General features: G+C 46.9%; 1 protein-coding gene across 2 annotated transcripts; it reads right to left on the minus strand.

The window, feature by feature from the left end:
* Nucleotides 1–44,107: 44,107 nt before the first annotated feature.
* LOC123161447 (uncharacterized) lies at nt 44,108–50,868 on the minus strand. Of its 2 annotated transcripts, none has more exons than XM_044579278.1 (6): nt 50,503–50,868; nt 50,145–50,366; nt 47,858–48,032; nt 47,553–47,775; nt 44,583–44,704; nt 44,108–44,495 (listed from the first exon to the last, which is right to left on the minus strand). In XM_044579278.1, the coding sequence occupies exons 1-6, from the start codon at nt 50,655–50,657 to the stop codon at nt 44,367–44,369; spliced, it is 1,026 nt and encodes a 341-aa protein (XP_044435213.1). In that variant the 5' UTR covers nt 50,658–50,868; the 3' UTR covers nt 44,108–44,366. The 2 variants fall into 2 exon arrangements, with proteins under 2 accessions (XP_044435213.1, XP_044435212.1); XM_044579277.1 differs by having other exon boundaries at nt 50,145–50,369; nt 50,503–50,867.
* Between the last annotated feature and the right edge of the window lie 21,221 nt (nt 50,869–72,089).

The following is a 72,089-nucleotide window of genomic DNA, read 5'->3' on the forward strand; positions in this document are numbered from 1 at the left end:
GTTGTAGTGAGCATTTTTTCAGTTATCGAGCCGATGCCTTGTTTATATGTATTTTGTCTTAGTTTGGTTGCAGTGAGCATTTGTCCAGTTATCAAGCAGATGCCTTGTTTATCTGTATTTAGTTGTTAGGTTGCTTTTTTAGCATTTGTCCAGTTTTCAAGCAGATGCCTTGTTTATCTATATTTGCTTGTTAGGTTGGTTGTAGTGAGCATTTGTCCAGTTTTCAAGCATATGCCCTGTTTACCTATATTTGCTTGTTAGGTTGGTTCTAGTGAGACTCTGTCCAGTTTTCAATGGATATATTTGGTTGTTATAATGATCATGTATGCCTTGTTTATTTCAGTCATTCACAATGTGGTGTTCATTATGTGCAAGTCGGAACGATGCCGCTCGACTGCATCAATACCAGTTTGAACGGCTATATTTGGTTCCAGTTATGACTGGTGTAGTTAACACATGCCCTTTATTTTAGTTTTACACATTTATACAATGATGTTTAAGCATTACCTATGTTCTATTCATTTTCAACGATACCAGTTTGAATTGCAATATTTGATGGCTGTTAAGCCTGCTGTCGATAACATTGCCTTCCATTTTATATATGCTTTAACAGCATGCTGAAACCAACACATTCAAGCTATCATTTGGAGATGATGTTGTTTACCTTTGCTATATTTGTTCGATGTTAAGGTTGCCGTACTTATCATGCCTTTCCACTACTTATGCAGGACAACAACGGGAGTGGCCACCATTTTTCGCCGAGGTTAGCTTCATCCCTCGACTTGTACTCCCCCGGTGTTCCATAATGTAGTGCATATAGATCTAGGCCTGGACACTTGTTAGCTTCTAATATTGACTTGTTGCTTGTAGGTACATATGCCCTTGGCAAGGATCCATGCATCGACCCTTTTTGCGTATGGGGCAATGAGATATTCATGAACAAGCATCAAGTGAGGAAATTGATAAGGATTATTAGCAAAAAGATACGAATGGTGGCAAGCAAATTATTTGTTTATGCTCTATCCAACACAATGAGCTGTAGGATGGTAACTACAAACTCTGTAACCTTCTCTTTTTACTGCATATAATGAGTTGTTAGACAACAATGTCGGAATCTTTTTTGTTCAAAGTGGTTCCCGAAGCAGTTCACTCAAGATTACCTCGCAAAGTACATGATTGGTGGATAGGCAATGAAGGTTAAAGTATTTCATCCAGACTACAATGAGCATCGATAAGTCGTAATGAAGACCATGAAGGATGGACGGGCAGCCATCACAAGGGGTTGGCCTAGATTCGTGCGTGCATTACGCATGGAGGAGGGCACAATATGGAAATTCCGCTTCAGCTTCTCCAGAAACCAAAATGTCTTTCGCCTCTCTCTTTACAGTCTTTAGTACAACTGTGGTTCATCATTCTTTACTTGGTGCTTCTGTAGTTCTTCAGAATATGTACCTGTGCATCGAATTATGCATTCGTGGTTGAACCTATATTTGTAATAAACCTGGTTGGATATGAAATGAGTGATTGCCTACTTTCAAATTCAAAATGGTGATTTTTAGATTAGGGATTAATTAGGGATTACACTGCGCATGGTTTGCAAAAGTGAAACGTCTACGATAGACGTGGAGATCAGACACGTTTCTAGGATCCACCACGTGTGCGATCAATCTCCACCGCACACACGATCAACCAGGAAAAAACGTGTGCGATCAATCTCCACTGCACACATGATCAGCCAAGAAAAAACATGTGCGATTAACAACAACATCGCACACAGTTCTTTCTTATTAAATGTTTGCGATAGTCCCTTATCACACACGCTTCAAAATTATTGACTGTTTGTGATGTTGTGCGCATCGCAAACGTTTGGTACTTCTTGGATTAACTGTGTGGGTGTACACACTAACGGAAACGTATTCCTTGGATGGACTGTGTGGAATGTACATACGAACGGAAGCATTTAGCGGGGGCTGACTGTATGGGATGTAGTTACAACCGGAATCGATTTCGCCTGTATAAATTTTTTTAGCACTACTGTACGTATACCAGATGACCCACAAGTGTAGGGGATCTATCATAGTCCTTTCGATAAGTAAGAGTGTCGAACCCAACGAGGAGCAGAAGGAAATGATAAGTGGTTTTCAGTAAGGTTTTCTCTGCAAGCACTGAAATAATAGGTGATAGATAGTTTTGTGATAAGATAAATAGTAACGAGTAACAAGTAAAAAAAGTAAATAAGGTGCAACAAGGTGGCAAAATCCTTTATGTAGCAAAGGATAAGCCTAGACAAATTCTAATAATAGTAAAGGATCTCCCGAGGACACATTGGGAATTATCGTCAAGCTAGTTTTCATCATGCTCATATGATTCACGTTCGGTACTTTGATAATTTGATATGTGGGTGGACCGGCACTTGGGTACTGCTCTAACTTGGACAAGTATCCCACTTATGATTAAACCCTATTGCAAGCATCCGCAACTACAAAAAGGAGTATTAAGGTAAACCTAACCACAGCATTAAACATATGGGCCCATATGAACCCCTAACGAAGCAACGCATAAACTAGGGTTTAAGCTTCTATCACTGTAGCAACCCATCATCTACTTATTACTTCCCTATGCCTTCCTCTAGGCCCAAATAATGGTGAAGTGTCATGTAGTCGATGTTCACATAACACCACTAGAGGAAAGACAACATACATCTCATCAAAATATCGAACGAATACCAAATTCACATGACTACTAATAGCAAGACTTCACCCATGTCCTCAGGAACTAAAGTAACTACTCACAAAGCATAATCATGTTCATAATCAGATGTGTAATAGTATGCATTAAGGATCTGAACATATGATCTTCCACCAAGTAAACCAATAAGTATCAACTACAAGGAGTAATCAACACTACTAGCAACCCACAGGTACCAATTTGTGGTTTTTGATACAAGATTGGATACAAGAGATGAACTAGGGTTTGAGAGGAGATGGTGCTGGTGAAGATGTTGATGTAGATTGACCCCCTCCCGATGAGAGGATTGTTGGTGATGATTTCCCCCTCCCGGAGGGAAGTGTCCCCGGCAGAACAGCTCCGCCAGAGCCCTAGATTGATTCCGCCAAGGTTCCGCCTCGTGGCGGCGGAGTTTCGTCCCGTAAGATTGCCCACGATTTTTTCCAGGGTAAAAGTGATGATATAGCAGAAGATGGACGCCGGAGGCCCACCAGGGGGGGCCAAGAGATAGGGGGGCGCCCTATAGGGGGGCGCCCCCTATCTCCTAGACAGGGTGTGGGCCCCCTGGCCTATTTCTTTCGCTCATATATTCTTAATAAATCCAAAAAGTTGTTTCATGGAGTTTCAGGACTTTTGGAGTTGTGCAGAATAGGTATCCAACTTTTGCTCCTTTTCCAGCCAGAATTCCAGCTACTGGCATTCCCCCTCTTCATGGTAAACCTTGTAAAATAAGAGAGAATGGCCATAAATATTGAGATATAAAGTGTAATGACAGCCCATAATGCAATAAATATTGATATAAAAGCATGATGCAAAATGGACGTATCAACTCCCCCAAGCTTAGACCTCGCTTGTCCTCAAGCGGAAACCGAGATCGAGAAATATGTCCACATGTTTAGAGATAGAGGTGTCGATAAAAATAAAATACGGACATGAGGGCATCATGATCATTCTAATAACAGCAACATATATAGATTTTGTCATATGATTTCTTATGCTCAAGTAATAAGCAATTCACAATGTCAAGTATGGTTCATAAACTTCATTGGAAACTAACAAACTATAATCTCAGTCATTGAAGCAATTGCAATTTATCGTAACATCAGAAAGAGTCAATAATTGAGCTTTTCAGCAAGCTCGCATACTAAACTATCTCGTGGTCTCCTATAATTGTTAACACTCACGCAATACTTGTGGTTATAGAGTTTCAGTAGGACACTGAGAAAGATAGCGGCTTATTGTGTTGCCTCCCAACATATTCACCTTTAGGTGATGTCAACAATAATAGCCTATGCCAACTTACATCTAATTGGATATATGTCTCATGATCTTTCAAACATGAGGAGCTTGCCAAAGGATAAAATGAAAAACTGGAAAGGTGAGGATCACCTTGACTCAAGCATAAAGTAAAAAACATAAAGTAAAGATAGGCCCGTCGCAGAGGGAAGCAGAGGTTGTCATGCGCGTTTAGGGTTGATGCATGAAATCTTAATGCAAAAGAATGTCACTTTATATTGCCCCTTGTATGTGGACCTTTATTATGCAATCCGTCGTTTTTATTACTTCCACAACAAGTTCGTACAAAGCTTATTTTCTCTACACTAATAAGTCATACATATTTAGAGAGCAATTTTTATTGCTTGCACCGATGACAACTTACTTGAAGGATCTTACTCAATCCATAGGTAGGTATGGTGGACTCTCATGGCAAAACTGGGTTTGAGGATATTTGGAAGCACAAGTAGTATCTCTACTTGGTGCAAGGAATTTTGGCTAGCAAGAGGGGGAAAGGCAAGCTCAACATGTTTGGAAGGTCAATGACAATATACTTTAACTGAGATGTCAGAAAACATAAACCATTATGTTGTCTTCCTTGTCCAACATCAACTCTTTTAGCATGTCATACTTAATGAGTGCTTCACAATCATAAAAGATGTCCAAGATAATATATCTATATGTGAACCTCTCTTTCCTTACCACTTCCTATTAATTGCAACGATGACCAAGGCTACGTTCATCAACTCTCAACAATTTGTATGCCTCATACTTTCTATGTGTGAAGTTATCACTATCCATAAGATCAATATGAACTCTTTTGTTCTTTCTACTTTCTCAAGATCATAGCAACATAGCAAAGCCCTTGACTCAACACTAATCTTTATATTATATAGCACACAGACTCGCTTACATAAAGAGATCAAAAAGAAAAACTCAAAACTACTTGATATCAAAACTTCAATCTACTAGATCAAGATACTACTAAAAGGATCGAACTAAATAAAGCGGTAAAGATAGGAGTGTGATGGTGATACGATACCGGGGCACCTCCCCCAAGCTTGGCAGTTGCCAAGGGGAGTGCCCATACCCATGTAATTATTTCTTCGGAGGTGGTGAAGTGGGAATTGTTGCATTTTTCTTCTCTAGCTTGCATCTGAGGCTAAAGTTTTCCTCCCTTAGATCTTCATTCTCGAGCTCAAGTTTCATTATCTTTTTGCAGAGTGCTGCCTTGCTGTCTTGCAAAAAACATGGTGGGATAGATTGGACCTTAGGGAGGCTTGACTACTTGAAATCCACATGCATATCACCAGGTTGAGGTAGTGGATCGTCCTCTTCATCGGAGCTTGTCTCCTCCTTCCTCTTTGGATCATAGTCTTCTTCTTCCTCTGTGGTCCAACCATAATGTTCCACATCCCCATATACTTTTGGATTTGCAATATAATCAGCCATGTAGCTCTCTCCCTCCAAATCTTGGGACGACATCTTGTTCCAAATCTGCAACAGGAACAACTCGAAACGAAAACAGAGGATATTTGCGTGATACGGTGGTCAAAACTTTCGGGAGTATATATAATGAATTTTTACCGACCAAAATACGTAACATACAAGAAAACAGAGTCCGTAAGGCGCACAAGGTGCCCACGAGACAGGGGGCGTGCCCTACAGGGGGGGGGCGCCCTCCTCTCTCGTGGGAGCCTCGTGTCCCTTTCGGACTACTTCTTTCTTCCTAAAATTCTTAAATAATCCAAAACTGATAAAAATTGCCATTAGAGTTGTTTTGGAGTCGGTGTACTTACCGTACCACGTACCTATGCCTTTTCGGAGTCTGGAATGTTCTGGAAAGTGTCTCTTATGTATTCCTCTGGGGTTATGGTTTCAATAACATTAGTTTCAACATTGATAGGATTACCGGAAATATAATGCTTGATTCTTTGACCGTTAACCACCCTCGGATTTGTGCCTTCGAAGTTGTTAATTTTTATAGCACCAGAACGATAGACCTCCTCGATAACGTAGGGACCTTCCCATTTTGAGAAGTTTTCCTGCAAAAAATCTTAAACGAGAGTTGAATAATAACACATAATCTCCTACGTTAAACTCACGCTTTTGTATCCTCTTATCATGCCAGCGTTTGACTTTTTCTTTGAAGAGCTTGGCATTCTCATATGCTTGGGTTCTCCATTCATCAAGTGAGCTAATATCAAACAACCTCTTCTCACCGACAAGTTTGAAGTCATAATTGAGCTCTTTAATAGCCCAATATGCTTTATGTTCAAGTTCAAGAGGTAAATGACATGCTTTTCCATAAACCATCTTATATGGAGACATACCCATAGGATTTTTGTATGCAGTCCTATAGGCCCATAATGCATCATCAAGTTTTTTGGACCAATTATTTCTAGATCTAATCACAGTCTTTTGCAAAATTAATTTGAGCTCTCTATTGCTCAACTCTACTTGACCACTAGACTGCGGGTGATAAGGAGATGCGATTCTATGATTGACATCATACTTAGCAAGCATCTTACGGAAAGCACCATGAATAAAGTGTGAACCACCATCAGTCATAAGATATCTGGGGACTCCAAACCTTGGAAAAATAACTTCTTTAAGCATTTTAATAGAAGTGTTATGATCAGCACTACTAGTTGGAATAGCTTCTACCCATTTAGTAACGTAATCAACATCAACTAAAATATGTGTATAACCATTGGAGGCAGGAAAAGGTCCCATATAATCAAAGCCCCAAACATCAAACAGTTCAATAACAAGAGAATAATTCATAGGCATTTCTTGACGTCTACTAATGTTACCTATTCTTTGACATTCATCACAAGATAAGACAAACTTACGAGCATCTTTGAAGAGAGTAGGCCAATAAAAACCAGACTGTAGTACCTTGTGTGCAGTTCTATCTCCAGCGTGGTGTCCTCCATAAGATTCAGAGTGACACTTGCGTAGGATTTGTTCCTGTTCGTGCTCAGGCACACAACGTCTAATAATACCATCTACTCCTTCTTTATAAAGGTGTGGATCATCCCAGAAGTAATGTCTTAAATCATAAAAGAACTTTTTATTTTGTTGGTATGTGAAACTAGGCGGTATATATTTAGCAACAATGTAATTAGCATAATCAGCATACGAAGGAGCAGTACGAGAAGCATTGGCAACCGCTAATTGTTCATCAGGAAAACTATCATTAATAGGCAGTGGGTCATCAAGAACATTCTCTAACCTAGACAAGTTGTCTGCAATGGGGTTCTCAGCTCCCTTTCTACCAATAATATGCAAGTCAAATTCTTGGAGCAAGAGAACCCATCTAATGAGTCTAGGCTTAGCATCTTTCTTTTCCATGAGATATTTAATAGCAGCATGATCAGTGTGAATAGTAACTTTGGAATCAACAATATAAGGTCTAAACTTATCACATGCAAACACAACTGCTAAGAACTCTTTTTCAGTAGTAGCATAATTTCTTTGGGCAGTATCAAGAGTCTTACTAGCATGCTGGATAACATTCAATTTCTTATCGACTCTTTGCCCTAAAACAGCACCTACAGCATAATCACTAGCACCGCACATAATTTCAAAAGGTAAGTTCCAATCAGGTGGCTGAACGATAGGTGCAGTGATCAAAGCTTTCTTAAGTGTTTCAAATGCTTCTACACAGTCATCATCAAAGACAAAAGGAATATCTTTTTGCAATAAATTAGTCAGAGGCCTAGAGATTTTAGAGAAGTCCTTAATGAACCTCCTATAAAAACCGGCATGACCAAGGAAACTTCTTATACCTTTTATGTCCTTGGGACATGGCATCTTTTCAATAGCATCTACTTTGGCTTTATCAACTTCAATACCTCTCTCAGAGATCTTGTGCCCCAAGACAATGCCTTCATTAACCATAAAGTGACACTTTTCCCAATTCAGGACAAGACTAGTGTCTTTGCATCTCTACAAAACTCGATCAAGGTTGCTCAAACAATCATCAAAGGAGGATCCATAGACGGAGAAGTCATCCATGAATACCTCACAAACCTTTTCACAAAAAGCAGAAAATATAGCCATCATGCATCTTTGAAAGGTAGCAGGTGCATTACATAAACCAAAAGGCATACGTCTATAAGCAAAAGTACCAAAAGGGCAAGTAAAAGTAGTTTTAGATTGATCCTGCACGGACACAGGTATTTGAGAGAAGCCAGAATAACCATCTAGAAAGAAAAAATGTGTGTGTCTGGATAGCCTTTCTAGCATTTGATCAATAAAAGGTAAAGGGTAATGATCTTTCTTAGTGGCTTTATTTAACTTACAGAAATCAATTACCATCCTATAGCCTGTAATAATTCTTTGCGGGATCAATTCTTCTTTATCATTAGGAACAACGGTAATACCTCCCTTTTTAGGGACACAATGGACATGGCTTACCCATTCACTATCAGCAACAGGATAAAGCCTCAAGGAGTTTTAGAATCTCCTTTCTTACCACTTCCTTCATTTTGGGGTTTAATCGTCTTTGAGGATCTCTAACTGGTTTGGCATCTTTCTCCACTGAAATTTTGTGTTGACATAATGTGGGACTAATGCCCTTAAGATCATCCAGAGTATATCCAATAGCAGCTCGGTGCTTCTTCAGAGTTTTCAATAATCTTTTTTCTTCTTTCTCTGAAAAGTTAGCACTAATAATAACAGGATATATTTCTTTTTCATCAAGATAAGCATACTTGAGATTATCAGGTAAGGGTTTGAGTTCGAACATGGGATCACCCTTGGGTGGAGGGGGATCCCCAAGAATTTCAACGGGAAGGTTATGTTTTAGCATAGGTTCTTGTTTAAGGAACACTTCATCTATTTCTTCCCTTTCCTTCATAAACATATCATTTTCATGGTCTAACAAATATTGTTCTAACGGATCAGTTGGGGGAACAGCAATGGAAGCAAGACCAATAATTTCATCCTTACTAGGTGGTTCCCTTTCAAGAGGTTGTCTACTAAACTTAGCGAAATTAAACTCATGAGACATACCATCTATGCCAACAGTGACAATATTCTTTTCACAATCAATCTTAGCACTAGCAGTATTCAAGAAAGGTCTACCAAAAATAATGGGACAAAAATTATCTTGTGGGGAAGCAAGAACAAGGAAATCAGCAGGGTATTTAATCTTTCCACACAAGACTTCAACATCTCTAACAATCCCAATAGGTTTAATGGTGTCTCTATTAGCAAGCTTAATAGTAACATCAATGTCTTCTAATTCAATAGGTGCAATATTGTGCATAATTTATTTATAAAGATCATAAGGTATCGCATTAGCACTAACACCCATATCACATAAGCCATGATAACAATGATCTCCTATTTTAACAGAAATAACAGGCGTGCCTACAACAGGTCTACGGGTCTTAGTATCGGGTCTAGCAATATTAGTAGTTTCTCCCACGAAAGAGATAACATGCCCATCTAAGTCTTTATCCAAGAGATCTTTAATCATGGCAATACCAGGGTCAACATTAATTTGCTCAGGAGGTACATAAGTCCTAGTATTACTCTTACGAACAACAGTCGAAGCTTTAACATGATCTTTTATCCTAACAGGAAAAGGAGGTTTTTCAACATAAGCAGTAGGAATAATAGGATCACTATATGCAATAGTCTTTTCTTCGACTGTAATAGGTGCAACTACTTTCACTTCAACAGGAGGATTATATTTAAACCACTTCTCTTTAGGGAGATCAACGTGAGTAGCAAAAGTTTCACAAAAAGTAGCCACTATCTCAGAGTCAAGTCCATAATTAGAGCTAAATCCACGGAAAGCATCGGTACCCATAAAAGATTTAACACAATCGAACTTAGGTGTCATACCTGACTCCTTACCATCGTCGGAACACCAATCTTCAGAGTTGTGTTTAATTCTTTCCAATAAGTCCCATTTGAAATCAATAATCTTCAGCATATAGGAACCAACACAGGAAGTATCGAGCAGGTTGCGATTATCAACAGAAAGCCGAGCATAAAAATTCTGAATAATCATTTCCCGAGATAGCTCATGATTGGGGCATGAATATAACATGGATTTAAGCCTCCCCCAAGCTTGAGCGATGCTTTCTCCTTCGCGAGGCCAGAAATTATATATGTAATTACGATCATGATTGAACAAGATGCATAGGATAGAACTTCTGGTGAAATTCCAACTTCAGTCGCTTATAATTCCAAAATCTCGTATCATCACATAGCCTATACCATGTCATTGCATCTCCCTTCAAAGATAAAGGGAATACCTTCCTTTTGACAACATCATCGGGGATACCTGCAAGCTTAAATAATCCACAAACTTCATCCACAAAGATTAGGTGTAAATCGGGATGCAATGTTCCGTCTCCTGCAAAAGGATTAGCTAGCAGTTTTTCTATCATACCCGAAGGAATGTCAAAGTAAATATTTTCATAAGGTTCAGTAGGTTGCGGAGCATCTCTTTGCTCTTCTGGTTGGGGTGAAGATACCCCGAATAAGCCCTTCAAAGGGTTAGTTTCCATAGTTACAAGTAACAGAAAATTTCAGCACACTAAATAAATGTTTCCTTACCAAGTTCCACTCACCAAAAGCGCTACACTCCCCGGGAACGGCGCCAGAAAAGAGTCTTGATGACCCACATGTGTAGGGGATCTATCGTAGTCCTTTCGATAAGTAAGAGTGTCGAACACAACAAGGAGCAGAAGGAAATGATAAGCGGTTTTCAGTAAGGTTTTCTCTGCAAGCACTGAAATAATAGGTGATAGATAGTTTTGTGATAAGATAAATAGTAATGAGTAACAAGTAAACAAAGTAAATAAGGTGCAGCAAGGTGGCCCAATCCTTTATGTAGCAAAGGATAAGCCTGGACAAATTCTAATAATAATAAAGGAGCTCCCGAGGACACATTGGGAATTATCGTCAAGCTAGTTTTCATCACACTCATATGATTCGCGTTCGGTACTTTGATAATTTGATATGTGGGTGGACCGGCACTTGGGTACTGCCCTAACTTGGACAAGCATCCCACTTATGATTAACCCCTATTGCAAGCATCCGCAACTACAAAAAGGAGTTTTAAGGTAAACCTAACCACATCATTAAACATATGGGCCCATATGAACCCCTAACGAAGCAACGCATAAACTAGGGTTTAAGCTTCTGTCACTCTAGCAACCCATCATCTACTTATTACTTCCATATGCCTTCCTCTAGGCCCAAATAATGGTGAAGTGTCATGTAGTCGACATTCACATAACACCACTAGAGGAAAGACAACATACATCTCATCAAAATATCGAACGAATACCAAATTCACATGACTACTAATAGCAAGACTTCACCCATGTCCTTAGGAACTAAAGTAACTACTCACAAAGCATAATCATGTTCATAATCAGAGGTGTAATAATATGCATTAAGGATCTGAACATATGATCTTCCACCAAGTAAACCAATAAGTATCAACTACCAGGAGTAATCAACACTACTAGCAACCCACAGGTACCAATTTGTGGTTTTGGATACAAGATTGGATACAAGAGATGAACTAGGGTTTGAGAGGAGATGGTGCTGGTGAAGATGTTGATGGAAATTGACCCCCTCCCGATGAGAGGATCGTTGGTGATGACGTTGGTGATGATTTCCCCCTCCCGGAGGGAAGTGTCCCCGGCAGAACAGCTCCACCAGAGCCCTAGACTGATTCCGCCAAGGTTCCGCCTCATGGCGGCGGAGTTTCATCACGTAATCTTGCCCATGATTTTTTCTAGGGTAAAAGTGATGATATAGCAGAAGATGGACGCCGAAGGCCCACCAGGGGGCCCAGGAGATAGGGGGCGCGCCCTATAGGGGGGGCGCCCCCTGTCTCCTGGACAGGGTGTGGGCCCCCTGGCCTATTTCTTTCGCTCATAAATTCTTAATAAATCCAAAAAGTTGTTTCCAGAATAGGTTTCCAGCGTTTGCTCCTTTTCCAGCCAGAATTCCAGCTGCCGGCATTCCCCCTCTTCATGGTAAACCTTGTAAAGTAAGAGAGAATAGCCATAAATATTGAGATATAAAGTGTAATGACAGCCCATAATGCAATAAATATTGATATAAAAGCATGATGCAAAATGGACGTATCAATAACCGTATTTGCTCGCTCGTCAATCGCACATGACCTCATTTTGGCGAGCGTGTGTGCCAGGAGGGCATATCCCCCAACGGTTTCTAGGTCGCGTGGGAAGGGCCCCCCTATCGCCCACAGTCACTTGGCGACGGTTCCAAATGTCGTCACGGAAAGGTGTTTAAAACTGTTTGTATAGCACCGACGCATACCAGTGGTTGTTGATTGTTTGTGCAGGTATTCGGTAACTTGTGCGTTGTCTCCTACTGGATTGATACCTTGGTTCTCAAAACTGAGGGAAATACTTACGCTACTTTGCTGCATCACCCTTTCCTCTTCAAGCGAAAACCAACGCAAGCTCAAGAGGTAGCAAGAAGGATTTCTGATGTCGTTGCCGGGGAGATCTACGTCAAGTCAAGCCATACCAAGTACCCATCATAAACTCTTCTCCCTTGCATTATATTATTTGCCATTCGCCTCTCGTTTTTCTCTCCCCCACTTCTAAAACAATTTTCGAAAACCTTCGCCTTCTTCCCATATGTCTTTTTGTTTGTGTTTCCATGTGCCTTCTATTTTCTTGCATCTCTGCTTGCTAAAAATCTATTGATATCGACCCACTTAAAGTGTTCTACTTGGATCATCTTCGATCTGTATGTGCTCGTGCTGAAACCCCAACTAGTTTAGTTGAGGGAAAATCATTAGATGATCATGCTCATTTTGTGCATCACCATTTGTCTGAAAAAGGGAGACTCTTATGGAATAAAATAAATAGTTTGTTGTGTTATGCTTGGAATCTTTGTGAAATTTATGATTTTACTTGTTGCTCTAAGAACCCTAAAAACACCTTCCCTACCTATGTGAGTTTAATGATAATGAAATCTTATCTTCTTATGCAAAGGGTGTTTATAGTTACTATAATATTGAACAAATTGAAGAATTTGTTGCTTTGAAGGGTGCTTATGAAATTGCTTCTTTGATTGAAAAGTATGATATTACTCTCTACAAATCTAAATTTTTTGACATACTTAAAAATTGCTATGAAAACTATGCTCATAATGTCTATGTCAAAGAATTTATTGAAAGAATGATCGTTGCTTTGGAAGAAAATAATGATATGCATGAACCTAAAGATAATTATGATTCCGATGATTTGATTGAAATATCTCTTGATGAACATGCTGTTTGCTATTCTTGTGGCCATGATGCCAATATTTATGGAGATGAATTTGCTATAGTGCCTTATGTTAAACATGAGATTGTTGCTATTGCACCCATACTTGATAGTTCCTTCGATGAAAAGCATGATTGCAATGATGTTACTATAAATTCTATTAATGCCAATTGTGCTAGTAATATGCAAAACCCTAAGCTTGGGGATGATAGTTTTGCTATGTCTACTATTTGTTGCAATGATCATGGTTAGAGTGATTCTTTTTATGACCTTGAAAATTTATTTAAGCCCCATGATGAATATGAGATTGATAATAGTGTTTGCAATATTATTAAAACTGGGTTTGGAGAGGTCATGACTTTAGTTAATGTTAATCTCACTATTTTGGAAGAGTGTCAACTTTGCATGCATGTGGATCGTGTTGAGAATATGTCTTGTGATAGCTATATTGTTGAATTTGCTTATGATCCTACATGTAGTTGTTATGAGAGAGGAAAATATAGTTGTAGAAATTTTCATGTTACTAAATTACCTCTCTTCATGTTGAGATTGCTATTGTTTCTTTCCCCTTCCTTGCATATGCTAGTTTCTGCTTCCTTTGATAATTTGTTTGCTTATAAAATCCCTATGCATAGGAAGCATGTTATACTTAAACTTGTTTGTCACATGTTTTATGATGCCCTCTTTGTGTTTTAATTGTTATCTTTCATGTGAGCATCATTAAAATTTTCAATGCCTAGCTAAGGGCGTTAAACTATAGCGCTTGTTGGGAGGCAACCCAATTTTATTTTGGTTCTTTGCTTTTTGTTATTGTTAGTAATAAATAATTCATCTAGCCTCTGGTTGGATGTGGTTTCATGTTTTAATTAGTGTTTGTGCCAAGTAGAACCTTTGGTAAGACTTGGGTGAAAGTTGATTTGATCTTGCTGAAAAATAGAAACTTTTGTGCTCACGAGATTATTTGCCATTTTTAACAGAAGAGTGATTTTGAGTTGATTCTTTTTGCAGAAGATTAATAGACAAATTCCTCATGTAAGCTTGGGGATGATCAAGGCACCCCAAGGTAATATTCAAGGACAACCAAAAGCCTAAGCTTGGGGATGCCATGGAAGGCATCCCCTCTTTCGTCTTTGTCTATTGGTAACTTTACTTGAGGCTATATTTTTATTCACCACATGATATGTGTTTTGCTTGGAGTGTCTTGTATGATTTGAGTCTTTGCTTTTTAGTTTACCATAATCATCCTTGATGTACACACCTTTTGGGAGAGACACGCATGAATCGTGATTTATTAGAATACTCTATGTGCTTCACTTATATTTTTTGATCTAGGCAATATTGCTCTAGTGCTTCACTTATTTCTTTTTAGAGCACACGGTGACTTTATTTTATAGAAATTATTGAACTCTCATGCTTCACTTATATTATTTTGAGAGACTTTTAGAACATCATGGTAATTTGCTTGGGTTATAAAACTAGTCCCAATATGATGGGCATCCAAGATGGATATAATAAAAACTTTCATATAAAGTGCATTGAATACTATGAGAAGTTTGATTCTTTATGATTGTTTTGAGATATGAAGATGGTGATATCAGAGTCATGCTAGTGGAGTAATTGTGAATTTGAGAGATACTTGTGTTAAAGTTTGTGATTTCCATAGCATGCACGTATGGTGAACCGTTATGTGATGAAGTTGGAGAATGATTTATTTATTGATTGTCTTCCTTATGAGTGGAGGTCGGGATCGCGCGATGGTTAAATCCTACCAACCCTTCCCCTAGGAGCATGTGCATAGTACTTTGTTTTGATGACTTGTAGATTTTTGCAATAAGTATGTGAGTTCTTTATGACTATTGTTGAGTCCATGGATTATACTCACTCTCAACCTTCCACCATTGCTAGCCTCTCTTGTGCCGCGCAACTTTCTCCAGTACCATAACACCCACCATTACCTTCCTCGAAACAGCCACCATACCTATCTATTATGGCATTTCCATAGCCATTCCGAGATATATTGCCATGCAAATTCCACCGTTCCGTTTATTATGACATGCTCCATTATTGTCATATTGCTTTGCATGATCATGTAGTTGACATCGTATTTGTGGCAAAGCCATTGTTCATAATTTTTTCATACATGTCACTCTTGAATCATTGCACATCCCGGTACACCGCCAGAGGCATTCACATAGAGTCATATTTTGTTGTAATTCTTGAGTTGTAAGTAAATAAAAGTGTGATGATCTTAATTATTAGAGCATTGTCCAAAGTGAGGAAAGGATGATGGAGACTATGATTCCCCCACAAGTCGGGATGAGACTCCGGATGAAAAAAATTAAAAAAGAAAAAAAGAGGCCATAAAAAGGACTAAATAAAAAATGAGAGAAAAAGAGAGAAGGGACAATGTTAATATCCTTTTACCACACTTGTGCTTCAAAGTAGCACCATGATCTTCATGATAGAGAGTCTCCTATGTTGTCACTTTCATATACTAGTGGGAGTTTTCATTATAAGAACTTGGCTTGTATATTCCAATGATGGGCTTCCTCAAAGTGCCCTAGGTCTTCGTGAGCAAGCGAGTTGGATGCACACCCACTTAGTTTCTTTTTGAGCTTTCATACACTTATAGCTCTAGTGCATCCGTTGCATGGCAATCCCTACTCACTCACATTGATATCTATTGATGGGCATCTCCATAGCCCGTTGATACGCCTAGTTGATGTGAGACTATCTTCTCCTTTTTGTCTTCTCCACAACCACCATTCTATTCCACCTATAGTGCTATGTCCATGGCTCACGCTCATGTATTGCGTGAAAGTTAAAAAAGTTTGAAAATACTAAAGTATGAAACAATTGCTTGGCTGAAACCAGGGCTGTGCATGATTTAAATATTTTGTGTGATGAAGATAGAGCATAGCCAGACTATATGATTTTGTAGGGATAGCTTTCTTTGGCCATGTTATTTTGAGAAGACATGATTGCTTTGTTAGTATGCTTGAAGTATTATTGTTTTTATGTCAATATTAAACTTTTGTTTGGAATCTTTCGGATCTGAACATTCATGCCACAATAAAGAAAATTACATGAATAAATATGTTAGGTAGCATTCCACATCAAAAATTCTCTTTTATCATTTACCTACTCGAGGACGAGCAGGAATTAAGCTAGGGGATGCTTGATACGTCTCCAATGTATCTAAATTTTTTTTATTGTTCCATGCTATTATATTATCTGTTAGGGATGTTTAATAGGCATTTATATGCTATTTTATATTATTTTCGGACTAACCTATTAATCGAGGGCCCAATGCCAGTTTCTGTTTTTTGCCTATTTTAGAGTTTCGCAGAAAAGGAATACCAAACGGAATGAAACCTTTGCGGTGATATTTCTTGGACCGAAAGCAAACCAGGAGACTTGAAGATGAAGTCGGAGACGCAACGAGGCGGCCAGGAGGCAGGAGGGCGCGCCCAGGGGGGTAGGACGTGCCCCCTACATCGTGGGCCCCTTGTAGCTCCCCTGACCTAGTTCCTTCGCCTATATATACTCTTATACCCTGAAAACATCCAGGAGAGCCACGGAACCACTTTTCGACCGCCGCAACCTTCTGTACCTGTGAGATCCCTCTAGGGTTCGATCACGGAGGTCTTCTACATCAACACCATTACCTCTCCGATGAAGCGTGAGTAGTTTACCACAGATCTTCGGGTCCATACACTACAAAAAAAGAAACATCCATGACATTTTGGGCCGAACGAAAAAAAATTATGTCATACATATGACACTTCTATGACGATAATTGTGACAAAACCCGGTATCATCATAGATGTGGTGGGCTCCTACTTCTATGACAAAAAATCATGACAGAAAATGGGCTTTTCGTCCTGGGCGGGCTGGAGACGCAGCTGCATGACATTCTTTGGGCCGTCCATGACGGAAAAAACCGTGGTAGAAGCGAGGGGGAGGAAAATTCCGGGGAGTTATCGGTTATGGTGGGAGGTCGGGGGCCAAGCGATGCGCATTTCTCTCATACACATACGCGCGTGTGTGCGAGGCGTTGGCTCTAACTGAACCCGAGCGAGGCGTTGGGCTCTAACTGAACCCGAGTGATTGCACTGCAGGCTACGCATTACTGAACCCGAGCAATTGATCGATGGCTGTTAACTGAACCCGATGGAGCGATTCCTTCGCTACTGCTGCTAACTGAAGCCGATCGATTGGATGAACATTGAGCGTTGTGGGGGGGTTTGGATGAACAGTGAGCAGTGGCATTGCCTCTGGATGAATAGGACCCCGTGGTGTGGAGGGCTGGATGAACAGTAGATGGTGGAGGGGTGGCCGTGGAGGGGTGGTTGAACAGGACCCTGTGGTGTGGAGGGCTGGATGAACAGTAGATGGTGGAGGGATGGATGAACAGTAGACGGTAGAGGGGTGGTTGAACAGTAGCCGGTGGAGTAGCGCGCGGTGGACGCTGGATGAACAGGAGCCCGTGAAGGCTGGAGGAGGTCGACGGTAGCCTGTGGAGGCTGGAGGAGGTCGACGGTGGAGATGAACAGTATCCCATGGAGTCCCGTTTTACGGTACACCACACCCCTCCCGATGAACAGGACCCCTGTTTCAACCGTAGGAGGTCCGTTTCATCCATTTTGCGGTACGCCACACCCCTCCCGATGAACAGGACCCCCGTTTCGACCGTAGCGCTCCAACACAAGTTTGTTTCGTCTGTTTTGCGGTACGCCACACCCCTCCCGATCAACATGACCCCCATTTCGACCGTAGGAGGTCCGTTTCGTCTGTTTTGCGGTACGCCACACCCCTCCCGATCAACAGGACCCCCGTTTCGACCGTAGGAGGTCCGTTTCCTCCGTTTTGCGGTACGCCCTACCCCTCCCGATCAACAGGACCCCGTTCCGAACATAGGAGGTTCGTTTCCTCTGTTGTGCGGTATGCCAGGCCTCGTTTCCATCGCCTGTTCCGTCCAAGCCCTCCCGATGAACACGACCACGCATTCCATTCTGACCCAGCCGGTTGGCTCCCCATGAACACGACGACGATGTTGTTTCTCCGTTCCGACCCAGCCATGTACGTATGCACGAGTAGGCATTCGAGACCCTGCCCGTATGTACGTACGTGGCCGTATTTTCTTTCTTGCACCCTCGCCGATGTACGTACATGTACATGCTACGTGTGCGCCTCTACTACGACACATGTGCGCCTCTACAACGACCAGTATGTACGTACACGTTCGCAACCAGAATGACAACCCTACGTATGCTTCGACTAGGTGGGTCCCGACTGTCAGGCACTTCCTTGCCTGCGAAGATGTAGCTGGTGGGTCCCAGCAGTCAGGGGGGCGAATCGTTCTTTTTTGCCCGGATGCACTTCCTTGCGTGCGAAGATGTAGCTGGTGGGTGCCAGCAGTCAGGGGGAAACATTTTTTCACGAAATACGGTGGCCCGTCCGATGGGTCCCTGCTGTCAGGTGGAGGAATAATTATTTTGCGTGTAATAAGGAGGCACTTCCTTGCTGTGATCGTGGACCCAGCTGTCAGCCTCTCCACGTACAGTCCACGTCCGATGGAAGCCATTCCTTGACCACGTTGACCACGCCGCGCCGAGAGCACTAGGGCGGTGGATGATGGCGAGGCCTAGGAAGGGGACGACGTGGAGCCGGGGAAGACGCGGCAGTGGATGCCCACGCGTAGAGGAGTACAAGGGTTCACTGGTTCACTGCGGTGTGAGGCTGCCGTCGCCGCGGAATAACAGGGGGTGTGGGTGAGTAGAGGGATGGCCTGGCCAGTGGTGGGAGTAGTAGGGGCGGTGAGGCCTCCGCCGCATCATAGCCGGCCACGGGAGGCAGGAGCACGAGGCACGACCGGCGCTGGTTTGGGCGGCTGGAGCAAGAAGACCAGAGGTTGAAGAAGCACTACGGCCGTTGGATGGACACCGTACGGTCACTGGAGCTAGAATCGTGCATATTGACTAAGTTGACAAAGCCCTCCATCCCCGTTAACTTAGTAGGCCCACAAGTCAGCCTGCCACTATACTGGGTCCCAGCTAACAGGGGGAGTATTCATTTTTTTTGTGTAATAAGGAGGCACTTCCTTGCGTGCGAAGATATAGCTGGTGGGTACGAGCTATCAGCGACGGTAACGTTTTTTTTGCAAAATACAGAGGCCCTTTCAGTGGGTCCCTGATGTCAGGTGGAGGACTCATTATTTTGTGCGTAATAAGGAGGCATTTCCTTGCATGCGGCCGTGGACCCAGTTGTCAGCCTCTCCATGTACACTCCACTTCAGATGCATGTCGGTCGTTGACCACATTGACCAGGCCGCGCCGAGAGCACCAAGGCGGTGGACGACGGCGAGGCCTAGGAAGGGAACGACACGGAGGTAGGGAAGACTCGGCAGTTGTTTCCCACGCGGAGGGGAGTACGACTGTACGAGGGTTTACTGGTTCGTCTACCGTCGCCGGAGAATAACAGCAGGTGTGGGTGAGTGAGGGATGGCTAGGCCAGCGATGGGAGTACAGTGGGGCAGTGAGGCCTGCACGGCAGCACAGCCGGCCGCGGGGAGGAGGGAGCAGGCAGTCCCGACGGCGCTTGTTTGAGCGGCTGGAGTAGGAAGAGCAGAGATTGAAGAAGCACGACGGCCGTTGGATGGACATCCAACAGTCACTGATTGTGCGTTAACCTTTTTTTTAGGAAAGCCTCAAATCTGTGGAAAACAGCATACATCCCATCTGCCATTATTTCTAATAATTTACAGCCCATTTGCTAATTCTTAAGGTTTTTTTTGGAGCCCATATTCTTTTTGTTAGCATTACAGCCCATATTGTGGCCACGGTTAAAAAATTATACGAAATTTTGCATATTTCGGTGCGGTCCGAATTGTTTTTAATCCCAAAATTTCGACTCACATTCAAACTAATTTTAAAAATAAATGTATATCAATATAAAATCCAACAAATTCTCCACGCATAAAAATTAATGTAATTTAAAATCTCGAAATGAAAAAAATATATTTGAAACTAATTGCTGGTTTGATGTGTTTTAAAAATGTACAGCCCATTTCTCATTACTAGTAGGCCATTTTCTCGGCCAGCCGAATGAAGCTCTCCTCGTCTTGAAAGATTTGCAGCCCAACAGGCCTGACAAAGCGACTTACTTGGCAAATCACAAAAAAACTGGGTTGTGGCCTTGGACCCAGCTGTCAGCCTCTCCACGTACAGTACTCTTCCGATGGAAGTCGGTCGTTGACCACATTGACCACGCCGCACCAAGAGCATCATGGCGGTGGATGACGGCGAGGCCTAGGAAGGGGACGACACGGAGCAGGGGAAGACGCGGCAGTGGATGCCCACGCGGAGAGGAGCACGAGGGTTCACTGGTTCGGCTGCGGTATGAGGCTGCCGTCGCCGTAGAATAACAGGGGGAGTGGGTGAGTGGAGGGATGGCCTGGCCAGCGGTGGGAGTAGTATGGGGACGGTGAGGGCTCCGCGGCAGCACAGTCGGCCACAGGAGGCAGGAGCATGCGGCACGACCGGCGCTGCTTTATGCTGCTGGGGCAAGAAGACCAGAGGTTGAAGAAGCACTACGGCCGTTGGATGGACATCATTGACCACGCCGCACCGAGAGCACCAGGGCGGTGGACGACGGCGAGGCCAACGAAGGGAACGACACGGAGCCTGGGAAGACACGGCAGTGGCTGCCCACGCGATGGAGAGTACGAGGGTTGACTAGTTCGGTTGCCGTCGCCGGAAAATAACAGGAGGTGTGGGTAAGTAGAGGGATAGACAGAGTAGGGATGCGAGTATGATGGGGCCGTGAGGCCTGCCCGGCAGCACTGCCGGCCACGGGAGGCGGGAGCAGGCAGTTCCGATGGTGCTGGTTTGGGCGGCTGGGGCAGGAAGATCAAAGACTGAAGAAGCACGATTGCCGTTAGATTGACATCTAACGGTCTGACGCTGGTAGGCCCATAAGTCAGCCTCCAAATCTGTGGTAGACAACATAAAGCCCATTTGCTATTTTTTATAATTTGCAGCCCATTTGCTAATTCTTAAGTGATTTATTACATCCCATTTTCTGCCCAGGACCACGGTCAAAAAGTTCAACCTTATTTTGCATATTTCGGTGGAGTCCGAACTGTTGTAATCCCGAAATGATAAACATTTTTTAAGAACTTATTGATTTCCAAAAAAAATCGTTTTCTTTTTGTGAGCAAATAAGACGTGGGACAATTGAGTTGGTTTAAGGGAAAACCAGTGGTAAAAAAATCAGCGCTGGTGGGAAAAACAACAAAAATAAGGATGTAAATATGAAAAGGGAATTTCATGTGTTTTCAATATAATGATACGTGTATATGAATTAGTAAAACTATAGGTAGAGATTAGAAAACGGATGTAGGACATGCGTTTCAAGAGGAAAATAGAACTAGGCTGTGTGTTTGATTCAGTAAAAAAACTGCCTGCGGATGTTGTAATACAAAATATAACTAATGCTGGCGGGCCAGAGGCCAGTAGATACCTGCTGGATCTTTGTGCCCCGTTGTCGTCATGGGCTGGGCCTGTTAAAAACAAAACCAACCCTGGGCAGTCTGCAACCTAGTTGAAACTTGCTCGACCTGAAAAAACAATATACGTGCTCAATAAACGAGAGAATTCTGCAAGTACAGACTAATAACTGGGATGCAGCACGGAAATTGTTTTTTTATCGTGATAATAAGTGCATGCACTTGTTTCAAAAAAATTGGAGAACTGGGAATTCGAACGGCGGGTGCTTATGCTACCCATCAAATAAAAATCAGGTGCCTGGAAATTCATTTCGAAAGAAATGATTCAGCTTTATATCCATGTCGACCCTCGGCATGATGGTTGGAAGCAAATGCAAGTTCATATCAAAAGATCGTTAACAACAATACCAACTTGCGAACGACAAGGTAGTATAACTACCAATACCTAACTAACTTATAATCTTTTTACTCTTGGCCCTAGTGTTCGTCTGGTAGAAAATCTTGCAGAGGACCAGTTCCCGCTCCTTATCTTGCTCCAGGTCCCCGAGGTGGTACTGGTGCATCACCCAGTTGGTCCTTTGCTAGTCGAAGTTCTTGTTGGTGTGCAGCACCAGAACCCTTTTTGTTGCCCGTCTGCCGGCCGTTGACCATCACCGACAAGGTATTGCCGGTCTTGTGCCACATCGCGTGCATGCCGCACTCTGACTGTATCTTGCAACGCGTCCACGTGCCCCTTTTGAACGCCCTGGAATTGCGCTGAAAGAATTGCTTCCTTAGGCCACTTAGTGTGATACCTGCAGTATTGTGGAATACAGGTTTTAGTGTACGTAGTTGGCATTTTCATAACATCTTTGGCATGTTGTAGTCACTTGTTTCACTTTTTATTAACTGCCAAATTGTAATTGCTTCACCAGGTCTGCGTCTAAAAAGAAAAATAGAGCTATAAACAAAGGAATATGTTTGTGCAAGTAGACGGCCGATCGGTGTCTTACCTGGAAGTTTCTCAGGTTGGGTGTAGCATATGATGTGCTCGCTGTCGATGGTTGGTATGAACAAATCGATGAGAGACTGAAATCTCGCGCTGTCAGCACTCACTTTGGCCTCAAGGTGCTCGATCAGCTCCTGATCCGTGGGATCGAACTTGACCCCAGCCGGCAGCACCGGCCAATCCTTCTTCGACTTGCATCGGTAATTCTAGTTATATGGTACTCAATGTATGATCAATCGAGTGTTTTAAGTGAATGATGAAAGATTTCGACAGATAAGTGGTACTCCAAATCTGAAGTCCAGAATACCCAAACACGCCGCCGGGATTCTTGTGTCACCTCACGCGCAGCGTGTTGTCACGTCAATTCAATGTGTGGACATGATGAATAATTTGACCGACGTATACTAGTACTGCTACTGTACTACTTACTAGTCGTATTTAGTGTCACAATTTATACATAGGTTTAACTAACAAGTACGTACTTGAAGCCTAACTGATATATATATATATATATATATGTGTGTGTGTGTGTGTGTGTGTGTGTGTGTGTGTGTGTGTGTGTGTGTGTGTGTGTGGCTTCTGCATAGCATCTCCATCATCATTATCAGTACACCCTATGCACGTGAGTTAGGATGCACTTGATCCCAAGAAGGTATCTATCCTTCAAACCAGAGGAGTGCTTCAAACTAACAACAGTACATAATATCCAACAAAATAGGGTCGTGCTACAGCAGCAGAATACATGGCTCAGTCTAGATATCAGCACAAATCAAGTTATGCATATTTGCTGTTGGCATGAACCACATCGTCGCATGTCGGGTTTGCAAAAGCCATCCATCGCATGGAAGCTTGATGCCTTTCACACACTTAAGATTACCTGGCAACAAGTTGTGTCGACGAATCTCTGGATATGGTGATTCATGAAACCCATGGTATGATGTGTAAACACAGCCCCCCCTCGCGAATGGAAGTTGCAGAGCACAGTAATCATCGCCGGTGATATGATCGATGATTGGTTGGATGATCGAATAATTGAGCCCAAGGAACAAGGAGTGGTTGCCGAGACTGTAAACCCGCCTCTAGTTGAATACGCCTGGCCCAACGGAGCTGGGATCTTTCTCGAACATGAAGCAACCATAGCCATCAATGTCGCGAACGCCCCACGCATTGTACTGCATGTGGTTTGATGTAATGGTTTGGTCAATTTGGTACGTGTGAATGAGCATCAAATGACCGCCGTCAGCTGAACGAGCAATAAACCACCACCCATCGGCTGGTATGATTCCAGGTCCTGGAATCATGAAGGCCAGCGCATTTGCATCTGCTGCAACAATTCAAATTGGAGACCAAAAGGACAAAAATAAACAATCATGTTCAGAGTATGTCTGGAATTAAGATTATTATAACAATGACACATATCATAGACAGAGAATTGCAATGCCGTGGTCATAATCATACCCCAAGTTAAAAAAATAAGCCAATGGCTTTCATATTCTAGCAACATGTCATGGTTCAAACATCATGTAACAATGAGAGGAAAATAGCTATGACAACGCCTACTCATATTCTACCATAGCACTTACTACTACTGTTCTCATATCAACTCTAAGCAATAACATGTGTTGTTATAAAAATCTTGTAAACGAGAGTAACATATAGAAATCATGATGTTATGCTCATAATATGTATTCTAACAATCATTAGATGCCAATTGTTATCATATCAACTCTAACAATAACATGTGTGGTCATAAAAATCTAGGAAATGAGAGGAACACATAGCAATGATGTGGTTATAGACATGCTATGCATTCTAAATTTGTAACAAATGAACATGCAGTCGTATTCATAAGGTAAAGATGAGAAGAGATAGAACAATTACATGACGATAGATTCCACCAATATAGGCAGCCAATCTGTGCGTCGACCGCGTAAATGATGCCATCCTGCACTATAGCATCAGACAGAAATGTTGCCTCAACAGGATTGATGATGAGCCATAACCATGTATGGATGCCGGATTCCAGATAGACTAATCCCATGTTGAACAAGGCAATGAGCTTGTAATCCATGTAGTCTTCTGATGGTGTGGGCACTTCGCAGATTACAACTTTCTGCAAACAGAGGTCAAGCCAAAAGCTTGACGCGTCTCATGCATAGTAGGCAGGAGTGTCCGGTGGGCCGCGAGGCTCGATGTCGGCGGTATCCAACAATGGAAGGGTGATCTCTCACTGGGTGTAGATATCCGTGAGACGCCACGGACTACCGGTGTGGTGGATGAGGACGATCCAGTTGGCCTTCATGCCCGCCCAGTAGTGGCCGCACATGAAGGACATGTGGACGGGTAGTGGTAGCATGTCGAGGGGCACCACGGCAACCTCCGTAGGATCATCAAGTCGGTGTTCTGGGCCACCTGCGAGGATCGGGCATCAGCAAGCAGGGTGTCTTGAAAAGAGTCGGCCGGTTGCAGACGAGTAGACTATACAAAGACACCGAGCATGCGGCCAGACGGACGGTGCTGAGTTGGTCCATACGAATACAGATCTGCTCCAAGAGAACATCGGGGAGGGAATTCCAATCGCGGCTCTGCATGTCAGTCAGTTCTGCCATTGGGGTTTTCGGTGCCTGCGAGCCAGCGGGGAAGTGGATTCGGGCGGGCGAGCGAAGAAGCTTCTCCTTGTGTGGCCGAGCAGTGAGCGGTGGGATATGGTACGCGCGAGCTACCAAGGAAGATGGCGTGGGAGGGCGAGCAGTGAGCGGGGGTAAATGGTGTGCGGCTGACGATGGGGAAGAGAGGAGGAAGAAGAAGAGAGGAGGAAGAAGAGTGGAAGACGGGGAAGAAAGTGCATTAAATCTCAATTCTACTAGTACTACTACCAAGATATACCGTCCTTCGGAGTGTAAATAGTTACACGGATGACATGTGGGTCTACCACAAGAGGGCCCATATGTCAGTTAATGGAGGACAGAGGTGCGTAGGCGTATTTGCGGAAGCGTGCTCTACTGGCAAACATGATGGCAGTACTGGGTAAGGCTGATTTAGTAACAACAACATGTTGGTTCAGCTTATTAATTACGTGTCCCATCTGCTGCAGCGTGTATTGTCACTTCACTGCGAAGACTAGTTGAATAGTTCTCTCTGACCGAGATGGGGAATAATGGATCGCGAGGACTTCCTTTCTACAATATCCCTATGCCTCTACGCTCACTTCACTCATTTTGCTCCGTACCTAGTCACTTGTTGAAATCTGTAGAAAGGCAAATACTCTGTATTTGGGAACAGAGGGAGGCTTTTACTCCGTACTATTTGGGAACAGAGGGAGTATCACCATATGGAGGGAACAAAGGAAGCTTGAAATATGAACATGTCAATAGCAGGGAGTAAGCCCCATGCATGCATGCATGCATGCAACATGCAACACTCACACGTACACATGGACGCACGCAACACTCACGCACCCATGCGGCACACAGCACATGACGCAACACACACAGCTCACGCTCAAGTGCTCAACCTACTCCCTACGTCCGTGAAAGACTGTACATTTAGAGATTTACACATTGACCAGGCATAATTAACGCCCAAAAGTAGCAGACTTATGTGTGCATGCGACCATTGAGATAAGAAGATTAAATGAAGGTCGTTGCATGCTGTAATTAAGTATAGATATGTAGCCTATACCTACAGCACAAGTTGGTGCATTAGTCAATCAATATCGATTTAGATTAAAGGCTAAATGCATTGGAAGTGTAGATGTACATTATGTACCACATCTTTGTTTTGTAACCGATGTACACTCTTTGTTGGAAGACCGAGGGAGGACACGTGCATGCACTCACATACACAGCCAGGGCGGTTCGCGCGCAAGGGTTGGACTCGTGTCGCGCATGCGTAAAGTTTTGTTTAACTGATTTCTTTGCTCTGCCAACTGACAGGTGGGACCCAGAAACCAGGTGACAATTTAACCAGTCAACAAAGTGCCACGTCGACTATGTGGCCGGTCGGTAGGGTGCAATACGGTGCTCTACGATGAGCTAGTGATCGTATAATCGCCGCAAAACTATATATAGTGACCGTAAAGAGCGTATTGTTACATACGTTGACCGCCAGTGTATTTTCTCGTTTCAAATTAAGCCATATTAATCAGAAAGGACGCAGTATGGACTACTACTAGTACTAATACTCCTTTGATGTGTCCCCTCAACTCGCCGAACGAGGAGAAGCTTGCTTACTACGCCTCTCCCTCGCCCACGCGTGCGGTGGTTCGCAGGACGAGGAGAGGGTTTTGACTACAGCACCCTCTCCCTCTCCCTCCCTCTCCCTCTCCCTCGCCCTCGCCCTCGCCCTAGCGGTGGACGTGCAGCAGTTCAATCGGTGTCAGATTGCCAGAAGCATATTGTACTATAGTATCATCATTGTTCGACCTTCCGAAGAGGCGAAGAGCCAAGTGCAAGGTTCACACGAGTACGAACTGTTGAACCTCCCGAAGAGGCAAAGAGCCAAGCGCAAGGTTTTATAGGAGTTGTCGTCCTAGTAGGAGTGTACTACAACTATAGCGAATGATGCTACTATATGATGCCGCCACATCATGTATATCCAAAGCTGTGCCACCTTTTTTTCTCAAAGAGCGTGTTGGAGCCCGTGCAACAACCACACAAGTTGCACGTACACATAACACATTTACTAGTAATAAATTCTAAAGGACAAATGCCAGTATGCCACACAAGTTCATCTCCAATTGATGTGATAAATTTGTGCACGACTAGTCTACATATATTCACAGTGCTACCGTTCACAATTACCGTACTCCACTTACACGTTATAGATGGGCTACATGCATGTCCTCCTCCAGGTTCCAGTCCCAGGTGTTCTTCATGGATGGCATGATCCATTGCGGTGGGCAACGGGAATCATTGTCGCAGCTTTCTAGTCCGGTTCCACTCGATGCAGACTCATCCAAGCTAAAGCGGCATAAATCAGGGATAGCGTGTCCCAGCATGTCGTTCATCCGGCGGTGCGCAATGAAGACACAACCATGCTTCATGAACGGCAGGCCTTCCATGTCGTGCACGGAAGGTGGCATCCGCTTCACAATGAGGTAGTTGTCCCCGATGAAAAGCGAGTACTCTCCAAGAGTGTTCCTCGGCACCCACGTAGCATCACGGGGGTCGAACTCGGCGCCGTTCATCTGGTACATGCAGCATCCCAGATCTGGACACATGGTGACGTACATAGTCAAGGTCCATGCATAATAATGTTGTGCTCAAATATGGCGGTCAGTAATACTGTGCAGCAAATAGTACTACTCCGGTATAGAGGAAGTCAAATAACCGGCTTATTATATATAGCCACTCTTGGCTACATGGATGAGATAGTAAGACATGGAAAAACAAAAATGGTGGCAGCTAGTGGGTTCAAGTCTTAAAGGGCCTAGCTAGCTATACGCGTCCTCCAAGGTAAAAAGTACTCCTACTAGTACTACTACCTCCGTCCGGATTTATTGGTCCCCATTGTGCTTTGTGCCAAATTTTGACCATATATTAAACTAACAGAATGTTCACGCATGTCACCAAACATTATATTTTTGAAAACTATGTTCAAATACGAATCCAATGAGATAATTTTTCTTGACATGCATTAACATTTTGTTAGTTAAATCTTTAGTCAAAATTTGACACAAACTACAAAGGGGGCCTATAAACCAGGACGGAGGTAGTACTAAGTATACTACTAGTACAACAATGAAAGAGAAGGCGAGAGGGTTAAAAAAATGGAATACCTGGGTAGATGGTGACGGTCCAATCGTGGTAGATTGTGTGACCATGTTGCACATCAGTGGTACCATGGGTAAGGACTGCCTAGATAGTTGATCCCAATATGCCAAAGTCAGCTACAAGGTTCCAGGTTAGACCGAATCGCGGATGCAAATGCACATCCAGGATCGGCGATCTTATTTTGATCGGGGGATGACTGGTCCCTGCAAAATAATGGAGTACCGTTAGGGATGCAAATGATGGGTTGTGCATTCCGTTTGTAATCTCCTGTACCGTAGGATGGCAACCAGATGAAACAAGTCCCCTGGCTTGTCACCGCGAAGATGCGGCCTATATGGCGCATGGCGTCTTCGAACGTGTAGGGGTACAAATCTGCCGTCGCCAACATGCGCCAGCCTCTGCCGTTACTGCGTCTTGCATTGATGGCAATCCTTATGTCGAACACCGCGATGAGATAGTAATCGTCGTAGCCGTGTCGCTTTGTCAGCGGGTCCGCAATTGCTATCTTCTTCAATCTCATGTAGGCATCATCATACGTATTCAAGCCCAGCCAGTCCGGAAGGCCGATCCCAATGGTGGAGAAGGAGTCTACCGGAACGGCCGCACTGCTGTGGATGTTGTGCAAAATGATGGTGGTATCCGGCTGGAGGTATGCAAGCCAATCTTTGTTGGCATCGAACCATACCTATATATAAGACGGTAGGCAGCGGAGAAATTACGGGATGGAAATGGAATAACTAAGTCCTACATGATCAAACTCCATTACTGGCCTGCTCATCGGACAAAATCCGACTACCTCTCAACGTCGGCAACTCTAGCGGAGTCAACGTGCAACAATGGCCAGGGAGCAGTGGACTGTTCGAAGAATTGTCCCATAGAAGAACATTCTCCTCGAGGACGCATGGAAGACCAACAAGCATGACCTTTTCCCAAGCCTATTTAAGCAGCGTCTTGAAAAAGTTGGTGCAGGAAGCACCGGGTCTTGCAGCGGTGAGGACGTCGGAGCGGCGTGCGATTTCTCCCAGAGGATCTTCGTCCAAGGTCTCCCAGCCCCGACAAGGAGGAGAGCCGCTTGGTGAATCCATGGGAGTAGCAACGAACTGCCTTCTCTTCGGGGGGAGTTGAATTGGCGAGGAGGAGATAAGAGCGTAGTAACCGCAGGGCCTCGTCCCTTCCAACTATAGATCGTTCCTCAGCGAAGGGGTGAGACTATTATTTACTACTAGTACTAGCATTATGGAACGTTATGGGATTGCATTATACTGTAAATAATAGCACTAGTAAGAAATTTTTGGCACTAGGTAGTAGTTTTTGGCGTGGATTAAGAAATTTTGGGTATGTTTTTGCCATTTTTTGTACACGCCAACTAGTGTCAAAAAACGTCTTACATTATGTGACGGAGGAGTATGTACTCATACTGTAGCAGTACCAGTACTACTTTTCTCAACTAGTAGTGCGATGTACTGTACTTCTAGTCTAGTCTAGTATAGTGCACCAGTTTTGAACTCTTGAATCTCAGGGCCAAGGAGCTACAGTTGGAAGTGGAGGGTACTACTGTTCTCTAGAACCATCGCTGTACTATCAATGCAGGGGAAGTACACCTGCGTAGTGGCCTAGTGAGTACTCTCGGTGCTATATTCAGCCGCTCCTCTCACGTAGGAGTAGCTGGCCTACTCAGCCGCTCCTCTCACGCACACACTAGCAGCCTATTTATCAGCGACAGTTACTGCGGGGGAAGAACATTTGAGTTAATTGATACAGCGAGACTAGGCTTTTCACTTCCATTTGTGGAGGTGTAATGGATCTCGTCCAACTTTGTTAGTAGTAGTTCCTTCTTTATGAATGAGATGAAGCAAAGCTTTTGCCTCCGTTTAAAAAACACGTCAAGAGGAATTTATTTTATAGTAGAGCCGATAACGGAGTGAAGTCCATGCGTGCAACGCCACAAGCTACAGAGTAGTAGTAGAGCACTTTACGTATGGAGCCATATTGCACAGTTCCCAATGCCCCGCCAGGCTTTTCCGGCTCCTCGGGCTTAATTGGGAGGCTCTAGTTTAAATATGCTACTAGCTGATGAGGAAGCTGCCAGCGAGGTGCGGCTAGGGCGAGCACGCGAGCCACGGGATGCTGGGAAGGAAAACCCGTTCACGTGGCTAGGTTGTCCAGTGCACCCAGATTGTGGGGCCGCACGTCCATTCGACTTCAAAACTCAAACTACCCGTGTAAAATATGGCTTGCAGCGAAGTGTAGTAGTACTATTATTTTTTTAAAGGCCGTCGTGCGTTCGGCCAGGATCGAACCCACAAAATGAGGTATACACTCCCGCGACCACTATTAGTACTCATTGGAGTACAACGCAACCTAGAATCGCCTTTTGTCGCTAGTAGTACGTACATTGTTCCTTACAAGAAACCCCTAATAATGCAAGAAACCACTAAAATGCCAAGAAACTACTACCACTTGCATACGTGGAAGACTTAAGATAGGACTACCTTATCAACCATTGTACATGCTCTTACCAACAAAAATCCTCGAGTGACCTCCTACCTCCGGCCCATCCACCTAGTCATCCTCAGCCATGGGACGCAGCTACCGCCGCCGGCAGAAGGCGAGGTCAAAACCGCCGGCGGTGCGGAGCCCATGTTGCGGCAGCCTGGATGCCAGCTCCGTCTGGCGGTCGCGGCCGCTAGCTAGCCAAGATAGCTCCGTCCAACTGCTTGTCTGCAAGGTTTGCTAGCTAGATTGGCACGGCAGCGCGGCGGCTTGCTCGCGCGCGCCACGCTCAGGCCAGCCATCTGGCTCGAGCGAAGGCCAGAGCGGCGGCTTGCTCGCTCGTGAGTCACACTCGGGCCAGCCTGCCAACCCGTGCGGAGGCCAGCGCGGCGTCCGGCCCGTCCAGCGGAGTGGTGGCCAACTCGCTCATCACCGGCGCCACCGACGAACACGCATCAATACTGTTTGAAGTAATGTTCAGGTAAAATAATGATTTGGCTGATGCTGCTTCGAAACATTTAAATATAGTTTTCCATGCTCGGCAATAATTCGTCCGTCATTTACCATGTAAGCTTACTGCCTGGATCATACGATAACTATCTCTTACTTATGTCCAGCGGAAACCTTTCAGGATGCCGTTCACACTAGGACACAATGTACACTCCAAGAATCTATTTGTGGAAGCAGTGCGCCATCCATGTTACCAGATGGTAGCATTTCAGAGGCAACACCGCCGGAGAGCAGTCTGAGCATAGATATTATAGTGCTTGAGGCTCTACTAGAGCCAGAAAGAGATGGTGTGGCTGCCATGAATGAGGTAATCTTTATCTTGAGGCTGGAAATTACGAAATTAGCGGCACGCATTATGCAAGCAACCCAAGAATTGGAGGAAGTAAGAATGTTGCATTTGAAGACGGAGGAGGTCCTGCTATTTCTGCTATCTGAAGCCCAAGGTAATCCCGGTTCTTCCTTAGATACCAGTTGAAATTGTCATTAGATTATTGTCCTTTCATGTTGTGTCATGTCTCTGAATGGATTATGTTGCAAGACCCCCTATGTTGTCCGGAATTCCATGTTGTCCATGTGTTGTAATGATCCAAAATTTTTAGGTGAGGTAATCCTCAGTACTTGTATGATTGACATAAGGTGAACTGTTTTTTGTGTGAGCATATTGTATTGGATGAAATAACTGTTTGAATCAGAGTGTATCCAACCTACTGAATTTGAAGATCATGGTATTTCTAAATCATAATCATATATAAAGGTGGAATAAATCTTTGTTGTGGTTTTGAAGAAATAAATAACAAAATGTATAATTATCTATGGATATTCGTAATCGAATACAAACTGGATTTGAATTTAGTTTGCCAGGTCCCAGGGCAAACGTGAATGCTAATTCTCCCAAGTTTTGAACGAAGCGGCTAAACACCCACTATAATTTGTGGGCTGCCTGAAGCAAGTGTTTGCGAGATGGAAATTACTGTCTACCCCTGACACTTGACATCCTTATCGACCAGATTTACACTGCTGTCGATAGGGGTAGACTAGTAACTTCAATCAGACGTGACACGATAGCCTCTGAGCCCATTCAGACACGATGGGCGCCAAATGTGGGCGGCAAAACACATTTGATTCAAGCTCGTCCGAAAGTCATGTGTCTCTTCCTCCATTTCCCCATTCATACACGGTGGGCGGCAAAACAAACTCTCCTCGTCCGAAATCGATGTAGGCTAATATTTTAAATAGGGGCAGATGTGTAACTTCCATCAGACATGACACAACCGCCCTACCTGTCAGCCCTATTCATACACCATGGGCGCCAACCGTGGGCAGCAAAACACCCTCTCCTCGCCCGAAATATTTACCGGCAAATATTTGGGAGATGCGAGATTACCGTCCTATCCCCAAGCGACGCGATGTCTGAAATTTTAAATGGGGGATAAGTTCGTAACTTTCCCCCATTTCAGAGAAGCGCATCCCAAAGTTTGAGATCCCCCCCTTCATTTCCCCATTCATACACCATCAGCGGCACGACAACCTCCGCACTACGGCTAGCCTCCTCCGTCCGCCACCCCATCCTCCACCTTGCCGGAGCCGCTACCCCTACCCCTCGTCCACTGCAAGAGATGGACGTCTCTCATCCACGGCGCTGGACCAGGATCCTTTCATCGCCTCCTCTCGCTTCATCGGCACCGTCGTCCCCCTTGTCATTGCCGCTCCTACGACTGCCTCGTCCACGGCAACATGATATATCCCCCGACCCGGTCGTCTGCCATCTAAAGTCTTCTTCCCCACCGCCGACAGCCATCGCACCCACAGCACCCTCAACGTACCAGCATAGGCCTACACGGCATCGCAAGAGAGGTGGTACTCTTCCATATGTGCTTAAGTTATTGATCTCACCCGTAAAATAGATCGTAATTTGTTTACTGTACTTTTCTTGTCCGTACCAAATCGTAGTGGCTAGTTGAAAGCAAACATTGGTTGCGAAGTAGCTTTATCCGGTTTGCACCTTCAGATCCGCCATGGCATGGGCACTATACTCGTAAAGTTTATGGTTTCCCCCCTTTATATTCACTACCATCATCGTAGGTGCTTCGTGTCGTGCTAGCACTGCTCCTCAAGACCTCAACCCAAAGCTTACGTGTTGAAATACGAATCTGATATGATGCTCATATCACTAAAACAGAGAACGTTTAATTGGTCACCTAATGTTCCTATATTCATTTCGAAAAGCATGTGCGCCACCCACTGGTCCAGCTAGTTCCACTTTCCTGATTTTTCTCTTGATGCTTAGGGTTTTCCCCTTTTATCTACTCTACTATGATCTCTGTAGGTGCTTTCTGTTGTACTAGCATTACTCCACCCTTCAAGCTAAACAACACAACACTCAGAATTCGAAAGCTTAGTTGTTCAAATATGATTGTGATATGATACTGATATTAGTTAACCGACACATTTAATTGGTTAGCTAAAGGTCCCACTTGAGTTTCCAAATGCATGTCACGACATATAGAGAGACAGCATAATTGCATTCCTTTGTCACTTGTTGACCATACTTTCTTGTCCACACCAAATCTTTGTTGTTATTTCAAAGCAAACATCGGTTGCTAACTACCCTTTGCGCGGTTTGCAGCTTCAGATCTGCCATCCCACTGCCACGGTCAACACTGTACTGATCATGCTTATGTTTTCCCCATTTTATGATGACCACAATCAGCCTACGTGGTTCGTGTCATAATAGTACTGCTCCACCCATCGAGCTAAACAAGCTTAGTTGTACAAATTCATATATGATATTATTGCTAATATTAGTAAAACTGAGAGATGTTTAATTGGTTAGCTAAATGTTCCTACTTTAGTTTCGAAATGCATGTGAGCCACATATGGAGAGACCAGAAAGAATAGTATTTCTCTGTGCGCTCTGGTTCATCATGGGTGGCCAACCGACATTGTATTGAAACACTTGTAATATCTTCAATCTGCTTGCTCTTCTGCTCTTCTTTGAGATGATACTCTTCTCTTACGGTCGACTGGTCAGGTCGAGTTGTTCTCCCTTAGTATATTTTGAATCTGTCAGGTCAGGTCGACTTGTTCTTCTTTACTATATGTTGAAGCTATCATCTGCGAAGTGTCATCACTTCTGGACCTCTCATATTTTGAGGAGTAGGCCATATTATATTAATGCACACAACAAATTACAGCATGCATGGCATCTTTTAAAAGAATTGCAGAGATAGCACAAAGGGGTTTACAGGGAGGCAGTATTGGATTAGAATCACTTCTGCATTACAAAGAAAATCTCACTTGTTTTTATGTTTTCATGCATGTCAGATATTGAACATTATCAAAATGAATATGAGAATGGGCGCACGAGAGGAATATTGCGGAACGATCCACTTGCTAACAAACTTGGCATGGTGGAGGATGGCCTATCTTATTCACCCATCAAGGTGCTTGCTCTAACTTTGCAAAGTTGTATTGGTCGCACATATTTTGCATCTGACCTCTTGCATTTCTTCTACTTTTTTACACCATCTGCTTAGTTTAAGCATCATATATGAGTATATGCCATAACTATCCATTTTCTGTACCTATTCCATGTGTCGTCACACTATGTTTTTCCAGTCAAATGTTGTTCTTTCGTGATAGATGTCCAAAAGGAAGAGGGTGAGTGCAGATCCTCAAGGAGTACAAAGTAGGTATTTGGAAAAGGTAGTGGTACCTGTTAAATCAGATAGATCAGCAGCCACAGAAAACACAGGTCCAACTGTACCACACTTTACCCCTACTCCAGTGGTCAAACCCCTATTAGAACTGCTGGGAGCCCAGCGTCAGGTACTTTCTATGATATCAATTCAAAATTTGAACTCCTAAATTTTTGCTTGTGCCTTACCTTCTCTCTTGTATGAAAACTAATTTCAGATGAATCTCCTTGCTCAAAGGATCATGCGATCTCAAAACAATAATGGGCTCTGCATTGCTCTTGTCAGTACCTCTCTCCCTTTTGCCTTGTAACATTGTACTTAATTAATTGCTATCTGATTATGTATCATCAGTCTGCACCTGAGCTTCATTATCCTCTGTTTCTTCTAATATTATTTGATCTATATTTACTCTTTGCAAAATGTAGAATAATGGCAACGCTTATAAAGAATTTTCTTTGGGGAATTTATTGAATTATCCTTCCATCAACATGGAGAAGGGCTTTGTCCAGCCCGTGTTAACATGTAATGTAAGTTCATACTTCTCAAGCCTTCAAAGTTTGTTCTAGTATAGATTTGGATAGGCATCATTACCTCCACTGATGTTTGCTTTGCTGTTTACATCTGATTGGATGTTTGCAACAACTACCAGTTTCAAATTGTAGTTGTAAAAACATGTTCCTTATGCAGAACAGATCCATTTATTTGCTTATATAATTGTGAAACCTATTACGTGTCTCCTTGTTTCTCTTTCAGAGTCGTGTCTCTTACGCCAGGCAGAACTTTAGGGAAGATAGTGAGCCAAACCATCTTGAGGACAGCGAGATGACCCCAAGGTCCTGTCTTGATGAAGACAGTGAGTTGAAACTACTCACCAGCAGGTGTGAGACAACCTCTGTGCAGTCGCTGCCTCAATCATTTCGACTTCTTCAGTCTCAACTTAAAGCGGAAAGGCTTGCTTCAGCTCAGCTCTGACTTGAAGTCAAAGATGCAATGAAGATGTCAGAGGACTGTCGTGCGCACCATCATGCCTTAAATCTAGTGTTGATGCATCTATCGTTGACACAACTGAGGTCTACTCAGCTTCTTCAGCTGTTTGGGGGGCGACCTGGCCAGGCCTAGTGCCTTCTGAAGTGCTTTCAGCTTTGTATATTCTTTTGTCGGCGCGTTTATTTGCACTGGTGGCGAACTTTGATGCCCATTGGATGTAATATGTGTGATAGCCGTGATAGCCTAGCATAAGTTTCTTTCTTATTTATTTCCTTGTTGTCTTGTTTATTTGTTTGCTTGTAGTCATTGCAGTTCTTTTTCCGCGGTTTGCTACTGGCTGCAATAACCTATTTTTTAAAACTAGGCCACAATAACCATGGGCTAATATTTACTGTAGTGACACTGGGCCTCCTACGGGCCGTAAAAATAGTGGGCCTTCTACGGGCCGTAGAAACAATAGACCTTCTACGGGCCGTACAAACAATGGGCCTTCTACGGGTCGTATCATCAATGGGCCTTACACGGGCAGTATGATCGATTGGCCAAACATGGGCCAATAACAGGCCGCATTATGGCCATAAACGGGCTAGAGTTGGAATCGTCCGTTCATGGGCCGACCATAACGGGCCATCGTTAATAGGCCGTATTTCATGACACTATGAAAATGGCCCAACGTGTTAACCGACCACAAACGGGCCGACTGTAACCACGGGCTGAATTTAGCCCATAAGCAGAAAATGACAGTAACGGGCCGTAAGTAAACGAATGCTGGAAATGAGCCCAAGAATAAATGGGCTCTGAGTAGGCCGAAAGATAACATGGGCTGGAAATGGCCCAACGGGATAACGGGCCCTTAATGGGTATAAAGTGATACACTATTCATTACGGGCCAGTTTCACCACGGGTCGTTAATGGGTGTAAAGTAATACACTGTTCATTATGGGCCAGTTTCACCACGAGCCGTTAATAGGCCAAGAGTTACATAGGGCCTCATATGGGCCGAAAGACGTCATGGGACATACATAGGCCAGAAGTGAAAACGGACTGGAATCATATTGGGTGGCCCAGATGACGCTACTAGGCCTAATTCGGATAGGGCGTAACGGGCCTTGGGTTAGCGGGCTGTAAATGGGCTATATGCGAACAGGCCGTTAACAGGCTTTACATGGGCCGGCCCGCCACCTTTTGACCAAGTCAAACGGGCCGGCCTTTTCACATGAATGGGCCTCTATTGGGCCGTGCCACGTGTCGACGTATCATAGGCGCCTTGTGTCCAATGAGTGGATGACATCTGTCCCAACGGTGAGCCGACGCGTGTTTCCTCCAGCCAATGATGATTTTACACGTGGAAAATCTCCATTGGTCGGGGCTGTTAACGGGTTATCAGATCCAAAATCCGACCCGATAGCTTAACGGCGTTCCATTACAGTGGATGCCACGTATCGGTCACCCTTGACAAAAGCACTTCTGTGATGCGCGATTTATCATCATGGAAGTGGACACTTCCGTGATGATAATTTTGGTAATGTCATGGAACACTTCTACGACAGCACAGGTATGACTATCTTGATTCTGTCATAAAATCATCATGGATGTACATGCATGACAAAAAATGCGATCTACTGTGACAAACATGTATCATCACGGAAGTGTATTTTTTTTTGTACTGGTAGTTATTAGATAGATGGCTTCTTCTCTCTCTTTGATTCTCAATACCATGTTCTCCTTGATGTTCTTGGAGATTTATTCGATGCAATATTCTTTTGCGGTGTGTTTGCCGAGATCCGATGAATTGTGGGTTTATGATCAGATTCTCTATGAATATTATTTGGTTCTTCTTTGAATTCTTATATGCATGATTTGGTATCTTTGCAAGTCTCTTCGAATTATCAGTTTAGTTTGGCCTACTAGATTTATATTTCTTGCAATGGGAGAAGTGATTAGATTTGGGTTCAATCCTGCAATGTCCTTTCCTAGTGATAGTAGGGGCAGCAAGGCACGTATTGTACTGTTGCCATCGAGGATAAAAAGATGGGGGTTTTATCATATTGCTTGAGTTAATTCCTCTACATCATGTCATCTTTCTTAATGCGTTACTCCGTTCTTTATGAACTTAGTACTCTAGATGCATGCTGGATAGCGGTTGATGTGTGGAGTAATAGTAGTAGATGCAGAATCATTTCGGTCTACTTGACACGGACGTGATGCATATGTTCATGATCATTGCCTTAGATATCATCATAATTATGCGCTTTTCTATCAATTGCTCGGCAGTAATTTGTTCACCCACCGTAATATTTGCTATCTTGAGAGAAGCCACTAGTGAAACCTATGGCCCTCGGGTCTCTTTTCCATTATATTGAATCTATTAGTTTCCCGTTAACTTGCCAATTTCTGTCATTGTTCCTTTTAATTGCAATCTTTACTTTCCAACTATAAACCAAAAATATTTACTTTACCGTTTATCTATCTCTATTAGATCACACTTTTGCAAGTGACCGTAAAGGGATTGACAACCCCTTTATCGCGTTGGCTGCAAGTTGTTGATTGTTAATGCAGGTATTCGATGACTTGTGCGTTGTCTCCTACTGGATTGATACCTTGGTTCTCAAAACTGAGGGAAATACTTACGCTACTTTGCTGCATCACCCTTTCTTCTTCAAGGGGAAACCAACGCAAGCTCAAGAGGTAGCAAGTTCCTACCGTCTCGCTATAAGCGAGATATAACCTCTGCTAATCTACTATAGTAGAGATCAGAGATCTATCCATTTGGAGGCCGGAGGAAATTGCCCGACCCAACAATAGAGAAGCAGTGGTGCGCACAACTTCTTCATCTCCTTCCTTCGGTCTCTCAACAAACAGACGTTGGGTATCAATCTCTCAAAGAAAAAAAGATGTTGGGTATCTGATGTGAGTGATTGTAAATCTCAAGCTTTCCCTCTTGTTAGGGTTCTGCTTTCCCTCACCAGGTCATGTCAGCATTAAGTTTCCCATCCACTTCTCCGGCTTCCTCGTCTGCTGCTCCCTCGAGCTGACTCCAGGGTGGTCTTGAACCACTTCCTAGCATTGGTGGCCAGCAATGGGACCTTGGGGGGAGGGGGTTGTGCTTCTTACTAGGACCCGAGTAGATCGGATTAGGGTTTCTAGCCATGGAAAAGTATGTACCGGGTTCCATGTCGGGAACGACAAGGCGTGGTGAAACTTGAGGCTATGCTAAAGGATCTTGGACTATCAAAAAAAGATATGGATGATGCGATCTTCAAAACAGAGGGACCTCTGCCGGTGGAACCGTGGAAGAAACAAGGAGCATAATTGGTTTGGCATGCCAATGTTTGGCACTGTGCCAAATATTAACAACTACTTGGTTGACTACAAGTTGTTTTGCTTATCTCATATAAAGTTGCCAATAATTGGCAAGTCTACATATTGTCAATGGTTAGCAGTGCCAACATTTGGCAAGCCAAATATTGGTAGCACACCAATTATGCTCAAGGTGTATGGCGATGTCAGTGTTTTCATGGAAAGATATTTAACCAGTCTAATTCTTAGCACTGATGTCGCCTAAGCTGCACATACACCTAGTATTCAGTGTCAATGGCTATCGGATGGTGATCATACTTATTGAATTCCTCATTGGTCACGCGATGTGGTGGGAACATACACGGCCAACCTTTATTTGCCCACTGTCGCTCTCTCAATGTCCTCTTCTCTAGATAAATATATGTCACCATGAGGCCTCCTCCAATGCAAAGGTGTTTAGATAAGGTGCTAAGTGCATTAAATGGGTTAGCAATTCGATTTTCCAATGCATAGGTGCTTAACTTGTTGTTGGTAAGCTCACTTTATTTAATGATTTAGCATCTAAAGTCTTTCATGCATTGGTCAACTTCTTCACTTAAGTAGTTTGCCTAGGTTCACGTGCTTGGCATTGGTTCTTTCTGGGATCACCAAAGTGCTCTCTCTCCTTCTTAAGTGATGTGCCATGTCATTTTATTTTATTTTTACATATGTGGCATGCTTCGCACTTGTCCACCATGGAGCACCGAGAAGGGCATGATAACCACAATCTTCCAGATCACACTCATTGAGCACATCTCTGAAACCGAATATAGCCCCCATCTTCATCATATCCATGCAAAATTTCATTCAAGTTCCCTCCTATCAAGTATCAACCATGGCAAAATTACCATAGCACGGATATCTCTCAAATAGTCCCAAGTAAGATGCTTCCGGTCTCCCCTCTTGTTCTCCATGCAAACTACTAAAGCGCCATGAGTCACTGTTTACACAAACATGTATATTTTTATTAACCGGCCATAACCCCTTTCCATTAGTGCGACATTGACGAAAATACAAAGTCCAGATAATGAGACGGGAGAGGGTAAAGCGAGTTCAAGCAACACCAAAAAACCCACTGTGAGCAGTCGCCATCAAAATTACCCATTACAGGGCGAAAACCCGATGAATCAACATGGATATCATCATAGTTTATATGAATCTCAGACAAAGTCCGTCCCTAGCAGACACCTCCATCCCTAGCATATCACAATGGAGATTTTGTGCCTTAAGGCAACTCAAACAGTGCGGATTTTATTTGTTTGGGTCGGCCGAGCGAACGAGTGTCTGGTTTTTCGTTTGGGTTGGTCGGCATGCCCAACGGTGACCGGCGCATCTTTCATGTGGACCCAAATAAAAAAGCAGAACATGCACATAATTAAATATAAAGTCAACATGATTAAACATTAAAACTTCCAAAGTCCACTTAAACTTATTAAACATAAATTTAAAACTAAAAAAGAGATTGCCGCCCAGCACGCTGCCCTACGTGTCGTCGTCCGGGCCGGTGAGGTCGACAAAGTCCGACGGCGGCACCGCCCAGGTGAAGGCCTATTGCCATATCGCATGTGCCGCCTCCTCTGCGGTTTGCGGCGCCGGCGGACCTGGCGCCAGCGGATAGGCTGCGCGACTCGCACACCCCTCCTCCTTGCGCTCCCGGCACTCCTCCTCGCGTGCCCAGCGCTGCGCCTGCTCCTGTTGCACGCGTCGCTCGCCGTCCTCCCACTCCTTTGCCAGCGCGCGGGCCCTCCATTATTGGAGGTATGCAGCCTCCTGCTCCAGCGTTGCACCTAGCCACACGTGCGGCGTGCTCACCGAGTCGCGAAGATAGCCCTACCACTTGTACCGCTCACCGAGGTCCGGCGGCAGCTGCATGCGTGTGGGGTAGGCTCGGGCAGCGGCGGCTTGGGGGATGTCGGGGACTCGAACACCTATGGGATCAGGGGCGATCCCTTCTACGGTTGGCGGGGTGAGGAGTTGCGCAAAGAGCAGGTCTAGCGATCAGCGCGAGGGATTTTTACCTAGGTTCGGGCCGCACTGGTGCGTAAAACCCTAGTCCTGCTTGTTTGTATATTTTGTGTTCTTGAGATCTTGAACTAGCTGCGGTGCATGCCCAGTCCAAAAGTCCGAATCCTCTCTCAGTACGCCTCGGGCCTCCTTTTCTATGACAAAGGGGTTGCACAACAGCACACAGGAGGTGAAAAGTATCTACAGTGTACAAGTTTATCTCTGACATCGTAGGACAAACACATTTAATGTGTTGCCTACGTGCCACTTCACTTTATCGGGGACGGCAACAGAAGTTGTCCCGTCCGTCGCCGCCCCTCCTTGCCTTGACGTCCAGGCTGACGAGGCATGCAGTGCCACGCTGGCTAGCCAGCTACTGTGCTGGCGCGGTGGTAAAGCCTCCATGAAGATCTGCATGCCGCCACGCAGGCGCCTACTTAGTTGGCAGGCGGATCGTCGTGCTGGAGTGGTGCTGAGGTGGCGAAACCTTGTCAAACGCGGGACTGGCTGCGGCCCCGTAATTGTCCACGGTCGTCCCCGGCAAGGGTCTTGCCGGGGGTCTTCGTCCTCTGGTCCCACGTGGACCCGCAGGCTACTAATCTTCACAAAGATCAGCATGCTACTATGCATGCGTCTCCAAGTCTTGGCCTTGACGTTGTCGATGGTGTCAAAGCTCTCAGCCTCAAGGGTGATGGCCTTGCTGGTGCTTTGCAGGTTGCCCCGTCAAGGAGCTTGCCGGGGCTACACAAGTCGCCCCTGCAAGGATGTTGCCGGGGGAGGTCCAGCTCGTCTTCTGTCCCTTGTTCACTGCCTTGATTGTCTGTCTTGGTAGTCTTGTGTTTCGCCTCCTCCTGCCCTGCCGAGCCTTACCGTGGGTGTGGCTACGACTGCCCGTGCACAAGTAAGGGGTACAGAAGATCCCCTACTTTTGTACGACAGGGGGGTAGCCGCAGTCCCCCGTCATTGAAAGTGTGAGGGCCTCCTCGAAGCCTTCCCAGCGTGTGTCCTCCCTGCGCTAGTTCTCCTTCAAGGCGCGCTGGAGCGCCTTCTGCAGTGCGGCCTGGTACGCCACCTCCGTCGCCTCCTCCTCCGACGGGGGCGGCAAAACATACGCCAGGTTGAGTTGAGCTCCCGCCGCGGCAGGCCACATCATACTGGGTAGCGAAGTCGGGATGACCGAGCAAGAGGACGAAGAACCATAGGCATCGCCACTAGCGGAGGAGGTAGAAACTGCCGGGAAGGGGAGGAGGCCAAAACATGAGTACAGTGCATGCATCCAGGTCTTGTGGTGGACGCCGGCATCATTCGCTGGCGGCAGCCTGGTAAAATCCTAGGTCATCGCGATGACCTAGGGTGGTAAAACCCTAGGTCGTCACCAGGGGATACGGTCGTTGCAACTCATCTACTGAGTTTTCTGATAGTCAGTGGCCTGGTGGGTGGAGCTCCCATGACATCCTATGCAATTACCCTTTTTGCACCCAATAATAAAGACCCAAGAAAGTACCCGACTACTCCCTCCATTTCAAAATATATAGTGCGTCCGCACTTTCTGAGGTCCAACTCTGACCATAAATTTAACCAACGAGACCGAATGCGACGGAAGAAAAAATTATATAATTAAAAACTTTTTCGAATACGAATTCACTGGTATAATTTTTGCTCCCACCGCAGTCTGTCTCGTTAATTAAATTTATGGTCAGAAATAGAGGAAGCACTATATTTTAAAACGGAGGGAGTACAAAAGGAGAATGGCACGCGTGCAGTTCTAGTAATGTGCATCGTTGAGCACAAATACAACCTCTATCTCGAGAGTCTGTTCAGCCAGCGCCGCACCATGGCACGACAGCTACCATGAATTTCTATGATCAGTTCACTGTCACAGCAGGTCTTGAAACTCTCAATCATGTTAAGCTAGTACTCCTGTTTCTAAATATAGGTCTTTATAGAGATTTTACTATGATCTACATACGCAAGAAAATAAGTGGATCTACACTTTAAAATGCATCTACATACGTCCGTATGTGGTTTATAGTGAAATCTTTACAAAGACTTACATTTAGGAACGGAGGGAGTAGATATCAACCACTGCAATAGCATTACTTTTCCAAACCAAACCACGAACACAACACAGGCCAAAGGCTAAAAAAGAAGCCACTTTGGTTCTGCCTGCTCACCTTCAACCCACCCAACAAAGGCTTCTACAGCAGCAAGATACTACTCCCTCCATCCTACTCCCTCCGTTCCTAAATACTTGTCTTTCTAGGCATTTCAACAAGTGACTACATACGTAGCAAAATGGGTGAATCTACACTCTAAAATATGTCTACATACATCCGTATATAGTAGTCATTTGAAATGTCTAAAAAGACAAATATTTAGGAACGGAGGGAGTATAATATAAGAGCGTTTGTGTAATGTAAGAGTGTTTTTGACACAAAACGCTCTTATATTACACAAAACACTTTTATATTATGGGACAGAGGAGTATGAAACATCCAACAGACACACGCACAGAGTACTTGCTCAGTACCACTGGTACTGACTGTAACGATAGCAACGCACCAGGCCACAAGCTACAATGGCTCAGCGACTTTCTCGTCTTGCCACAGGTTCTTTCTTCTTGTTTTGGCATTCTAAAGACACCACTATAGAGGAGTCTTGAGATCTATGATACTGAAACAGAACAAAAGGGAGCTACGGAAACCTAACTAGCCAATCGCTTCAATCTCTACCACCTGCCTGCTTTGACATGCAGAAATGCACTCTATGCTTGCACATCTACCGTTTTGCCGGTACGACGTATCTGCCCCTCATTCCCTGGCCATCTCCTTTGTTGCTCATCCTAAACTCTCGTCTCACCCTGGCCTCCTCTGCATCCAGCCAATCCTCATCACGAACAACAATAAACTGCAAAAAGGAAAAGATCAATACATGAAACTAACAACGGCTCATCTCCACATCCATAACGTTTCAAGTTTTTTGCGTGACTAATACCTCATTGAATAATTCTTCTGACATTTGCCTACAACCATTGCGCCGAACAGGCAACTTGTCCCGCTTTTTGTACTCAACACCAGTGGGGTGCTTTACATCATCTCCACATCCACAGTACTCGCCTATAATTATGTTGTAGTTTTGTTAATCAACATCTGATGCATAAATCTGATACTATTCAAAATACAAAATAGGACTGGAAGTCTGGAACAAACAAACATTCACAAAGATTTTGGCCCTACCATTATGGAAAAAATAATGAACAAAAATAGCAAGCAGAGAATATACTAAATAGCAGAATGAGTGACTAAGATAATGCAAATGAGAATTCCTCGGGAGAAAAGCTGCTTCTAAGTCCTCCCAGCCTATCCACTTCGTTGTATTGTTTTCGTATCGCCCGATTGGCTAATTTCTACTGCAAACAAGGGTAGATCCTACCTCCCGCCGCAAACGAGGACCTCATGCAAACCCTGAAAAGCTCGTTTGCAGCCCTCCCAAACCCGTTTCGGGCCCCTGTGCCCCATTATCCCCTCACATCTCACGGCCACCATCTCTCGCTCCCGTCTCGGTGCTGCCAGCGCCTCTCCCCCAGTTTCGTCCGCCGCACGGGCTCCTCCACTTTCTCTCATCCTCTTCTCCTCCTCTAATCTCTCCAAACCCTAGCAAATCCAGCCCAGTCTGATCTTCCCGTCCACACCACCCCTAGATGTCGAGGAGGCCAGCCACGACGCTGCCGTCACGCCACCCTTGGATGCTCAGGTGACACACGAGGCAGGCAGCCACGACGCTGCCGAGTACCCGCCCTTGGATGCGGAGGTGCTGCCCCACCACGATGCTCCAGAGGCGTTACCTAAGGCAAGCCACGACGCTCGCCCAAGTTCAGTCACAGCAACGACCTCGTCATGGTGGATGCGCTGCCCATCATCAGACACTGAGCCAGGACACCGCGCAGGCGTCGCCCAAAGGCCAACAATGAGAACAACCTCATCATGGTGGATGTCAAAGCTCAACAATACGAGCGTGGATGGCTGCAGCAGCTCGAATGCGCCCAACCTGATGCACTTCCTCCTACATCTGCAGCACCGCTCTTGCAGCTTCGGCATCGAAGGTGAGACTCTCGCTGTACTGACGGTGTGGAGCAGTTCTTGCGGACCCTTGTTGACCTATGGGCACATTGCTATCTTTCCGGGCTGCCGCCGCGACATCCTCCCCTCTTCCAGGCACTCCCGACAAGGAGCTCACCCATGTTACTGCCATACCTCCGACGCTCTTGGCAGCCAGCTCCGTTCAGGTAAAGCTCGCCCTCCTTATCCCTAAAAAAATAAACTACTCCCCTCCGTCCCATAATATAAGAGCGTTTCTTACACTAGTTTAGAGTCAAAATCGCTCTTATATTATGGGACGGAGGAGGTAGTTACTAGATGCCTAGATTAGGAATTGTTCTGTTGACTAGTTATCTCCATCCATCAGGAATTTGTAATATTGTTAATGTGTTTCCTTCATTTGGTCTTCCGCTGTTTGATAATTACTGGTTGTACACTGCGCATAGCAGCACAATTCTCTAGCACCAACAAGTTTCTGACGAAACAAATTTTCTAACAAAATGTCAGGGGCACGTCTTTAGGACTAGTAAACCAATTCATTCGAAAATCTACTTTGTACACGGTCGCACAGCTGCCTTAGCGTGTGGTGGCTCATTGGCCGCACCCGATCTGCTGGGGCGACACAAGCGTGAATCTTTTCTGCAAGTGCTACATTAAGACGACAGTAGCACTACAGCGAGGCTTGAATGGTTGCTATAGCCTATAGGGACGCTGCAGCTATTGTGCAGGAGACCTGCTTTTTCTGACAGGGATGCAAGAGATGTATGCATGCTTCTTTTCTTTGATGTTCACGTCTCTCCCTCTCAAAAAATTTAGTCTCTAAAACAAGACATGAAATTCATACATGCAGAGACTAAGGTTAAGAACATTTTTAATTTCAATGGTAACCTTATACCACAAAACATATAGCTAATACCAAACCACTGGATAGCACGACCTTTTATCCTTGACGCTATCCTTCACGAGTATAAACGTGTATATACCATACAAATCGATGAACCTAAACTATAATATTAAACAAACCAATAACTGCTTTGTAAACAACCTAGTAATTGTTTTTCAGGACCCCATAGCTATTGTTAAAGAATTAGTCAACTGCATCAGGAGAACCTATAGCTACTGCAAAACAACCTGGCAACTACATTTGAGAATCTGGTAATTGCTTCCACAAAACCCGACAACCGTATCAAAACAGTTTGGCAATTATATCTGAGAACCTGGTAACTGCTTTCGTAAAAACTGATAACTGCAAGTGCAAGAGTTATTTTTCCATAAAATCTGATAAATTAAGAGACATGTTGGAATTTTAATTCTATACGTTATTAATATGGAGCATGCCTGGACATGTTAGTAGCCTAGTGCTTATGGACCATGCATCACTAGCATTACAACCATAATTAGATAGTGCCTATACTTGGAGAGATGCACTCCTTCAAATGTCACGCTCTATATGTGTTGTGTGCAGTGTCAGTGCAAACCACCAGACTCATATGATTGCTTACATAAAACAGCAGGAGCACCATCATTCAGGCGCTATTTAGGCTGTTTCCCGGGCACCATCAGGTTCAAGGTATTGGTATGCTCTTTTTGCACCTCAGAATAACTGGAGAACATGCTGCCATATTGTTAATATTATGGTGGAAAATCTAAAATGTTAGACCATGATGGTGCTTCAGCATTTGAAGTATGTAGACATCGGATTCACTCAAAACTCTATTGCAGGAATAGCCTTTTGTGGTAGTTGCTTAGCTAACTTAGAAAATGTTCATCTTTAAGAAGTTGACTGTGAGCATACATGTAAAAATAACGAGCTCCAACATTCAGAAAAATGACTGAACAGAAATAGCAGCGGAGAAACAGAATATACCGTTAGCTTCTGGCGTAACAACACATATACAGCTGAGCACATATTCCTCCAACTCGCCATCCTTCAAACATGTAATTTCAGCGAAGAAAAGATCGCCGACGGCACTCGACCCACTCTTGACAATCAAATTTAAGTGAGAGAATGATCTGCATTTGTATGGAGAGTTTCTTCCCTGAAAATGTGGTTTGTAACTCACAATTTCCTTCAATTCATATGCAAAATCCTAACATGGTAAACATACATCATCATATCAGTAATGAAAGAACCAAGAGCGAAGCCAAAAGGGAGTGAGGGAGAGCGCAAACCCCAAAAAGATGATGGTCCTCATTGTACTTGTCCAGTAAAGCGTTAAGTACATCCCATTTGGGGCGACGGTTCATCATCACATCCAAAGCTTGTTTGGAATTCATCCTTGTACCATTAGGCCAGTACAGGGTCTGCCACACATGGACATCCTCCTCTGAAAGATCCCCCATGTACCTAGTGCAAAGAGAATAAGAGATAGACCAAACAACCCCCAAGGCTAACACAACTCATGGTAGCAATAAACAATAAAAGGCTAAGCAAACTCACAGCCTACAGACCAAAAAATTATCAACACACTGGTCTGAGCTGGGGAAAAATCTAGCATTCACAACAATGATCGTTAAGCGTCAATTTGAGGATTTTAATTGAGATAATTATATTTTCTCAAACCTGCATGGAACCGTTGTCATTTTTCATTAAGAAGAAACCACTAAGATGTATCGGAACCAATATTTACAAACACCCATCAACGGTGAAGCCAAGAAAGAAGAAAGGAAAAATGACCGTCCTCAGCATATAGCCTACGAGTCCTAGCTAACCTGGACCCAAAACAGCACAGGAAACGAAAGGTCCGCTAAGCAAATTTGTGTGTTGTAGACTCGGGTTCAGGGGCACTTGGAGAGTACCATTGCCTGTGAATGAAAATGATTGAAAAGTTAGTTAGCAAGCAGTATCTACTACCTTTATTAGGAATTAGCCTTTTGTATTTCCTACTGGTTTAGGTTTTTGTGATAGAAGATGGACTATGACAAAAGTTGGTTACTTGCAGATCACTTCATTTAAGATTGTTCAGCTAATTGCTATGAGTATTTGGATGATTGATCTTCAGAGACAGCAGACATTAGCAAATTGATCTTTTGTGTCACAACAGTATTCAGTCCACTTCATTACAACTGCTACTTATCACCATTGGGTGTACCAAATAGTGGCCTAACTGTACAAGTAACGATTGAGCGAAAGAGAAATATACTTGCATATAAGATGATAGCATAGGACACAACATATACATATAAGCATTTTCCAACACTTACAAATAGAAACAAATTTGAGAGAAGATTCACTTGAATTTACACAGATTAGTGTGATGACAGTCAGTGGCGTCCTGAGCTTCTTGTAAGCTCTAAAAATAGATTCTGAGAAGGCATACGACAAAATCGATTTGGAGTTTATGTTTTCAGTCCTAAAAATGAAAGGTTTCCCTAGGAAGTTTGTTCGGTGGACTAAAGCTGTTGTCTGCAATGGCAAGGTTGCTAATACTCTGAATGACATGATAGGTTTATGGCTAATACTTTGTTACTAGGAAGGGGCTCAGGCAAGGAGACTCCTTCTCTCCTTTACATTTTATAATGTTGCTGCTGATGTTCTGGCTACTCTGATCAAAAGAGCCCAAGAATAAGGTTTCACTAAAGGCTTCGTCCCTCAGCTGCACAATGGTGGTTTAGCCATACAGAAGTATGCTGAGAGGATGATTTGGAGGGGGCTAGAAATCTTAAGATAATTCTGTGTGTTTTTGAGCGTTTCACTGGACTTACTTCCTGAAAAGTGAACTTTTCTGTTTTGGGGAAGCACTGGCTAAGCAAGACATTTATGCTCAGATTTTTACTTGCTCTGTGGGAGATTTCCCTTTTTGGTTCGTAGGATAGGAATGTCATGGGAATAGGAAAACCATAGGAAATGAGATATGTATCTCAATTCCAATTAGAAAAGAGATGAAATTTGATTCATAGGATAGGAAGTTTTCCATTGGGTATAGGCTAATATTTTTTTCCCTTTGAAATGTTAAGGATTCCTATCCTACATAGGAATAGGAAAACATTCCTACAAACCAAAGGGCTTCAAATTAATTTTTTCTACAAAATTCCTGTCCTCTAGAATTCCTTCAAAATTCCTGTAAACCAAAGGAGGTCTCAACGGTTTGCTCTTATATCACAGCGGCAATGGTCCACAGTGATCACCAACAAGCGACAAGAAGCCCTTAAGTCCTGACCCGTAAAACAACACTGGGCCAGGAATCTGAAAATACAGTCACATAGCTGAGGAAAAGTACAAGCTTGGATGATTGATCTTTTCAGATACACTGACTTCAACAAATTGATCTTTTTTGTCACAATGCTATTCTGTCCACTTCACTGAAAGTGCTACCTGTCATCATAGGGTGTGCCAAGCTAGTAGTGGCTTAACTATAAATTACGTACTTGCATATAAGATGCTAGCATAGGACATAGCATATACATATAAGAATTTTTCAGCACTTCCACATAGAAACAAAGTTGAGAGAAGATTTACTTGAATTTACACAGATTAGCGTGATGGGAGTCTATAGCATCCTGAGCTTCTTTCAAGCTCTTAAACGGACCACCTCGACGAGGATATGTGTGAAAGAGTCCATCAGCATCAACCCTCAGAAAATATTTAATGAGCAATCTTGTTGGCATCAGTGAAGAAACAGGTGGAAAAGGCCTTGGCGGTGGTGGGGCCTCAATACGCACTGCCTGCTCGGTGTCCTCGCTGCTGAAAAAACAAGAGATGAATAAGAGTGTGGAATAGTATAAATTGTTATTATTTTGCAAAGATTGAAACCAAGGAGAAGATGTCTGCAAGAGATCTCATTGTAATTTTCCATTATTAGTTGTATCTAACATACGGTGGAGGCGGTGGCTGATGGAGGAAGGGAGGGGCGACTGCGGGAAAGGTCGCGCTGGCGCCGCATTTCGGAGTTGATTTCTCTGCAGAGATCAGAGAGGAGTCGTGGCTCCGATCCGCCGGTGACAAAATCCCCATCGTCGTTGGCGTAGACATTGATGCTTCGATCGTCTGGAAGACGGAATATCAACGGGTGGCCGGGGCGTCGTCTGGGCGGCATGGGGGGCGGCGGGTTGGTTCTAGGGTTTTGGAGATTTCGTCCCGGCGAGGCGAGGGGAAAAAAGAGAAGCTTTCTTCCTGGGTGGGGAGGCGAGAGGGGGAACGAACGAACGAACGAAATGGGGAGGGGAAGCTGACGGCGCGCTGCGATATGTTTTTCTTTTTCTTTTTGACCGAACTCACAGCGAGGGTGCCCAGCGCGCAGGAACAACCAGAGTACTAAAAAAAGTAAAAATTGTGTTGTGTAATTAACAATAATTATCTGGTTGCCCGAAAAAACAATAATTATCTGGCAACTAAATGCTATGTCGGGTTTTTTTTTCGGGGAAACTTAGAGAGCTTTATTAAACAAAGGCATTCGCTGAGCAATCAGCCAGGAGGCTGCTGGTCAGGAAGCTAGGGGTGGAGTCCAGCCAGCTTTCAGTCACAGTAAGCGTACAGGCACGCTTAGCACACAAATGTGCAGGACCGTTAGCGGCTCTTATTACATGAGAAATATTGAAAGACAAAAAGCTAGCAGAGAGCTCTCTAATTTCAGCAACTATTGGAGCTACTATCGACCGATCGACGTAGCCAAGGTTCCAGAGGTTGACTGCCTCAAGACAGTCGGTCTCCATGTGCACGTGTAAGAAGCCACGAAGCTTGGCAAAGATGACACCTTCGCGAAGCGCAAGCATCTCAGCAATGAAAGGATCCGTTGTCCCCAGTTGGGGTTTACACCATGCACCCAGGAGAGCCGAGGAGGAGCGAGCCACACCCCCCAATCCGGCCGAAGCAGTATCAAACTGTATTGCCGCATCTGTGTTGATTTTGATATAGGCCTCTTCGGGGGGTCGCCATCCGTGACCCGGTAGTGGTATGAACATCTGCCGGGGTATATCAAGCAGCGCTAGGTCCTCGCGGATGCGACGAACCGAGCTCACAGGATCAATGTTTTCTTGGTCGTGCGTCCTTCTGTTGTGAGACATCCATATTGCCCACATCACTGTAATTATCGTAGCACGATCCTTTTCAGTAAAACTTGGTTCACAGAGGATATCACGCGCCCAAGTGTTGGGGTGGAGCCGAGGCAGTCTGATATCAAACAATAACCGTGCCTCCTCCCAAAATCTGCGTGCATGGGAGCAATGCATTAGGGCGTGCATCAGGTCTTCGTCCATAGCAAGACACAATTTGCATAAGCTGTTGACTTTGATATGTCGGTAGTGTAGAGTGCACTCGTCAGGGATGATCCCCTTAAGTACCCGCCACCAGAATACCCGGACTTTTGGGACAACTTTGAGTTTCCATAGTTGGCTCCACATCTGTTGTTCACTCATTGATGGCGTCGTTATCTGCCCCTCTTCAAGAGCTAAGCGCTCTTTTTTGTTCATCAAAGCTCGATAGGCTGATTTAACAGAGTAGATGCCGGTTCTCTCGTGTGCCCAAGCCAAGAAATCTTCTCCACCACCCTGCCGGAGTGGGATGTTCAAGATTGCTTCTGCATCTGGCGCGATGAAGGTGCCGCGCACAAGATCATGCTTCCAGGTCCAGTTGACCTCATCGATTAGGTCACTGACCATTGTAGCCATCGCAGCCGGTGGCCTGAAGAGCGGCCGCATGGTGGCAGTAGTCGGGATCCACCGGTCCTCCCAGATGGAAGTATTTGCACCATCCCCGATGCGTTTTAGCAGGCCAACGTGGAGAGCTTCGCGGCCAGCAACTATGGCCCTCCATATGGCAGATGAAGATTTAGGAGTTGTTGCCTGCATAAAATCACAGTTAGGGAAATATCTTCCTTTCATTACTCTTGAACAAAGAGCGTCCGGCTTTGTCATGAATCTCCAGCCATGCTTCCCGAGGAGCGCTAGATTGAATTGTCGGAGATCACGAAAGCCCATCCCTCCTTTAATCTTTGGCGTGGCTAGTTTGTCCCAAGCGATCCAGTGCAAGGACCGCCTGTCAACCGAACTTCCCCACCAAAATTTTGCCATGTTTGAGGTTAAACCTTTGCAAACTTTCTTGGTAAGCAGAAAACAAGACATGCTAAAAGTTGATATAGCCTGAACAATAGATTTGATCAATGTTTCTCTGCCTGCACAAGCAAAGAACCGTTCAGACCAACCCTGCATTTTCCCCCTTACTCGGTCTCCAATGTGTTCAAAAGTACCACTTGTTATTCTCCCAACAGCAGTGGGTAGACCAAGATACCGCTCTGAAAAAGCTTCTGAATGGACGTTGAGCAGCTGTTTGAGGGATTCTTTGAGCGCCGCCGGTGTGTTTGGGCTGAAGTAGATAGCACTTTTAGCTCTGTTTACACACTTACCGGAAGCCTCCCCATATATTCTTAGGATATCATTCAGCCTAATTGCACTCTCTGTGCTTGCTTTGATGAAGATCAAACTGTCATCAGCAAATAAGAGATGACTTACCCAAGGGGCCCGAAAATTAACTCGTATGCCCCGATCCACGTAATTGCCATAATTTTTCAGCATAGAGGAGAATCCTTCGGCACAGAGCAAGAATAGGTATGGGGATACAGGACAACCTTGCCGAAGACCTCTTGATGGTGTGAAAAAAGGCAGCAGCTCTCCGTTGACACGAACAGAGAAACGAACCGAAGTGACGCACTTCAATATTAATCTGACCATATTGCCCGCAAACCCGAGCCTCAGCATCATAGCTTCAAGGAAGTGCCATTCCACTCGGTCATAAGCCTTCATCATGTCCAACTTAATCGCACATGAGAAGTTTTGCCCTTTCTTTCGCCTCTTCATCGTATGAACACTTTCAAAAGCCACAAGGACGTTGTCGGTGACAAGACGACCCGGGACGAAAGCACTTTGCTCCTCACTGATTATCTCATCCATGCATGGCCGGAGCCGGTTGGTGATCACTTTAACAGCGATCTTATAAAGAACTGAGCATAATGCAATGGGTCGATACTGGGAGATATTTTGTGGATGTCGTACCTTGGGAATTAATGTGATCGACGTGTCGTTCAAACCCGCAGGTAGCTCACCACCCTTAAGAAAATCAAGCACCGTTGGGATTACATCATGCTTCAGAAGGTCCCATTGACGTTGATAAAACCCTGCCGTAAAGCCATCCACCCCCGGCGCCTTGGAAGGCGCCATTTGGAATAATGCATCATGTACCTCTTGAGCTTCAAACGGGCGGCATAGCAGGTCATTCATAGCCGGCGTTACCCGATTTGGTACATGCGATAATAGGACCTCACTATTACTATAGCCTTGAGATGTATATAGGGCTTTGTAGAACTCCAAGATTTCTTCCTTGTCTTCATCTCCCGAGGCACAAACAGAACCATCTGTACGCTGCAGGTTGGCAATCTTGTTGATGCACCGACGTTGCTTTGCCTGCGCTTGGAAATAAGCAGTGTTGCGATCACCTTCCCGCAGCCACGGTACTCGAGAGCGCTGCTTTAGCCAGATCTCCTCCAATTTTAATGCTTCACGCAGCTTGAGCATAGTGGCTTTCTCTTCCTCTGAAGGCCCCCGTCCTACAGACTGACCACGCAATCAGTCAAGATGCTTTTGTAATTGTCGGACCGTCCTGGTGAGATAGCCGAATTCTCGAACCCCCCACGGCATCAAACTACGTTGTAATGCAGCCAGAGAGTTCATAATACCACCCAGTCCCGGATGGGAGGTCTGTGCTCGCCAAGTTTCTGTGACGAGCTTGTCATAATCGTTATGAGACTGCCAGATATTCTCATACCGAAAAGGTTTCGACGTATGTGATCCATTGCAAGGGGCTTGGTGCCAAAAGTCAGTCAAGACGAAGCAATGATCAGACTCCACGGAGCAGATGTGGCGCACTTTAACATACGCGAAAATCTGTCTAAAGTCCTCGTTAGCGAAGGCACGGTCTAGCCGGGCCTTAACATTTGCGTCTCCAGATTGTCGGTTGTCCCAAGTGTAAGGAACTCCTGTCCAACCTAAATCTTGGAATGCACACTCATCGGTGATCTCACGAAAGGCTCTCATCTGCCATTCAGGTCGAGCCGCCCGACTGTAGTGTTCTTCCCCATATAGGGTCTCATTAAAATCACCCATGCATAGCCACGCCGAGTGTGGTAACCCATGCAGGGTACGAAGGAAGCGCCAGTTGTGATGCCTGTTCTCTGCTCTTGGCGCTCCATAGAAGCCGGTGAATCTCCAGCTCACCGAGTTGTCCAAAGCATCGTGCACCACTACATCGATGTGGGCCGAGCTGTAATTCTTGAGCTCTACTATCACATCTTTGGACCAGAAGAGGCCGATACCTCCGCTTAACCCATCGCTGTCAACAGCAAAGCAGCCTGCAAACCCTAAGGTTTGTTGCAATCTCTCAACACGTTTCCCTCTAATCTTTGTTTCCATGACAAAGACTAGTACGGGCCCTTCTTGCTTCACAACATTGCGAAGCTCGCGAACTGCCTCGGGGTTCCCAAGCCCCCGGCAGTTCCAGCTGAGGCATATCATTGGGCTGGGCAGGGCTGCATGGCAGCCTCTGCCGAAGTACTCGAGTTGTTGGGCGTGGGCTTCTTCTTCTTTGGTTCCCGGACTGTGCCCTCGTCCTCGGAGCCCTCATCCCCCTTTTCAGTACCGATAGCTGTGTGCTCAGTCCCCTCCTCAACATTGGCGGCGTGGTTTGTGAGGAGGGGAAGTTCAACTCTACGGTAGACTTGATTTGGCGGCCCCCCCCTTTCGTTTTGGAGCTGTCTTGCACTTAACGGGAGAGTTCACCTCGGCTTCTGCCATGGCTGCATTACTGGAGTTTCTAGTCTCGTTTCTGTTGGATTTTGCTGGTTGAGTACGTGAAGAACCCTCAGAAGATGCAGCTTTCTTCTTCTCGTCCGACGGCCGTAGGCCCTTTCCAAATGGCAGCTCGCCGTTTTCATCCCTCGTCCCCGGTGTCGGACAGACCAGATCAGAGTGGCCCAAACGGCCACACGAAAAGCAAAAGTGGGGTATGTTTTCGTACTGAATTTCATATGGATCTGTACTACCCCTCCTTGCAGAATTGATCAGAATCCACCTCCTCAATGGTTTGGCTACGTCAAGTGTGACACGTGCTCGCAGGTAGCCGCCCCCATGATCAAAGTGAATCGAACTGGCTTCCTTGTCTATCTGCTTCGCAATTGCCTTGCACCATGCATCATCTTGCAGATTGAACGGGAGATTGGCAACGCGTGCCCAAACTTTCAATTTGTCGAACTTGAGCTCCGATGGGCACATGCAGTCGTCAAATTCTGACAGAAGAACCGCGTTCTTACTGATATGCCATGGGGATCCTTCCCATACGCGATCTCTGTCTCGCTTTGTTGCAAAATCAGCAACGAACGTGTTTTCCCCTACCATGCGGAAGGATAGACCTTTAGGGTTACCCCATGCAGGTCGAAGTGCGTTCGTGATGGTCTGGATATGCAATGTGTTGCGGTGCAAGACCTTCCCTGCAACCATCCACTTCTCTGGTGCCCCCTCGACGCGATCATCGAGCACCAGGGGCGTCGCCTCTTCCTCAGAGATATCAAGTTTTCCAAGTTGTTCCTCCAGGCGCGCCCTAGCAGTCCCGGGCGACATCGTCGCCCCCGTAGCTCCGCCGCCACTCCCGGAGGGTGTCGCCATCCTCCCGTCCGGCGGAACTCCGGTGCGCCCCGCCGATCCGATCTGCGTGCGCCGCAAGTCCGCCAAACCCTAATCGCCAGAGCGTTTTAGGGTTTCCGGAAGTCGTGCTCCACACAATGCTATGTCGGGTTGACAATTGGAATTAGGATTGTGTTTAGACCAAATTATATTACTTGTACCCCTCAAAAATAAATTGTATTCTCGTGAAAATAACTACTACGTACTATATTATTTGTAGTGCAATTTAATTGATTTCCGAACTGATGTACTAAAGAAATACGCGAACACCCTCTATTTTTGTATGTGTAAAATTGGGGCACCCCTCGATACTAAGATCCTAGTCCGCCACTGCAAAAAAAATAGTTATATGTTTTATCCAAAACACGAAGGAGCCTAATAAACCTAGACAGAAAAAGTAGATGAGAAACACGTAATTCCGAAGAAGAAAATAACATGGTAGGGGGGAAAGATATAGATTAGAGTAAACCGATGTTCTTTTATGAATAAATAAAAAATTATCAAAGAGAATAAATACATTGGTCTCAATTGAGATATAAAAAGGAAACTCGTGAGGAAAAACTTCACCAAAAAAGTCCATGAGGAAACAATGTTGGAGAGAGACGTATGGGGTACGCATCGACATGTTGCCTCTCGCGGCGGCACTTAGGATCGATCACCGGTTACGCACACAAAATTAGTTCCAACGTACGTACGTATCACACCTCCGTTTTGACAACAATTGAGCATGAATCCGATTGGACTTCCATAAAAAAAATCCGACTGGACTTCGAAACGTTCTTTCTGCTGCACGTATTAACATAGGAAATTACGACAGCGAAGCGGTTATCTTTACATATGAAAAAAACACGAAGCGGTTATACACGAAAGGAAAAAAAACGTGTAATTTTGTGCTTAAAAAAGGTAGAACGTGGGTTGTGGCGACACATCTAGGTCTTGCGTGGGCGGCCACCGCCGTCCCCATCTACGGCGGCGATGACATCGCCGTTGCTTCTCTGACACCCTCCGTCCGCATGGCGGTAGGGCGATCGTATTATCTCCAGCCAATTTGCTTCGTCAGATCGACCTGTTTTCTCTCCGCCCCGTCATGAGCGTTGGTTCATGCCTGGGCGTTTGTCGATGTCCTAGTTGGCTCCTTCAAGTGGTCTGGTGCTTTCCCAGTCTGTGGACCATTAGAGCCTTTGTGTTTTTTTAGCATCAGTACAGATACAAGCGCTTATATACACGCGCATCCACTCATCTCTATGAACGCACACATGCACATCCTACCCTCCTCGTCGTCGATGGAAACGTCTCCTCCACTGAAAACGCATCGTCGGAAATCCTGAAATAAATCCAGAAATAATGCGAGCATCAGGATTTGAACCCTGATGGGTTGGGGATACCACTGTCCACCTAACCATCTCAACCACAGGTTGGTTCGCGAGTCTTCGTGTTGTTGTGCTGCCTGTTGGAGTGGTTGCTCTTAGTTGTACGGCAAGTACGTGCACATGTCGTTGATTTGGACGGTCTGGACAGAGAATTGGTTTTGATTTTAGTCAGGGCCGTGTCCAGAAATTTGAGGCCCCTGTGCGACATACAACATGGGGCCCTAATTTTTTTTGAAAAAATTATAGCCCTAGACTGACCCTTAAAGTATACACTATGCTTAATCATAGAACTTTGTACAATATTCTGAAATATATCAAATATTGACGCTAAAGAGTAAATGTAGGGCTAAAATTGATGCATATATACACAAAATATATGATAATAATAATAATATAAAAATATTCAGTATACTGTTTGCCAAGATTAATATATGAGAAAAATTATTAGTTATTTAATACACAGTGTTGCCCAGATAAATATGTATAGACATTGGTATGATTATCCAATAGGAAAAGTAACCTAAGTTAAACTGATCGGTGATTCCTCATGCCAGGTTGGAGTCATGAAGCACTAGACAAATTGTTCAAAGTACTAGTGGCTTAAGCGCACCTGAATACCGCGCTGTTCCTGGCAAATGTTGATGACGTGATAAAGTGATTGCCCGGGAGCTCATCCGCTGATTGCTTTTGGTTTGTGGCGTTGACAGGGCAACACCGCTACTCCTCGGAAATGCTGTGGGGTTTGCCCGCTGCCGTGGATTCGTGCGGCTGCCTCAAGCGATCAATTGGATTGGAAAGAAGAACGACTGCAGTTTAGGGTATCTAGATCCATCTGTCTTTTTTTTTTCTAGACAAAGATCCATCGATCGATTTCTTTTATTTTATTTTTTGGGTTTCTTAGACAATCTCGCAAAGCTTTATTCAAACCTTCATAATGTTTATAGGGATGAAATGAATATCATTGGGTTGGTCAAACCAAACATGGCGACCAAGCCCTAACCTAAAAGCATGCTTCGCTAGATTGTGAGCCTCAACATTTGAGCTCCTACCCTCGTGGACTATATTACAAGAGTTAAAAGACAATAAATTTAACTGTATTTCATTGATGATCGCCCCAAACACCGCAGCAGTTCCATGTCTCACGTCTCTTACCACTCCTTCACAGTCGGAAGCAAGTTGTAGTTGATGTAGGTTCAAATCTCCTGCCAGAGCCAACCCTTCTCGAATAGCCAGAGCCTCTAGTGGTGTCGGATCATCAATGCTGTTAAAAACTATCGCCGAGGCTCCAAGAAAAAAAATCCCTGCTCACTTCGGCAGACCACTCCAACCGCTCCTCCGTGTCCCTTAATGACAGTGGCATCGACATTCAGCTTAGCATGATGATCGGGAGGTGCAATCCACCCAGTGTGTCGCTGCTGCACCCTGCTTCCCGTCTCAGCTTTGTTTGATAGAGCATTCAACTCCATTGGTAAGAAGTTATGTGCCCATGTATCACATGAGGGATTTTGAAGATATCCTCATGAATGGCCTTCCTATGTGAACTCCAGATGGCCCATAAAGTAACCACCAACCTCACAAATTCCTCCGACGATAAAGCTCTGTTCATAGCAAAGATCCACGACTTTGCGTCCTCCTCCTGATGGATGCTCGTTTGATCAAGGATATCCTCTGAAGATAATGCCCAAGTGCTTCGAGACACCGGACCGTTCAGTAATGCGTGTCTCCACGTATCATGAGCTCCACACAGATTGCATGAAGAAGTGGTGACCATATTCCGACGCTGGAGTACTTCACCAGAAGGTATGGAATGTCTCGCCAACCGCCAAATGAATACTCAAAGTTTTGAAGGGACTTGAACTCTCCACAGTGATTTCCACTCCTTGCTTTCTGTCTCCACATGCGATGAACTCTCACGCCCCTCCAGCCAGCCCTCTCTATTATACTTTGTTCGGACTAACATCCGATATGCCGAGCCAACTGAGAAGAAACCTCGCGTCTCCTCATATCAGGCCCAGAAGTCATCAATCTTTCTTATGCAAAATGGTATTTTGAGGATTGCTTCAGCATCAAAAAGTGTAAAAACTGAGCGAACAACTCCCTCTTTCCATGTCGCCATGGACTGCTCAATTAACTCAGTTACTCTTTGTGGAGGATCCTGCACTAAAAGAAGTAATTGGTCTTTTGTAGCTTGCCAGCGGGATCCAGTTATGGTCCCAAATGTTAGTGGTTTCACCATCTCCTATCCTCCTTGCAATTCCCTGCGCCATAATGTCTCTCCCATCCATGATGGCTCTCCATACTTGTGAGAGGTGAGTTCCCAATTCAGCATCAAGAAATGAACAGTTAGGGAAATAGACAACTTTCAGAATGCCTGCACTTAATGAATCTGGTTCAGTCATTAGCCTCCACAATTGCGTTGCCAAGAGGGAAAGATTAAAGAGCTCTAGATCCCTGAAACCAAGACCGCCCATATGCTTTGGCCTAGTCATGGCATCCCATGCAGCCCATGTTGGTTTGCGTCTCCCTCTCTTGCTTCCCCACCAAAACTGACGTATGATGGATGAAACACTTTCACAAAGACATCTCGGGAGCTTGAAGCAAGACATCAAAAAAAAAACAGGGATTGCTTGAGCTATTGATTTTATCAAAATCTCCTTACCAGCAGCAGACAAAAGGTTTCCCATCCAACCTTTAACCTTCTCCCACATTCTGTCCATTAAATATTTAAAAGTCCCTGTCGGAGTAATGGGCCACGGGTAGGCTAACCCGAGCCCCAGAACCTTTCAAAACATCGGGACATACTACGCCCCTCAAGACCCCACGATGAGGAGCCGCCTCCTGGGAGTCGACAGCAACTGTCCCTCACGGCCGAGTCCCAAGGACGACTTTGAGATAAGCCGACTCTCAGGTGCAGGCTTCCAGATAAGCCGACTCTTAGCCGACGACTTCCAGAGAAGCCGGCTGTGGGAGTCGGCCCGCGACTCCAACCACCTCCTTCCTTCGCCACGATGGACGGGGCGGAGTACGGTCGCAGCATGGCCGTCTCTACCCCGCTTACGAGGGGCTGGCATGGCTACAGTGCACCGTATCGCTGGAGATCTCCATCATGGCGCGGCACTGTTACCATGCCTGCCCTGACCTCAGCCCCCGTGGGCGGCGCACTGTGCCCACGACGGCCTACCTGTACGGCCCAGAGACGGTGGGACCCGTCCGTCAGCGGGAGTACCGAAGGCGGCGAGAGCGCCACGAAGACTGCCCCGTGGGAGTCGGCCCCCTGGAGACTGCCAGCCCCTCTCACGGGCCCCGCACGCCATTAACCAGACAAGACGAGGAATGGCGACAGTGATCGCCCGCCAGACGGCGGCACTGTTGTCATGACCCTATGACCAAGCCAGCGTCATCAGAAGCACAGCTACAGTACCAGGCCTGTCGGCGGGGCCTGCCAGACGGCGGGCCCCAGCAGTCGGCGGAGAAGACGGCGGCCTGAGAGACAGACGGCTGGGACCGGCGCCCAGCCGGATTACCATTGTATCCCCGGGGGGCAGGCCTATATAAGCCCCCCGGGGCACCCATGCAAGGGGGATAACTTCTCTAGGATTAGACCCGATCATATAAGAAGGAAGGAGCTAGCCTTGCCCTCTCCTACCTCCAGAAAACAGCTCTAGGAGCAACCTTGTATTCACTTTGCCATAGTGATCATGCGGAGACCCCGCAGAGCAGCAGTAGGGGTGTTATCTCCTCGGAGAGCCCTGAAGCTGGGTAAGATCCGCCGGCGTGCATGTCTTCGCCTCATCCCATTTCCGGGCATCGGCGATGTTCTACTCGCTCCCACCATGATAAGCCATCCGTTGGCATATGTCGTACCCAACCCCCGACATTTGGCGCCCACCATGGGGCAAGGTGCACCATCGTCCGGAGACCTGCTCTGGACGGGAACCCTATTCCTCCCTGGCGAGCACAACCAGCCCGACACGCCAGACAGAGTCTGCGCCGACGCGCTGCACGATGCTCAGATTGCCTATGCAGCCAGCTGCCTCGCCGAACTTATCGGCGAGGTTCGCCTCTCCGACGAGCCTGCATCCGACGCAGGCACGGGCGCCCCCGAGAGCCTCCTCGCGGGCCTCCTCGACTAACTCCACGTCGCAGGCGAACCTGCCGTAGACCTAGAGTCCATAGGCTCCACCGACTCGATACTGGTCGACTCCGACACTGCGTCGCTCGACGCGTTCCCCACCAACGTGGTGGTCTACGACGAGCCGCTCCCTTGTGCGGAGAGCGGCGGAAGCACCGTCATGGAGGTTCTCGTCCTCGACCATGGTGAGCGTTCCGGCGAAGGTGCTCACGACCCGCTCGACGCGGCTCTGCGAGACCTGTCCGCGCCAATTCCGGGAGACGCTGACGCCGAGACGCTGGAGGCGCGCCGCCTTCAGCTTATCGAGGGAGCAAAGAAGCTGGCAAGCATGAGACGCTTGTCAGAAGCCTACTAGCGTGAGATGGATCGCGCCGTGGGCGGCTCGCCGGCTCTGACTGGGCCCAGCCGCCTAGGCGCGGTCCGGCAACGCGGCGTGGAAATCGCCAAACTGTTTGGGGCCGATCGCCTGTGTACGCCACGCCTGCGGAGAATGTTCGCGCCGCCCAGGCTGCGGTGGACGAGCTCGACAACTTCGAAGGCGAAGAGCGCCGCCTGATGACGGAGCGAGTTCAGCAACTCCTCGATGCAGCTGCCGCGCAGAACGAGCCCGGCTACCGTACGGAAGCGCCGCAACGACAAAACAACGACCTGCCACCCCGCCGAGATCAAGGCGCGACGTCTCGGACCCCGACTGGCGGAGTCCGCGGAAAGAAAGACAAGGAGCCGGCTGTCAGCCACAATCGTACTCGCATCACCATCGAGCGCGACCAAGACGGCCGCCCCAAAGCAGTGGAACGGCGGGACGACTATCTGCCTCCCCCTCCTCGAAGAGAAAGGCGAGTCTCCTCGCCACCCGTAGAGCATCCGACTCTCAGCGACCGCCTTGGCCGCCGAGAGGGAGTCAGAGAGAATGACGCCCGCCACCGGATCGACCGACTCCACCGATCCCTGGCGCTGGAAGAAGAAGACGAGTTGGGTCCTCCATGTTTCGGACCCCGCATCCGAGACGAGCCCTTTCCCAAAGGGTTCACGCTCCCCCGAGACACGCCCAAGTATACCGGCACCATGAAGCCGGAGGACTAGCTGATTGATTACTCCACGGCCGTCAATATAGCGAACGACAACAAATGTGTTACCGTAAGGTATGTTCCACTCATGCTCCAGGGCACGGCCCAGACATGGTTGAACAGCCTGAAGCCCCGCAGCATCAACAGCTGGGTCGACTTCACCGAGGCCTTCGTCCGCAACTTCACGAGCACGTACAAGCGACCTCCCAAGCCTCGCCAACTCTCCTTGTGCGTGCAAGGCCCCGATGAGTCCACTCGCGACTACCTCACACGCTGGGCCGAGCTTCGGAACTCTTGCGAGGGCGTGCACGAGGTGCAGGCTATCGAGTACTTTACTACTGGGTACAGAGAAGACACCCTCCTCAAGCACAAGCTTCTCTGCGACGAGCCGGAGACCCTCGACGAGCTGCTGGTCACAGCAGACAAGTACGCCACGGCCGACTCCTCCATGAAGGCGGAGATTCAAGTTAGTGCGACTGGCAAAGTAGCCCCTCAGGCTCCAAGAACTCCGGCTGGGGACACCAGTCGGTGGCAGCAGCAAAGCGACCACAAGCGCAAAGCCCCACAGCCGGTTTCCAACAGCCGGCAAGTGGCGACAGTCGAAGACCAACAACCGGAGGGGCAGCCTCCGACCAAGCGACAGAAAGGCGGCAAGTCCAACTGGTTGCCGGCCTTCTCGTACGAGCAGACTCTAGATGGCCCCTGCAAGTTCCACAGTGGCATGAAGCCGTCAAATCACACCACCCGGAAATGCCACTGGCTCACCAGAATCGCCAAGGGAGACGGCCTACTCCCTCCCCCGCCTGCTGGGCCGCCGCCTCCACCGCCGCCCCAGCAGCCAGCTGTCAGGCCAGTCGGCGCAATACAAGACGAGTTCCCAAATGAGCACGGAGCCTATGTGGTGTTCACCAGTGTGGCTGACGATCGACGCAGCAGGCGGCTGCAGCAGCAAGAGGTGAACGCGGTTGCGTCAAGCACTCCAGAGTTCATGCACTGGTCCGAAAGGCCTATCAGTTGGAGCAGAGCTGATCAGCCAGAGGTGATGCCGAAACTGGGCTCCTACGCCCTGGTCTTAGGTGCCACACTCGCCACAGATAGGCGGGCCGCTCGTTTCTCGCGAGTGCTGATAGACGGAGGCAGCAGTATCAACATCATGTACAAGGATACCATGGAGAAGTTAGGAATCAAGCAAAGACAGCTTCAGAGCAGCCGGACTGTGTTCCACGGCATTGTTCCCGGCCTTTCCTGCTCGCCAATTGGCAAAATCCTGATAGACGTCCTCTTTGGGGACAAAGATCATTTCTACCGAGAGCCAGTTTGGTTTGAAGTGGTGGACCTCGAAAGCCCATACCATGCGTTGCTTGGCCGACCTGCTTTGGCCAAATTCATGGCGGTCCCCCACTACGCCTACCTCAAGATGAAGATGCCGAGTTCCAAGGGGATTCTACCGTAGTCGGCGACTACAGAAAGTCGTCCGCTTGCGCGGCCGAAAGTAGTCGGCTGGCCGAGTCCTTGGTGATCGCAGCTGAGAAGCGGCTTCTTGATCGGGTTGTGGCGATGGCCGGCAAGCAGCCCGAGATGTCGCCCGACCCCAAGGAGTCGGAAGCAGAAGGATCGTTCAAGCCGGCCAGAGAAACGAAGATACCCTTGGACCCGGAGCACCTAGAGAGGTACACTGTCATAGATACAAACCTTGACAGCAAATAGGAAGGCGAGCTCATCGATTTCCTCCATGAGAATCGAGACATCTTCGCATGGTCCCCTAAAGACATGCCAAGTGTACCCACGGAATTCGCCGAGCACAAGTTACATGTCCGGTCTAATGTGAAGCCCGTCAGGCAGCCCTTGCGCCGCCTGTCAGAAGAGAAGAGAAGAGTTGTTGGAGAAGAGATAGCCCGGCTCCTGGCAGCCAGCTTCATTATGGAAGTGTTTTTCCCAGAATGGCTAGCAAACCCAGTCCTGGTGCTGAAGAAGAACAAGCAGTGGCGGATGTGTATCGACTACACAAGCCTCAACAAAGCCTGCCCCAAGGATCCATTCGCCCTGCCGAGAATTGATCAGGTGATAGACTCCACAGCCGGATGCGAGCTGTTGAGTTTCTTAGATGCATATTCTAGATATCACCAAATCAAGCTGAACCCAGCTAACAGACTGAAGACCGCCTTCATCACGCCGTTTGGTGCCTTCTGCTACCTGACCATGACGTTTGGCTTGAGGAATGCTGGCGCCACCTTTCAGCGTTGCATGCAGAAGTGCCTCCTCAAGCAACTCGGCAGAAATGCCCACGTCTACGTAGATGATGTGGTGGTGAAGACAGAAAAGTGTGAAACACTGTTGGAAGACCTCAAGGAAACCTTTGAGAATCTGCGCCGATTCTAGATCAAGCTCAACCCCGAGAAGTGCGTCTTCGGAGTACCAGCCGGCCAACTCCTTGGCTTCCTGGTCTCTGAATGCGGCATAGAGTGCAACCCTGTGAAGATCAAGGCCATCGAGAGGATGGAAGCACCCAGACAACTGCTAGATGTGAAAAAGTTCACCGGCTGTTTGGCGTCCATCAGCCGATTCATCAGTCGGCTGGGCGAGAAGGCTCTCCCCTTATATCAGCTCATGAAGAAGACGACCTTTTTTGAGTGGACTCCCAAGGCGGACGAAGCTTTTCTCCAACTGAAGAAAATGTTGACTACGCCCCCTGTGCTGGCGGCCCCAACTCCCAAAGAGCCCATGCTCCTATACATTGCCGCCACCAGTCGGGTAGTCAGCACAGTTATGGTAGTTGAGCGCAAGGAGGAAGGCAAGGCGCTACTTGTCCAGAGACCGGTATATTACCTGAGCGAGGTACTGTCAGCCTCCAAGCAGAACTATCCCCACTACCAGAAGAGGTGCTACGGCGTGCACTTTGCTGCCAAGAAATTGAAGCCTTACTTCCAGGAGCATCCAATCACCGTGGTCTGCACAGCCCCACTTGCCGAGATCATGGGAAGCCGAGATGCTTCTGGCCGAGTGGCCAAATGGGCCATCGATCTGGCTCCCTACACCATCTACTATCAGCCCCGCACCGCCATCAAGTCGCAAGCACTGGCCGACTTCCTTGTCGACTGGGCCAAGACCCAGTACCTGCCGCCAGCGCCCGACTCCACCCATTGGCAGATGCATTTCGACGGCTCCAAGATGCGCACCGGCTTGGGAGCCGACATCGTCCTCACTTTCTTTAAAGGCGACAAGCTCAGATATGCGCTGCAGATCCATTTTGCCGCCTCCAACAACGTCACTGAGTACGAGGCGCTCATTCACGGGCTCCAGCTTGCCAAAGAACTCGGCATTCGCCGGATCCTGTGTTATGGCGACTCTAACTTGGTGGTCCAGCAGTCATCCGGCGATTGGGACGCCAAGGATGCAAACATGGCGAGCTACCGCTTCCTCGTACAGCAACTCAGCGGATACTACGAGGGGTGCGAGTTCCTCCATGTACCAAGGAATGACAACAACCAAGCAGACGCCTTGGCACGAATCAGCTCCACTCACCAAGCAATACCATCCGGTGTCGCCCTTCGGCGCCTCCTCAAGCCGTCTGTCAAGCCTTCAGCAGAATCAGACTCTATCTTTGTGCCGGCTCCACCCGAAAAAGTCGGATCCGACTCCAAGAGCGCTCCAGTCAAAGCCGGCCCGGGGACTTTAGAACCCGGCCCGGGGACTGTGGCGACCAATCCGATGACTCCAGAACTCGGCCCGAGGACTGCTCCAGTCGGCCTCGGGACTTCATCAATCCAGCAAGCGGCTGCGGACTCCAACCTGCCGCCTCCCAGCCCAGCCGCCCTCGTCCAAGTCACAGTACTGGTAGTCGAAGAAATAGCAGCACCCTCATGGGCACAACCCATCCTGAAGTTCCTGGTGAGCAAAGAACTGCCAATCGATGAAACCTTGGCTCGGCAAGTACAATGCCAAGCGGCAGCCTACACCATAGTCAATAGAGAGTTGGTCAGGCGCAGCGTCACTGGCGTCTACCAGCGTTGCGTCGAGCTAGAGCAAGGCCAAGCGATTCTCAAAGATATCCATCAGGGCGAGTGCGGCCACCATGCGGCTTCAAGGGCACTCGTCGCCAAAGCATTTCGACATGGTTTCTTCTGGCCGACCGCCCTAGAAGAGGCCAAAGAATTGGTTCAAAAGTGCAAAGGGTGCCAGAAGTTCCGCTCCAAGCCACATCAGCCGGCTTCGGCACTCAAGACTATCCCCATCGCCTGGCCCTTTGCAGTTTGGGGCCTGGATATGGTGGGACCTTTCAAAACAGCCCGAGGCGGCCTAACTCACTTACTCGTCGCGGTGGACAAGTTCACCAAGTGGATAGAAGTAAAGCCCATCAAGAAGTTGAATGGTCCGACTGCGGTGACTTTCATCGCCGACATCACAACTTGGTACGGCATACCGCACAACATCATCACCGACAATGGCACAAACTTTGCCAAAGGTGCCTTGGCCCGTTTCTACGTGACTCAGGGCATCCGACTGGACTTAGCGTCCGTTGCCCATTCGCAGTCAAACGGCCAGGTAGAGCGAGCAAACGGTCTCATCCTGTCTGGCATCAAGCCTCGACTGGTCGAACCACTGGAGCGTTCGGCCGGCTGTTGGCTTGACGAGTTGCCAGCCGTCCTCTGGAGTCTGCGCATGACTCCAAACAAGTCAACCGGCTTCACACCCTTCTTCCTCATCTACGGTGCTGAAGCCGTCATCCCAACGGACATAGAGTTCGACTCTTCGTGAGTCACCATGTACACCAAGGAAGAAGTAGAAGAAGCACGACAAGACGGTGTCGATCTGCTGGAAGAGGGCCGGCTGTTGGCACTCAGCTGGTCTAGCATCTACCAGTAGAGCCTGCGCCGATACTACAACAGGAAGGTCAGGCCGAGATCTTTCCAAGAGGGCAACCTTGTGCTCCGACTGATCCAGCGAACAGCCGGCCAACACAAGCTGTTGGCGCCTTGGGAGGGCCGCTTCATTATCAGCAAGGTGCTGGTAAATGACTCCTACTACCTGATCGACGCTCAGAAGCCCCGAGCACGCAAGAGGGACGACTCCGGCAAAGAGACGGAGCGCCCATGGAATGCAAATCTTCTCCGAAGATTTTACAGTTGATGCAGTATGTATCACGCTACCCTTTGTATTAAAGTACCAAGACTATGGGCCCCCCGAGACGAGCTCGGGGACTGCCCTTTTTTGTTATCTGTATGATAAGAATTATGCCTTCGAGTATATTACTCTTTGTTATGCCGCTTGGCACCGGGCTCGACTAGTCGACCCGGGGACTCGCCGCCTCGCGCTATGAAATGCTTCCCGCAGTCAGACAAGTAGTGTGTGGCGCCTAAGCCGTCTCCTGTCAGAAGCCGCAGCTCGCAGAACGACTGTTTGATAGGCAGGAGTAAGGAAGAACGGGCGCCCACACGAAAAATGACTAAGGACCCAAAGCACAAACATAGCCTAAGACGGCTTCCAGCCTCTCTCAAGCAAAAGTCGACTCATGAGTAGTCGGCTTGCCGCGTTCTTCTAGCCTCTCATAAGTGAAGCCGACTCGTAAGTAGTCGGCTTACCGCTTTCTATCTGACTTGTTAAAAAGACTCTAAAATGGCCAAGTACTTGCCTTCCCAAAGTAGCCAAGCGTTTGATCCAGTGGCAGTCTGCAGAGCAGTTGTCCAACTGGCAAGGTGGCGACTAAGGGAAGGCAGCAAAGGAAAAAGCCAAAAGAGCAATGAGCAAGGAAAGATAGAACTCGGATAAATATTTACATAACATAGGCCCTTGGCCGAATCTTCAAGTAGGAGTTCAAAATACACCCCATGGGTGGAATTGTTCGAATTAACAAAGTTCTTCAAAGACTACTAAGGCAGATAAAATGAAGGCAAAGACGGCAGCCTAGGAGGCGACATCTGGGTTTGGAGGGTCGGAGGAGACGGTAGTGTCAGGCGCCGGGGCGGCCGGCTGGGCAGTCTCGGCTTGATCGTCTCCGGCAGAAGCCGCCTTCTCCGGACGCGGCTCATTGCTGGAGGCGCGGTCGAGCTGAGGCTGGTCGCCCGTTCCATCTTCTGGAGCCTCCGTCTCACCTTCGTCCTCCGCCTCGCCTTCCTCCTCGGCGCTGGAAGCAATCACCTCCGCCGAGTCCTTGTCGTAATCTGGCTTCATCCTGAACCACTCCGGCGGCGCCTCCCTTCCGTCTTCAGCCCAATCAGGGAGGAAGATGCTAGTGTCGGCATAGTTGGCAATCGCTGCAGCATGAGCGACGAGGGCGTCTTCCACAGCTACCAGCTCCGCCTGGGCCTCTTACCAGAACGCGGCCAGACTGTCCAGGTCCAGCCCTAGATACCATGCCTTGACGAATTCCAAGGCCCAACACGCTCCAGCCCGGGCCGAGGAACCCTTCCAAGCCTCAAGATGACCAGTTGCGACCTCCAGCCAGTCGGCAGTCCGACTGGCAGTGCGTAGAATCGGCATGTCTGGCCACAGGGCGGCAATAGCCTGGGCGCCGGCACGCTGAAGCCGGCGCAGCATCCGATGGGCCGGCCACAGACGAGCCTCGATGCTCAGAAGCTGCTCGTCAAGGCTCCAGGGGGCGTTGGCGGCAATCTCCGCACCATCTGCCCTCCGTGCCTCGCGATCTGCCTCGATGGCCTGAGTGGCCACCTACGAGTGGCCAGGGAAGAAGTCTGCCAAGACAAAAAAGAAGCAAGTCAGAATCAAGAGTCGCCCGACCCACAGTCGGTGGCTCAAACGAAACCAGGAAACTCACCATCGATGATGTCCTCGATCTCATGGAAGCCGGAGGTCAGCTGTGCCTCCTTGTCGGTCCAGGAGGAGAGCTCGCTTTCGAACTCGGCCAGGAGAGCAACTCTCTCTTCTCGGCCTCGTCCTGCGCTTTCTTGAGCAGCTCCGTCTGCTCAGCCAGCTGCGTAGCCAGCAGGTCGCGCTTTGCGGCAAGCTTGCTGCTCTCCTCCCCCTTGACGTGCAAGGCGGTGTTGGCCTCGCCCAGCTGCTACGAAGAGTGGCGTTGGCCTCTGAAGAATAAAAAAGAAAGACGTTAAGTCGTCAACAAAGAAAGTCGCTGAGAAGATCCGGCCCGACTGCTTAGCAGTCGGCCCGAATCTCGGGGACTACAGCCTGCCGGTGCGCCAGCGTGCCCCCACGAAGAAGAAGGAAGACTCACTCCGACTCTCTGACAAGTCGGCAGTCCGCTTGCTCAACTCCTCAACATTGCGGTTGAAGGCAGTGACGCGGAGGTTGTGGTACTCCTGCAATAAGAATTTTCAGACGAAGATAAGTATCGGAACTTGCCAGAAGGAGTTCCGAGCCGCTTGCTCAGCAGCCGGCCCAAAACTCGGGGACTACACCCAGTGGGTGCGCTGGCGCGCCCCCACAGAGAAGAACAAAGAAAAGCAAAGTCAAAAATGAAGCATACTCGGACGGCTACTCGCGACGCCAGATGCGCCTTGGTGCGGCTCTGGATGGCGTCGCCCTCGGCTCGCAGCTTCGCCTGAACGTCCAGAAGCGCCTGGTTCAGCGGGCCCGTGCCACCTCCTCGCACCCACCCAACGGGCGCGGCACTCGTCGCCTCAGTGTCTGGGATGGCCGAGCTGGCAGTGCCGGTCTCCAGCGGCCGTGGCGCTGAAGTCGCCTTCTCAAGACGGCGACGCGCTGGCGAGGCGACTTGAAGGAGCAGCTTCACCACGGACTCGTCCTCAGTCGGCGGCACCGGCGGGCCTGCCGGCTATTTATCTTGCGCACCCCCAAACAGCGGCGGAGGCGGCAGTGGCGGCACGATCGTGTCCAACATGGAGGCCTCGCCGCTCTCCCTCTTCATGACGGGGTTCTCACCGCCCGCTCCTCTAGTCTGCCCCGTGAACTCCGGGGGCGGCTGCGCGGAGTTCAGCGGGATGACAAGCAATGCCGACAGGAGGAGCGCCGCCTCCTCAGCTCGCTGCCTTGCCGCCATGGCAGCTTCGGCCTCGTCCAGCTTCCTCTGGGCCGAGGCAGCCGCCTTCTCGGCCTCCGCCTTCTCCAGACGGACGGCTTCGTCCTCGTCGCGCTTCTCCCGCGCATTCCGCTCCGTCGCCTCCCGAAGGTCAACGGCGGGATCAATCCGCCGAGTACTGGCGGAAGTCTCCGCCGGCCCCATGACGGAGGCGGCGGCGACCCTCTCGAAGGTGAGGGGAGCCCTGAGGCGAAGAAAGCATGTAAAAGATTTGGACAAAAATCCACCAAGAGCAAAACAAGTCAAGAGCGGAGGCACTTACGCGGAGACCAGTGGCGGCTTCTTCACTTCCTTGCGGAAGCGGTTGGCCTACGCAATCGCCTCCTCCCTCTGGGTCGCGGCGGCCGCCCCCTTGAGCTTCTTCGGCCGGCCGCCAAAAAAGCTCGGCCCGGCCCGGCGCCTCTTCGCGCCGCCTTGACCACCCAAGCCGGCGGCGGAACCCGCGCTCGGCTGGCCGGCCCTTGATTGGTGGCGTGGGCGGCTTCCCCCTCGGCATCATCGTCGGGCCAGTCGGCTAAAGTGGCCGACGGCCTGAAGCCTCCTCCTCCTCCTTCGGCGTCGGCCTCCATCGCCGCGGCCCCCAAGTCTGGGTCATTGATGTCACTGTCTGCTCGATCGGGGTCGAACTGGCGGGCCGAGCCCGCGTTGCCGGCTGAAGGCTGGATGAGGGGGTTCTGACTCAAGAAAAACCATAAAGATTAGAAGTCAGATTCGGCTGCAAAGAAGAGAAAAGAAGAAGAAAGACGACTTACGATAGACGGGGGGTTGGCGCGTGAGTACGGCTCCTTGCCGAACTGCCAAGTCACCGCGAGGTTACAGTTTGAGATATAGTTCACCATGTCCGCCACCTCCGCGTGGGGCATGTCCTTGGAGCAGAGCCGACTCGAATCCCGGTGGCCGCTCATCTGACAGATCAGATGAGGTCGGCCTTGGAGTGGGAGGACTCGGCGCGCCACGAAGGTGGCCAGCAAGTCAGACCCAGTCAAGCCCTCCGACTGCGTCAGAACTTGGAGTCGCGCGACGGCGGTGGCACCAGCGGGAGTCAGCGTCTTGACCTGGTGGGACCAGTTGGGGAGCCTCCCAGTTGGTGCACCGGCTTCGAAAGGCGGCAGGTTGACCCAGTCGCCGTCTGCCGCGACGTTCTTCACATAGAAGTAAG

The sequence above is a fragment of the Triticum aestivum genome, chromosome 7B, assembly GCF_018294505.1.
Source record: "Triticum aestivum cultivar Chinese Spring chromosome 7B, IWGSC CS RefSeq v2.1, whole genome shotgun sequence".
NCBI lineage: Eukaryota > Viridiplantae > Streptophyta > Magnoliopsida > Poales > Poaceae > Triticum > Triticum aestivum.

What these genes read in the sequence shown, in the direction of transcription:
- LOC123161447 (XM_044579277.1), bottom strand. Translation starts at nt 50,657, where the DNA reads ATGTCTACGCCAACGACGATGGGGATTTTGTCACCGGCGGATCGGAGC. An exon ending in AGGACCATCATCTTTTTGGG is followed by an intron (nt 47,776 to 47,857) that starts GTTTGCGCTCTC and finishes TTACCATGTTAG; the next exon opens with GATTTTGCATATGAATTGAA. An exon ending in TGTTACGCCAGAAGCTAACG is followed by an intron (nt 44,705 to 47,552) that starts GTATATTCTGTT and finishes ACATAATTATAG; the next exon opens with GCGAGTACTGTGGATGTGGA.